The 72089-nt window shown below is 40.1% G+C and overlaps 1 protein-coding gene across 4 annotated transcripts; it reads right to left on the bottom strand.

The window, feature by feature from the left end:
• Window positions 1-11564: 11564 nt before the first annotated feature.
• Window positions 11565-67392, bottom strand: cunh15orf41 (chromosome unknown C15orf41 homolog). Of its 4 annotated transcripts, none has more exons than XM_022750750.1 (12): window positions 67338-67392; window positions 66962-67085; window positions 57074-57119; window positions 55982-56046; window positions 55082-55142; window positions 51837-51909; window positions 44416-44495; window positions 43963-44012; window positions 42097-42164; window positions 40499-40564; window positions 40132-40237; window positions 11565-13015 (listed from the first exon to the last, which is right to left on the bottom strand). In XM_022750750.1, the coding sequence occupies exons 2-12, from the start codon at window positions 67060-67062 to the stop codon at window positions 12859-12861; spliced, it is 873 nt and encodes a 290-aa protein (XP_022606471.1). In that variant the 5' UTR covers window positions 67063-67085; window positions 67338-67392; the 3' UTR covers window positions 11565-12858. The 4 variants fall into 4 exon arrangements, with proteins under 4 accessions (XP_022606471.1, XP_022606470.1, XP_022606472.1 ...); XM_022750749.1 differs by having other exon boundaries at window positions 66962-67089; window positions 67338-67389; XM_022750751.1 differs by lacking the exons at window positions 57074-57119; window positions 67338-67392 and having other exon boundaries at window positions 66962-67079.
• Between the last annotated feature and the right edge of the window lie 4697 nt (window positions 67393-72089).

Raw genomic sequence — 72089 nt, 5'->3', positions numbered from 1 at the left:
GACATCCCCCTATGCAAAATTCTCATGCCTGACTATGCTGTGACGTTTTCATGACGATTTTTTGCCTTTCATATTACTATGCCTTTTTTAAAATTGTCCCGTACTATACTATGTTCATTTTTTATGACTTTTTAGCCTTATGTATACTATGATGTTTTTATAACTTTTTATGTCTGTACTAGTATGACATTTTATTACGTTTCTTATACCTTATTATCTACTATGACGTTCTTGTATAAACTTTTATGTCTTGACTAGTATGACATTTTATCAGGTTTTATGCTTTATTGTACTATCACTTTTGTATTACTTTTTATGCCTACTATATACTATGACATTTATTACTTTTTTATGCCTTAGTGGTACTTGTGATTTTTTATAGACGTTTATGGCCTGTATTATTACATCACGTTTTGTATGCCTTTTAATTGCCTTAATAACTGTGATGTATTTCGCTGACTTTTTGCCTTACTTTACGAGATGACTGTTGTTATGCCGTTATTTTACATATGACATTTTTATGACTTTTTTCGATCTTAGTGTATTACAATGACTTTTTGTATCTTTACAATTTATGACATTTTTATGAAAAATTTATGCTCTGACTATTGCTGTAACATTTTCCATTGACTTTTTTTTGCCTTTCTATACGATGCTTTTAACATTTGTCCCTTTAGCTATACTATGTCATTTTTCATGGACTTTTCTATGCCTTATTAATGCTATGATTTTTTATAACTTTTTATGTCTTACTAGTGTGACATTTTTATTACGTTTTATGCCTTTATTATACTATGACGTTTTTATAACTTTTTATTCTTACTTAGTATAACCCTTTTTATCAGGTTTTATGCCTTATTGTACTATTGCACGTTCTTTTATGATTTCTTATACCCCTTATTATCTAAATCACGTCGTATTATGACTTCCAATGCCTTACATCTTACTAATCACGTTTTATAAGACTTTTTATGCCTCATTATACTATTCACGTTTTTTATGAATTTTTGCCTTACTATTACCTATAATGTTTTAAGACTTTCATGCGCTTAGATACTATGATGCTTTTATAACTTTTTATGCGCTTTATTACTACTATGGACATTTTTATGCAACTTTTTATGCCTTACTATACTTGGAGCTATTATGACTTTATTTACTCGCCCTTAGATAAAATGACTTTTTGGTATCATTATAATATTATGACATTTTTATGAAACAAATTTATGCCTGACTATGCATGGGACTTTTCAGGACGTTTTTTTAGCACCTTTCTGTATACTATGCCGTTTTAAATTTTGTCCCTTATATACTATGACGTTTTATGACTTATTTATGCATTAATACACTTACTATAATGACGAATTCTTTATGACTTTTTATGAACTACCAAACGTTATGACAGTTTTTATCATCAATACATCGCACAATATATGACATTTTTATGACTGTTTGTTCCTTTTTATTTTTTAGAACTTTTTATGCCTATATACTATGACATCTTCTATTGGACTATTAAATGCCTTATTCTATACTATGACATTTCATGAACTGTTTTTTCTTGCCTAATTATACTATGACATTTTTATGACTTTTATGCCTTACTATTACGTATGACGTTTTTTACTTTTTATGGCCTTAATGTACTTTGACGATTATATGACTTTTTATGCCCTTACTATATCTATGTCTTTTATGACTTTTTTTTTTACCTTACTATTACTATACATGTTCATGACTTATTTGCCTGTACTAAATTACTGCTGACATTTAGCCTTATTTGTAACTATGGACATTTTTATTACTTTTTATGCCTTATTGTACTATATGTTTTATGACGTTTTATGCCTTATTATACTATCACGTTTTTATGGCTTTTAATGCCTTTACTATACGGTGATGATTTCGTGACTTTTGAGCCTTACTTTACATGACTTTTATGCCTTATTTTACTATGACATTTTTCATGACTTTTTTTGCCTTACTATACTATGGATTTCTATGCCTTAGTATAGTGCTAAGGCAAAAACAATCATGAAATGTCATAAGTTTATAATATGACTTTCTATGCCTTAATATACTATGACATTGTTGTGACTTTTTATGCCTTACTATTCACTATTATGTTTTAGACATTGTTATGACTTTTAGTACCTACTATACTATGACGTTTTTATGACCTTTTATTCCTTATTATACTATGACATTTCATGGCTTTTTGTTGCCATATTATACTATGACATTTTCATGAATTTTTCCTTACTAGACTATGACTTTTTTAGATTTTTTGCCTCCACGTATACTACGATTTTATGCCTTAGTATACTAGGACATTTTTTTTTTTTTGCCGTTACTATAATATGACTTTTTAACAAACTATTTATGCCTGAACATATACTGCTGCATGTTGGCATTGACTTTTTTTCGCTTACTATACTGATGACATGTTTTATGACTAATTTTATGCCTCACTTTATTACTATGACGTTTCATTACTTTTTTAGCACTTAACTATACTATGACTTTTTATTCATTATTATAACTATGCGCCGTTTTAAGACTTTTTATGCCTTAGTATAACTATGACATTCTTTACATGTCCTTTTGCGCTCTACGTAACTTGACCTTTTATGACTTTTTATACTATGGACATCTTTTATGACTTTTTATGCCTTACGTATACTATGACGTTTTTCTTACTTTATGCCTTAATGTAACTTTGACGATTTTATGAACTTTTTATCCTTACTAATACTATGTCTTTTTATGACTTTTTTTTTTACCTACTATTACTATGATCTTTTCAGTTGAGTTTTTGCCTACTTATACATATGACTTTTATACATATTTCATGACTGTACTATACTATGACGTTTTCATTACTTTATCCCTTACTTTACTTATAACATTTTTTATGACTTTTTCATGCCTTCATTATACTATTACGCTTTTTATGACTTTTTTTGCCTTATCTATCCTATGACATTTTTATGACTATTTATGCACTTACTATATACTATGCATATTTTCATGACTTTTTGCTGCCTTACTATACTCATGGATCATTTTGATGACTGTATTATGCCTTACAATATACGTAGAAGTTTTCATGACTTTTCTTTAGCCGTACATACTATGACATTTTTATGAATGTTTGTGCCTTACTATCTATACTCTTAGACACTAGTTCATGACTTTTTGTGCCCTCACTATACTATGACTGTTGTTATGCTATTATTATTACTATGACATTTTTGATGACTTTTTTGCCTGGTTGTGTAGTTATTACTATGAACATTTTCATGACTTTTGTTTGCAATCTTAGACTATACTATGACTTTCTATGCCGCTTATAGACTATGACCAAATTTTGCTGACTTTTATGCCTTACTATACTATTACTTTTTTATGAGCTTTTTATGACTTTCATGAGCCCTTACTATCACTTATGACATTTATGACCTTTTATTCCTTAATTTAATACTATGTACATTTCATGGCTTTTTTTTAAAGATGGTCGTATTATTACCTCATGACATTTGATTGACTTTTTTCCATTAACTATACAAGGGACTTTTTTAGGCGCTTATTTTTCGCCTCATTATGCTACGACTTTTTTTATGACATTTTATGCCTTATTATACTAGGACATTTTTATTTTTTTTCTTGCCTTACTATAATATGACTTTTTACAACTATTTATGCCTGAATATACTGTGATGTTTTCATGACTTTTTTTTCCTTACTATACGATGACATTTTTATGACTATTTATGCCTTACTATACTATGACGTTTTCATTACTTTTTTAGCCTTAATATACTATGACTTTTTATTCCTTACTATACTATGGTGTTTTTAAGACTTTTTATGCCTTAGTATACTATGACGTTTTTATGACTTTTTATGCCTTACTATACTGACATTTTCATGACTATACATTTCTTATTATACTATGACATTTTAATGACTTTTTTTTGCCTTACTATACTTTGACTTTTTATGACTTTTAATACTATGACATTTTTATGACTTTTTATGCCTTACTATACTATGACGTTTTTTTTACTTTTTATGCCTTAATGTACTTTGACGATTTTATGACCTTTCATGCCTTATTATACTATGACATTTTCATGACTTTCTATGCCTTAATATACTATGACATTTTTATGAGTTTTTATGCCTTACTATACTATGACGTTTTTTTTTACTTTTTATGCCTTACTGTACTATGACATTTTTATGACTTTTTGAACCTTATTATACTATGACATTTTGATGACTTTTTTTTGCCTTTCTATATTATGACTTTTTATGACTTTTTTTGCCTCACTATGTAATGACGTTTTTATGACTTTTTATGCCTTACTATAATATGACTTTCTATGCCTTAATATACTATGACATTTTTATGACTTTTTATGCCTTATTATACTATAACATTTTTATTACTATTCATGCCTGACTATACTGTGACGTTTTCATGACTTTTTTTTGCCTTACTATACTATGACTTTTTATGCCTAATTGTACTATGACGTTTTTATGACGTTTTATGCCTTATTATACTATGACATTTTCATGACTTTCCATCCTTTCCTATACTATGACATTTTTATGAATTTTCATGCCTTACTATACTATGACTTTTTTATTTCTTATTATACTATGACATTTTCATGACTTTCCATCCTTTCCTATACTATGACATTTTTATGAATTTTCATGCCTTACTATACTATGACTTTTTTATTTCTTATTATACTATGACATTTTCATGACTTTCCATCCTTTCCTATACTATGACATTTTTATGAATTTTCATGCCTTACTATACTATGACTTTTTTATTTCTTATTATACTATGACATTTTCATGACTTTCCATCCTTTCCTATACTATGACATTTTTATGAATTTTCATGCCTTACTATACTATGACTTTTTTATTTCTTATTATACTATGACATTTTCATGACTTTCCATCCTTTCCTATACTATGACATTTTTATGAATTTTCATGCCTTACTATACTATGACTTTTTTATTTCTTATTATACTATGACATTTTCATGACTTTCCATCCTTTCCTATACTATGACATTTTTATGAATTTTCATGCCTTACTATACTATGACTTTTTTATTTCTTATTATACTATGACATTTTCATGACTTTCCATCCTTTCCTATACTATGACATTTTTATGAATTTTCATGCCTTACTATACTATGACTTTTTTATTTCTTATTATACTATGACATTTTCATGACTTTCCATCCTTTCCTATACTATGACATTTTTATGAATTTTCATGCCTTACTATACTATGACTTTTTTATTTCTTATTATACTATGACATTTTCATGACTTTCCATCCTTTCCTATACTATGACATTTTTATGAATTTTCATGCCTTACTATACTATGACTTTTTTATTTCTTATTATACTATGACATTTTCATGACTTTCCATCCTTTCCTATACTATGACATTTTTATGAATTTTCATGCCTTACTATACTATGACTTTTTTATTTCTTATTATACTATGACATTTTCATGACTTTCCATCCTTTCCTATACTATGACATTTTTATGAATTTTCATGCCTTACTATACTATGACTTTTTTATTTCTTATTATACTATGACATTTTCATGACTTTCCATCCTTTCCTATACTATGACATTTTTATGAATTTTCATGCCTTACTATACTATGACTTTTTTATTTCTTATTATACTATGACATTTTCATGACTTTCCATCCTTTCCTATACTATGACATTTTTATGAATTTTCATGCCTTACTATACTATGACTTTTTTATTTCTTATTATACTATGACATTTTCATGACTTTCCATCCTTTCCTATACTATGACATTTTTATGAATTTTCATGCCTTACTATACTATGACTTTTTTATTTCTTATTATACTATGACATTTTCATGACTTTCCATCCTTTCCTATACTATGACATTTTTATGAATTTTCATGCCTTACTATACTATGACTTTTTTATTTCTTATTATACTATGACATTTTCATGACTTTCCATCCTTTCCTATACTATGACATTTTTATGAATTTTCATGCCTTACTATACTATGACTTTTTTATTTCTTATTATACTATGACATTTTCATGACTTTCCATCCTTTCCTATACTATGACATTTTTATGAATTTTCATGCCTTACTATACTATGACTTTTTTATTTCTTATTATACTATGACATTTTCATGACTTTCCATCCTTTCCTATACTATGACATTTTTATGAATTTTCATGCCTTACTATACTATGACTTTTTTATTTCTTATTATACTATGACATTTTCATGACTTTCCATCCTTTCCTATACTATGACATTTTTATGAATTTTCATGCCTTACTATACTATGACTTTTTATACCTCACTATACTATCATGTTTTTCTGACTTTTTATGCCTTACTATACTATGACTTTTTTATTCCTTATTATACTATGACATTTTTATTACTATTCATACCTTACTATACTGTGACGTTTTCATGACTTTTTTTTGACTTACTATACTATGACTTTTTATACCTCACTATACTATCATGTTTTTCTGACTTTTTATGCCTTACTATACTATGACGATTTTACGCCATACTATACTATGATGTCTTTATGCCTTATCATAGTATGACGTTCTTATGATTTTTTTTGCCTTGGTGTACTAAGAATTATTCTTGCTATTTATGCCCTACTATACTATGACCTTTTTATGCACTTTTTATGCCTTAACATACTATGATGGTCTTATGCCGTATTATACTATGAATTTTTATGCCTGTCTATACTATGGTGTTTTTATGACTTTTTACAACTATTATACCATGTTGGTTTTACGCCTTATTACACTATGATGTTTTTATTACTTTTGTATGCCTTACCACACCAAGATGTTTTCAAGACTTTTTATGCTTCACTATACTATGACATTTGCAGGATGTTTCATGTCTCACTATATTATGACAATTTTATGCCTTTTAATGTCTTATTATACTGTGACTTTTTAAGTCTTGCTTCACTATGTCGTTACTTTGACATTTTAGGCCTAACTAGTATGACTCACAATCTGTCACTCACAGTACAATGTTTTATGACTTTTTTTGCCTTAAAATACTAAGACCTATTTATCCCCTACTATACTATGACATTTTTACCTTAGTATACTGTGATTTCTTTATGATTTACTATACTATGGTTTTTTATGCGTTATACTTTGACATATCATACATTACCATAGTATGACTTTTCATGCTTTACTATAGTATGACTTTTTATACCTTAGTATAGGATGCCTTACTATACTATGACATTTCAATCAGGAGAGACTAATAAAAGCAACAAGGGAGCATGAGATTTTTGAGAAAAGTAAAATTTATTGTGAATGAAAGGAATAGAGTTTGGCATTCCAGTAGGAAGTGGATCTTTATGGAAATGATCCATTCGTTGAAATTCCCTCGAAGTTCCCCCAGAGTCCAGACACTGGTGGTGGTGATGAGGAATGGAACTCGAGGATGGGACATCTCCATGAGTGAAAGTTTTGATGGGATGATTTGTTTGGAGATTGTCTGGCGTCCATGGTTGAGGTGGAGAAGGGGGGTCGCAGATTCTTCACGGTGCTGAAATGACAACTGAATATATACTATGACTTTTCATTACTTAATTACTTAATAGTAAAATACACGTTTCTATTAGCTAGACATATATGTCAGTATATGATTTTGTTCCAATTTCTATCAGGTTTCATTTTTTTTTTTTTTTTTTTTTTTATACATATATGGCTATACTTCAAATACATATATGATTTTACTTCATATGTACATATATTTCATATATAGAAATTCAACACATGTACATATACTACATTTGCATATGGGCATTTCCGAATGTAAATTCAGATCTTATATGTCAATAAACTGTTTGGTTGACGGCATTAAAAAGCCAATCTCTTTGTTTTGGAGGGGTGGCGAGTTGTTGCGTCCCTACTGATGTTGAGACCAAACCTATGCCCTTGCATGCATCACATAATAGCTACATTTGTCTCCATGGCCACCGCCACCCATGTACAGTAGCTCCACCTCCTCCTAAGTGCACTTATTTCATAATAACAAGCTTGTGACTGCTCTCATCGGGCCATCGTGCTCACTAATAAAGGACAAGGGAAAGGGTGAGCCAGGGTTTGTTTTGACTGAAACAGATTTTGTCTCCAGCCTCTTGCAACTAACCTTTTCCCCCCCTGACTACCTCTGCAGCTGTATTTTTCTAATCTTTTAGAATGTCAATGGTGCTCATACGTCTCTGCTGTCTCTTCCTCCTCTACCTCTATTCCACCCTGCAGTTCTCCTCACCCCCGCCCATCTTCATGCTGGCCTGTACCTGTACCACGGATGTTACCAGGCCTCCTCTGGACCCTCGCTGTGAACAGGAGATGACACAGTTTCTGGGTCACTTCTGTCATAGTCCAAATGCCACTCAGGGGGGCTGACCTTTCTGGTGGCCGATGGTAGAGCAGGCAGCCTCCATGCAGGCTGTCACCCCTGTGGTTCCAACCACAGACACGCTCCCTCCATTTCACTGAAAGACCTTTTTTTTCCCACCAAACTCCCCATGCTCCTCTGTGGTATTTCCCACCTCCTTTCTATCTGTGACAATACATGTTAAAAGAATTGGGACAAATTGAATCTGACAAGCAAAATAGTCACTGTAAAATATGGCTGATGTATGTTATCTTGGCCAAACTCAGGACCGTCACCGGCCCCAAAGATGGCCACAGACACATGGTGTATCAGGTCTCCCTGGAAGTAACTCCAAATATGCCTCCTGGATTTATTTGAAGGTGTGAGTTACATAGCGAGTGCCACTGTTTTTACAATTGAGAGCTTGGCTCTAAATGGAATACCTCAATTAGCAAGAAGCCCAGTCAACACCCTTCCATCTTCCTTTCCATTTAGCACTATACCATCATCATCATCAGCTAAACTAGCCCCACATCTCCCCCCATCCAAGTAGATTCTTGTCATAGTTTCCCTCAAACATACCATCTGTCCTCTATCCTGTCAATCAAACATCCACTGCTTTGCCATTTTAAAATCCCCAAGACCGTTTTTCTCATGATCCATTGTTGTTTTTAAATAACAGCCTCTGATTAGCAGGCACAGCCTCCTAAAAATAAAAATGAAATCTCTTCGTAGCTGCTTCAGCTCAGTGCAGAGAGGCCGCCTTTTTCCTTTTTCCAGTGCTGGTATTCAAGCCCACTAAAAAAAAAAAAAAAAAAAATCCTGTTTTAATTTCAAAACTGGCTGCTCTGACTCTTCCAGGAGAACTTTTATTTATTTCCACCCTGTGATATCTTGCTGGCTGACGGAGGCTGAGAGGATCCCTACTAAAAGCACTGAGCTGCCTGGGGCAGAAACAGGCCAGAGCTCTCTCCACATAAATAACACAGGAGCGTGGAGGAAGTCCGTTTGGTGGTCTTCTGGAGGGATAGAACCTACCCTTCAGTCTCACTCTGGTTCTGTCCTTCATTCTCATTCTCTGGGTCTCAGTGGTCTATCTAGCAGCTTGGCTGAAGAGACATAAAACAGCAGGATCTGGAAGAGATTGGGCCAAGATGTACATCTGAGTGGATAGTGGACTTCCAATAGCCTGCGGGCCCAGGCCAGACAGAGTGGATGCTGTGAACTGCATCAAACAAATCTGACACATGGGAGTCACAGATTTAAGGATTGTAACCAATATTACAATAAAGAATAAAATATGTAACTAAATTGTTTTGCATGCTGTTTCTCTGCGATATTGTCACAGGAAAAAACATTAATAATATGCTTTCGATTTTTTTCTCATTCACATTAAATTGATTATCAGTAATTCTCATATATTACTACAAGTCATAAAATTTCTTCAATGAAAAACTACTGTATATTGAGTCATGTTTGTCCAGGATGCCTCTCGAGGATCAAATTTCTCCAGAACCCTGTTGTTCCTGGCCCCAGGAAGCAGCCTCTCCAAGCTGGCCTTATTTGGAGAGCACTCGAGTGCCCCATTGTTGTGACAAGAACAATTAATCTAAAAAGAGGTGGGAGACAAGGGCAAGGAAAACACAAAATAAAGACATCTGGCTCTTAAAAATCATCAGATGGAAGCTTTTTTTTCTATATTTGCACTCACATCATGGAAATCTTGTCAGCTGACGGCGATGTCGGCCCGCGCCTTTGAAGTAGGTTTAAAAAAAGCTGTATTTAGTTTGCATTGTGTGCAGAACCTAATTTATAGGAGTTGACCCTGGCTCCTCTTTTGTGCGACAGCCATCTTAGAAAACAATGGCAGGAAGGCTTGAAACTTGAGAGGAACTGAATCTGCTGTTTTCCATTTTTTCTGTTCTTATTCAACAGAGAATTTTCCCTCCCTGAGTAAAATAGCTCTGTTTTTGTGTCCAACAGGAGCCATAAACTGATGTCTAAGCATTCCATGGCCAGGCAATAGGGCCGAGTTTAACTGGACACATGGGGACAGTTGTTTTGTACCACATGGAGCAGGGGGGCCTGACAGAGGAAGCCATGGCCGCCTGGCGACCCCGTCGTGACCCACTGGCCTCCTCATGGAGGGATCAAGGCCTAGATGGGAGCCGGCTGAGGGTTAGAGTTTTAAGGGTAACAAATCAAGCAACACTTTAGAGGTATTTAACCCCTGCATACCATATCTTTCTAACTGCGTGAGCGGTGCATGACTGTGCAGAACAAACATAGAAAAGCTTATTTTTATTCTGTATGGGGGAGTTTCTCTTTCTCTTCAGCAACAGAAGAGGAGTGGATCGGGTTTGGGATTGATTACACTGCAGCGAAGATGAGGAGCGAACATCACTATATTCATATCTTACTGTATTTTCCACCTGAGGCCGGCTGTGATTCATCTCTCTGCAGGACAGTAGGTGAGAGCTGATGGTCAGCTATGAAGTCTGTGTAATATTAGCAAACAAAAACAAATTCTCTCCTTTACTCACTTTAAATACTGGAAGTTAGAAGGCACAGTGTGTGTAAAATGATTATTATAAAATGCATTATCTGAGGCGGTGGCAGGTTCTTCACCCTTTCACTTTCTTTCCTCTTATCGTTTTGTGTGCAATAAAGAAGAGGACAGGACAGGGACCCCCTATAGGCAGTGCATATCTGCCTCTAAAAGCATCACTCAACTTTATGTTCACTTCTGGTTCCCCTAGCCCGGCTGTGTTTCTTCCATTAGTATCTGCTCATAAAAGGTACTGGGGTTGTAAAGATGTGCAACAGACAACTGCTGGATGGTCACTCACCTTAACATGGAAATCAGGTGTTTCTATGTACCTGCAGGCACTCACATAGCTTAAGCTGTAAATAAAGGAGTTTACGTACATAGCTTAAGTTAAAGAAACATATATTGAGGATATAAAGTTTGGGTTGTTCAAATTAATAACAAGAATATATTCAAAATGTTATATCAAAACTTATTTATTCATAATAAACAAATATACAAAATTGCACTGTACAACAGAAATTTTCTTTTAAATGTTCACCATGTAAAATGTGGGATAGAACACAACTGGCGATCCTACAGTGCATGAAGGTGATACAGAGATAATTGATTTGAAATTTATTTGACTGTAACATTAACTCTTTGGCTCAACAGATGCCTTAATCCCTGTGTACATTAGGTAACACAGCTGTTCATTACAGACTAGGTTTATAAATAACTACGTGAACTATGATCACAATTAGTCACTTAATCGATCCATTGATAGACACAAAATTAATCGCCAAGAATTTTGAAAGCCAATTAATCATTTTGATTTGTGAAGCTTCTCATATGTGATTCTTTTCTTTGGCCATTTTTTGTAATGTTTAGTTGGCTGACGATTAAGCAAATCCTTAACTGCAGCACAGACTGTAAAGTATGATCTAAAATATCTGAAATGTTTCCCACATTCAACACCATGCAAACACGCCGAGGAGAACTGTTGGCACATGAGGTTTGCGGGAGCTGTGTTACAAATGCGAAGATTTAATTTACAGCTACTTAATTATAGTTATGTAGGATAATTCACATAAAATAAGTGGATGCAATGTGTTGATAATAAACATGTGATGAAATTTAGTTGTGGTGTGAGCCCTTGCTTCGATCCTCGACAAATTTTCTAATGTGAAGTGAAAAGGGTCAGAGTGAGGCCAGCTTTAATCAGGAATGATCCTGTTCACCCCCCTGGAGAGGCAGTGAGAGGGCACTGAGTGACGCAGGTGAGAGACAGGCGTCTACCCGGACCGCACCTCGCTTATCTGCCTGTGTAACTGAGGAGGAAAGAGTGACAAAGGCCAGGGCTTTGGGTGTGATAAGGAAGGGCCTTATGTCCTGCTTTGGTCGCCGGCTCTCACCCTGGCTGTCCATTGCAAGAGGCCATCCAGGGGCCACGAGCTGACCACAACCAGGAAAGCCTCCAAGAGTGTGTTTTCATATGCAGGTATGAATCTGACCCTGTGCTGTCAGATATACAGAGTGCTGGTGTGTATTTACATGTGGTGGCTTTGGGGCATTGAAAGAGAGGAAGAAAGGGAGAGACAGACAGAGACAGTGGGTCAGGTGGAGTTCAGGGCAGATTTTTTGCCAGTAGTCTCACACTGCAGGAAAACCAAATTGCTTCCGGATCTTGGTATCCACCCCTGTATAGTTCAGTGTTCCTACCCTTTCCGCCTCCTTGCCTTCCTCTTTCTTTCCTTCCATTCATCCTCCTATCTTTAATTATTTGTTTTCTTGCTCCACTTCTCATCTCTTCTCACTCTTTGTCCTTATTGTGGCTCTTGTGGCAGTTGGTCCTGCTGGGCGGCATGGCACAGGGTGACAATGTCTGCAGGGAAGCAGTCTTTGAGCAGGATACCTCTGTCTCTCTGGCAGTCCAGCTCTCCTATGAAACCGTACCAGTAGATCACAAGGCCTGGACCGAACCTGCGGTGCAGAGCAAAAGAAACAAAGCCGGTATTTTCTTAGTACATCACCGCTGTCATATCAGAGAGTTCTGAGGTAGCTATCAATGAGTTATGCAGGTGCTTTCAAATTCAGATCTGCAAAATGCTTACGGCTGTTGACTTTGGATTTGGAAAGCATAACAAAAAAAACAGGAACAGGTTAGTGAAGAGATAGAAAGATGGAACACCAGTGAGATTGATCTAAGAGTGACAGGGTCACTTAGGTATTTTCCTTTGATCACCATCCAGGAAACTTGTACTGAATCAGACAAAAAAAAGCCGCCAGGGAGATTAAGATCTTTCTGACAGGGTGATACACACTCGATCACATTACAATGGCAGTGAAATAACAATAATCTGTGAAATAACAAAGCTCTGCACCAAGGCCTCCGGATCCTGTCGTCGGAAGCCCTTGGCACAGAGCAGAGCACACAGAGTTCAACACAAAGTCTGAGACTTAAACACACCGCATCTGGTGGTTAATGTTAGCCAGTCCAACAGTGTCCAGCTGTTTCATTCACATTCACTTTGAAAGCCAAAGCAACTTTGCCTCAGTTGGCAAGCATTGCTGTTCCTAAGAGCTATAAATAATGACTTGCCAAGCAACTGAGAAGTCAAGTTCAAACTATATAAATGTAAGGTGTTTTTATTTTTTTTCCTTTCTTCTATCTTTTGGTCTCTCCCTCTCATCATTTTGCTGCTATCGTGTCTTATAAACACTGTAGCTACTGTACACCTGAGGGTCTGCTGAAAGGTGCAGAAACAATTAAAATGGAGGAGTTCTTTACTGGGAATGTGCAACGTTACTTCACTACTCCTCCTCACAAAGGCAATGAATCATCTTTCAAGCTATTTATTATGCCCCAAAGAGCCACCGGTGGCCCCTCTCTGCCTCATATAGATCATACCTATTCTTTGAACATTAGCTGCCATGCATAAAGACATGTCACAGTTGAACTCTGAATGGAGAGACAAGCAAGACCAGATTCAGGGGGCTGACAGTGCTTTCGGTCCCAGACACTCTATCCTCAGACAGTTAACAATGTTGCTGGGTCTCTGGAGACCTAGACAGGAAGCTAGCCAAAGGGCCACAGAGAGCAGCAGCAGTTCAGCTCCAAGGTAAAGTGCATAAAACCTTGAACCTGTGATCAATCATTTCATATTAAAATACTGACTCAAACACCCTATGGTGTTGTTTTAATAATAATTATGGGACTCTTTAGTCTTTTGCGTGGGTATAATTTATGAGATTATTATAAATACCTAGATGGTTAACCTTACATCCTGGACAAGGTATTTTAACCACATAAATTATAAATGCGAGTGCAAGAATCAACTGTCATGACATCGGCAGCCATATGTATGTATGTATGTACTGTACCGTGTTGACCGGGCCTTGAGGCAGTGCATGTTCTACATATAGTACTTGTATGGAGACAGACACATGCACGAAAAAATATGTGACTCTACATGCACACACCCCTCCCTCCAAGAGGCCCTTGCAGCAGTACATGCTTCTGCAACCCCATCCCCGCATTCTGCATTTTACAATGTGTGATTTACGGTGCTGTATCTATGAACAAACAGGCCAAAGCTAACAGCCCTGGAGAAAGCCCACAGATGCACACTGCAAGTTCACCACAATGTCACACTCATAGCTCAGCCTCTCAGCACTGCACAAAGCTCAAGCTCCCAAACTCTCATCGTTTCCATGGTCCACTGCTGCACATGGCCGCCAACTCTTAATATGGAAATGTTATGGAAACAAAACCTAAACATTTACATTAGATGACTTTAGAAAAGGGGTTATGCTCTTCTTTTTATTCGGCTGCCGTGCTGTATGGCTTTCCTGTGCTCTGGATGGGGAGGTGAGGCAGAGAAGGGGAGAAAAGAGAAAAGAGGCAGCCTTCAATAGATAAGGCAGTGGTGTACGATACATCATGTTCCGGGTCTGTCAGGGGAGGCCGAGCACAAATTGAAACACGCAAAATTATAAACACAGGGGAGCCATGTCACCAAGGCCTTTCCATATCCTAAAGAAAATAAATGGACTTTGAATCCTACTCAGAATTAATACAAGTCAATACTACAGGGACCTTGAGGTAAAAATCTGAGGCTGGGAATAGAAACAATAACACAGAGGGGGAAGGGAACGGTCAGGGGCCAAGACTGGGCCTGATGGCTATGGGATGAGATTCTTAAGAAAAAGTTCCAGGCGGCATCCAGACACTGTAAAAAGCTATTACAAATATAAAGTACACAGTATAAAACCTTATGTACTACTATTCAGTCTCTCTGAAGTTTATGTGTAATGCCTGAGGAAGTGAATGGAAGTTTGGTTTGAATTTGTAGGCAAATTGGTGGTTTATTATGTGGGCTGGCTCATCTTAACCTGGAGTGTGCTTATTACACACACCACCTCTAAGTCAGAGTCAGCCATCTTCCAATAAACACCTAACTATGTAACGAGTTGGTGAAATTGTTTGTGAAATGTAGCTAATTTTAGCAAAGGGGGCCGCTTGACGAGCCTGGGCGTGGATTGCGGCTGCCAGCCATGCTTTCGTTAGTGTTAATGAGCGGGTGGTGGTCGCATTTAAAGCAGGTGCCAAGCAGCTTACTACCGCAGCTTAATGAGAGCAAGGCACTCAGGAACAAAAACCCTTGAATGGAGAAGAGGGAGTGTTATTAGTGTCTGCCTGCACACACACAGCGAGGCGAGACTCACACAGAGCTAAGAGCAGAATGAAATCTCTGCATCTTAAATGAGATGAGAGCGCTAGTAAAAGAAAAAAAAAAAATTAACTGCTAAAGCTGAAGCACACGTTGTAACCTGAAGAGAATGTGGAAATTTGCTTTCTTGACTTTATTTCTCCCCTTTTTCATTTTTTGAGAAGTCTAAGGTTGCTGGAGGTCAGACAGCCCCTCACTCCCAAGAAAAAAAAAAAAAACTAAAAGAACATTTCTACCGAATACACAGATCAAGGTTAATTTGATCTGCCACGTTTGGTGAGAAAAAGCTTTACTAAAACTGGGGGCCCAGCACTTCTGCCAAAACACATTTCACGACATGATGAATTATCAATAAAATCAAGATGAATTTACGCTCGACTTTAAAACACCCTCACTTCATTTTACATACCACACAGGCCCATTTTAAACAAATGCCCCAGCAATGATTTAGACAGCGTAAGCCTCTACCTGAGGGTGAACTCTATGTCTCTGAGGTCTCCCCACAAAGACCTCTTTGTTTTCAGCATCCATACATCAGGTCACAAGGTAGGGCCACTAAAGCACTGCCAAACATTAGCTTTAGTCAGTCGTTTCTCTGCTCCCTGACATGCAGTTATGGAACCAGCTCAACTTCTTTTAAGACAAAAAGCAGTGAGAGTGTTCGGGGTGAGATGTATAGAGGAATAAAAGTCTCCGTGTTTGAGACAGAGGAACTGTGTACACAGCAAAAGAAAGACAATGTGTGTATTAGTGACAAATGGCCTGTTCTTTCGAGGTCAGTCTCTGCTACAGGCAGCTGCCTATAGGAGTTTATTTACAGGGTCAGATAATGGTTGTGTGATGTGTTTGTATGTGTGGAGTTTTAGAAGGGGGTAGTGACCCAGGGCCTGCATGCCAGGTGATATGGCCCTGGAGCTGATCATTGGACATCCAGCTTGTGTATTTTAATGGCCATGCAGGAGCTGTTCGTCGCAAGTCAGCCGGCCTGATGATGAAGACGGTCCTGATAACACAAGCTTCCGTGCACACAAATAGGGTATTTAAAGGCTGACTCTGCCCGGAGGGGTGTCCTCGAACGGGGAGGTAAATAATCCCTCGTGCTACAAGTTATACATCCTACTGCCCATAAATAACAGGAGAAGAATGGACAAGTTAACCTCCCTCAGACGAGTTATTAACATGAGCAGAGCTAAGAATAGAACACCTTTTGTTTTTTCTCACTGCCTCTCCGTTTGTCTTTACGGCCAAAGAAAAGTTCAACTCTGCTCAGGTATGTAAAACACAAACACAAGGCAACTGTAGCACCCAGCTGTATGTCTCCCAAACCTACACAAGCATCATAATTAAGGTAGAATAGAGGGCAATAAAAAATAAAACATCTTCCGCCAGGTGTAATTCTTACTGACGTTTTTATGTTTTCTACCGATGGAGTATGGAAATGGAACATGACGCGGATGTGGTACGTCTCTGTCACTGTTGGAGGCAGAGAGAGTGTTTTATGTGTATGTATTGTATGTTAGGTATTGTGCAGTGTGAGGTTTAACAGAGAGGTGTGGAGGTGTAATGTGTGAGTTTGAAGGCTGTGGGAGGTCAGGTCCAGTCAGGGTGTTGTGAGTCGTATGATAGCAAGAGCTAATTTACGCTCACTGATGCAGGATGCCAACACCACAACAGAGACCAGGGGATTCCAGTGCTTTATTCACAGCTGCTCTAAGCTCTGTGGACATGCCCTCAGCTCTGTGACCCACCACAAAATTAGTCAACTTGATCCACCTTTAGGAATACTCAGATATACTTTATCGTGAGATATACCACCTCCAATATTTGCATGAGCAAGCGCAAGCTGTGCTGGCTGTAACAAAGCTTCCTTAACAAAACCTGTCAAATAGGACCCTGCCATATTGACAAAATCAAATATAATGATTTTTTTTAAAATATATATAAAATATATAATTGAATCTTTAATGTAACATGTAATATTTGGGAGGGGACTATTACAGCTTTCGGAAAACACTAGTTTGAGAAATAAAAATATCCTGTGTGGATTTGATAACAAAATCAGTATTTTGTCAACATCACTTACCTACAATTGCCAAATAAATTTCTCTTTATTATAATGCAGCCCTGAGACAAAAAAGACCTTTAGTAATTTATATTCCATACTCCCAATCATGATACAGTGCAGTGTTATACCAATATGCTGCCCAGCTCTATAGACATAATTTTCATTACAGGTGTGTTTAAGATATGTCAACTTACTGCATTAAAACAACTGTAGCACACTATGGGCACACACTATGCACACTGAAGGGGGATGAACAAAACGTAGTTACCATACACAACTGTGATGAATGTTAACTTCATGGTACTCGTAGCAAAATCTACTGATGATCTACTGTAAGTTGGTTAAAACAAAGTGTAAGGACAATTTAAAAATACCAGTAACACCAAGCTTTGCACTAAAGTTATTTGACTTTTGCCTTAATAACAGAATGTACCAATTAGCTATTTATTTTCATTATTTTTTTCTTATCCTAACACCTTCCCCCACAGTATCACAGTACTATGGGATTCTGCAGTCTTTATCTCCCACTAACGAATTATCACTTTCTGACCTCTCACCTCAACCACCTACTCACATTAACCTAAATCTTATCACCTTACACACACTCACAATCTGACAGACCCTATATCAATGCTGATTGATAACGTGTCTAACGCATGATTATGTCAATGAGCAAACAAGCTTTAACTTTATTTTTATTTTTTGTTGGCACAATAGTAAGACAGCCCTGCTTCACAGCACCATTCGGTCCCGGTTAGGATCCGTTTGTACAATATCTTGCTTCCCAAACGTCCTCCGGCCAAAGGGAAAAGTCTCAATCAGTGTTTGGAACTCGTTAGGGTCCTTAACTGAGCATGTCGCCTACCACATTAGCAACACATATCTGAGGGACAAGTGTGCGCTGTGTGTGTAATGTGTGCTGGTCCCCTCTCAGATCTACAGCGTCATGGTCCAACGCACTTTGACACGCTCTGGTCTGCTTTGGATGTGGACTGAAAACAAACAAAGTGTGGTCTGGTTTCGGTTTTGTCTGTTTAGTGTTCAGAAGTCGGTCCAAACAACACCGAAGACATTGCATACAATCCAACAACATTCCGACGACAGCTCTGTGATGACACCACAACAATCTATATTAAAGTTATGGAACAACTTGTACCTTGTAACTTGTACTTGTAGCATCAGTCCTCTGTTACAAATTCAATTACAAAATTCAGACTTGATAATATGAATGTAACGATAAAAATGCTCCGTCTCTGTGTTATTCTCTGGCTGTGTAAGGGGTTAACATTTAAATGGTCAGAGCTCACCTGATCTTTTCTCAGATATCGACTCCCCGTCCTCTGTAATGACCCTCTATATCATGAAAATGGCTTGATCTCTTCAGTTATGACACACTGAGTGGGTATTCATTAACACTTGATGCTGATATTATTAAATTCTATTATGGGAGCGGCTGCAAATGGTGTCTGCTCTGCAAGCACTGTACTGAAATCATGAGTAGGCAATTATGAGTCCGGATGACTGTAAATACATTTTAAATGCACACACTGCTCAGAATTAAGATGACCTTCATTATATCTAATATGGGAAATAAAAATAACAGAAGAAAAATGTCTCTGAGGCTTTCACTGTTTTCAGATGAGGCTTATTAGTCTCCAAAGCCAAACACTGGCCACAGTGCTAATTTGCAGATCTGTCCAGAGAGTCCCTCTGGCCTTTGATGAGTCTCCATGTCTGTAAGTTTTGCTTGGAGACAGGAAGCTCCCCGCGGTGGCAGGCGAGCAGGCTGGGGGCTGGGAGGCTGTGCAGACAAGAGAGGACCACAGCGTCAGGGGGATACATGCTCCTTTAACCTGTTATTGTGAACTCCCAGCAGCCCTGGCCGATAATTGCCACCTGTCTCTGGGGAAACGCAGTCAAACGCAGGCAAAGGGACGGCCATTTTGTGTCTGCTGTTGCTCCTCGCCCTGCGTAGCCCTGGTCCTAATCCTGCCCTTAACCCTGGCAGCTAATGTGTTTTCAATTTAGGATGATCCCCCACTACAACCACGGCCCTAATCAACAACAGTTTGTACTGTAACCCTATCTGCCCTCACTAGGGCAGCGTCGGCCTGACTGGGCGCCTGCGAACCTGATGTGTCCAACAGAGGAACAGTGTTGTGTGTGTATATGTATGGATGATATCATGTTTATATGTGAGGTCACATGATGTGTTCCTGATATGTGGCTGTTTGTCTTTCACATATGCAAAACACCCACGTGCCTAACGCAACACTCTCACACAAGCAAGCCGCACATGATGCTGCATGGACCCATATCTATACCAGTCCTGCTAGATCTTAGTGCTACATTCAACACCATCGTTCACAAGATTTTATTATAGAGACTGGAACATGTCATTGGGATTAGGAAATACACTAAACTGATTTAAGTCATATTTATCAGATAGATTCCAGTTTGTTCATGTTAACAGTGACTCCTCCATGCATACAATAGTGTTGGAGTTCTACCAGGTTTTGTGCTAGGACCAATACTTTTTACCCTATGTGTGCTTCCTGTAGGCAATATTATCTGGAAGCTCCACATAAATTTCCATTGCTACACAGATGACACCCAGCTGTATTTATCTACAACGCCAGATGAAAGTAATCAGGTAGTCAAACTTCAGGCATGTCTTAAAGGCATAAAGGCCTGGGTTAATTTTTTACTTCACACTACTTTACACTATCTAATCATATAGATACTTTGGATGGCATTATCTTGGCCACTTTAAGTAGCCTAGGGGTAATTTTTAACAATGACAAGTCCTTTGCCACACACATTAAACAAATAAAAGTCTCTACAACAGTCCTGTCTCAAAAGGATGCCAAAAAACGAATCCATGCATTTGTTACCTCTAGACTGGACTCCCTAAAAATCCCTATTATCAGGATGCCCCAAATAACTGTTAAAAGCCTCCAGTTGATCCAAAAAACTGCAGTACTGTCGAGGACTAGAAACATCATATTTCTCCTGTGTTAGCTTCTCTTGCATTGGCTCCCTGTAAAATCCAGAATAGAAGTCAAAATCCTTCTCCTTATGTATAAAGCCCTTAATGACCAAGCTCTATCCCATCTTAAAGACCTCACAGTACCCCCTATTATCCCAATGGAACAGTTTGTTGTCAAAATGCAGGCTTACTTGTGGTTCCTAAAGTTTCCAAGAGTAGAGTGGGAGGCAGAGCTTTCAGCTATCAGGCTCCTCTCCTGTGGAACCAGCTCACAGTTTGTGTTTTGGGTAGCTGACATCCTCTCTACATTTAAGATTAGGCTGAACACTTTACTTTTTGATAAACTTATAGCTTGGTCTGCCTCAAGTGAGCCCTGAACCATCCCTTAGTTATGCTGCTTTAGGCCAAGGAAACTGGACAAACTCCCATGAAGCACTGAGCGCTTCTTCTCTCCTCTTCTTTTTCTCCCAATACATTTATATCACACTGCTTTGTGTCTTCTCTCTCCTGTAGTTTGTGCTTTTCCTCTTTGTCCTCATTCTGCAGGTATCCCTGGCTCCACTTATCATTATTATTATTATGACACCTGTCTGACTATTATTATTACCATTATAAAAACCGGTCTGATAGCGCTTGAATACAACAGTATATACAGCTGTTCCTGGTCTCTCTCTCTCTTCTCTCCCCCTTTCTCCTCTCTCCCCTATTTCTCTCCTCTCAATCCAAACAATCCACCCTGAGTCTGGTTCTGTTGGAGGTTTCTTCTTGTTAAAAGGGAGTTTTCCCTCCCCACTGTCACCATGTGCTTGCTCATGGTGGGAACTGTTTGGTTTCTCTCTAAAATAATTTAAGGTCTTGACCTTAGTCTGTAAAGTGCCTTGAGATAATGTGTGTTGAATTGAAAGGTAACTTTACAAACTAAACAGAAACATTTAATGATAAACGGATATAAAGACAGTGAAGGCCAGTGCCTTTAAAAAAAACATTACTGAAGAAAGAAAAAGTAAGAAAATATTCCTGTTACTCGTTTTCAACAAATACCTGATAAAGTTGCTATAGTTAATTCTAAGTGACATTTTTACAAAGTGTTGAATGCACTTTGCATATTTTTTATGTCACACCCAACTATCCTTTATTTTGCAAAGGAACTTGCATTTACATTCTGAAAAAGCCAAACGCTCCACTGGCTCCATCTCAGAAATCAATCTAATAACTTCTGCTGCCACTTCGGTGAGTGCTGAATCAAAAGTTAGGCATTGAAAGGCAGGTGTGAATGTTTGTTGTGTAGGGCCTCCTTGCCTCTGCATCCATGAGCAGAACCCTGCCCCAAAATTAGAGTGTGGCCTCTAATGTCTCCCTGGGAGAAAAAGAGGCCTGGCTTTCGTCCAAGTCAGCACCTTTGGAAGTGCAGTCGTGTTACCACCACTAAATCAACATGTCAGCACCCGGCCCAGTGAACTTCTTCACCCAGACTCTGCCGCTTACAGCTACCTCACACACCTAATGAATTGGTGTGAATGCCCATCTGTCTGCTAAAATGAAAAGGGGAAATGAGATATGAAGAGAAAAAGGAAAAAGAAGATTTCTTTTTCAGCTGTTGCATGGAACATTTGAAGTCCACCAATATGATTATCATCACCAGACACAGAAACACTGTATTAGTGCTGTACCTTGAACAAAGAACTGCTGTGACAAACCAGCCAATGCCAGGTTAAGGTATCCTCGCCATCAACCTTGGCCTCTGAGTCCAAAATGGAACTGTCCCAGTTTGGGGGGCGAATTTGGAGACTGACGCGGGCGAAGGGCCACAGAAAGCCGTGTGCTTACTCTGCAGTCTGTTTACATTCCTGAGGGTAATTTTAGCCCCTAGGGGGGAGCAGAGCAGGGGGGCCGACATGTCGTTGGGGCTTGTCAGTGGTCGACGGGCCAGCCGGCGCAGTGGCGGCACCTGGACATGTGGGTGGTACATAAAAACACACACATACATACATACACACACACTCACACAGACCTCCAGCAAAAAGAACCACTGGAACTGTTCTCTGTGTTTGTGCCACTCAATTATTCATCAGGTTTAGTATTTGGAAATTTTTAAAGAAGCAGCTTGCATCTTCTGCATGATATCAATGGCTACTTTGTGACTGGACTGAACAACTATACAGAGACAGCAGCAGGCCGAGAGGGTGTAGTGCTGCTAACAGGCCCACCACTGAGCACCATTAGCTTTGGACAACACAGGATATAGCCGGTGTTTTCACTGATGATCTGTGGTGCAAATCTAATTTCATTGTAGTTTTTAAAAATTTGCTATGCAAACAAAACAATAATCCCAGCTCAAGAACCGCTGAGGGCTTCTGTGCGTGTTGGGATTTGCCTTTTTATTACTCCCAGCCCAGAGTGTCCCTTCAAAGGGCAAGAAAGCAAGATGTCCATGAGTATTTGCGGTGTGAGTGCACGTGTAAGAGAGAAGGAGAGAGAAAGAGAGAGAGAGACAGAGAGAGAGGGAGGGAGAGAGAGACTCAGAGCTTATCGAAACTAATTAGGCGAGGGATCAGGATGGAAGTTAAATACTGGGCTAGATGTAATGAAAGAAGCAGAGTGGGGGACATCTAGGGGTCAGGCCCACACCAAACAGTGGTCCTCAGGCAATCTGGTATTGATTTTCACTCGTTTGGGGATGAAGGTGGACGGGGGGAGGGAGTCATGGAGGGGGAGAGAGAGAGAGAGAGAGAGAGAGGGAGAGAGAGAGATGGGGAGAGGCAGTAGGGCAGAGTCTAAGGGTCTCATGAGTTGTCAACTTGACAGTTTAACCCCTTTTGGAGGAGAACAAACAAACAGAGGGATCTCCTGGGCTGACAGCGTTGATCTGTCATAGCGATGACACTGCAAAGCCCCACACAATGCCCACACAGGAGAGGAGAGTGGGGAGGAAAGGGAGGGCGGGTTGATACAGATATGCAGAGGCACATTCCCTAACACTAAGAAAACAGGACTGTGCTGAAGATCCGGCAAACCTGATCTATGAATATCTGCACCTTAAAAAAAATTCAATGATTAGAATACATTTCCATTGAAGCTGTTAAATTTAAGAATGTATATACAGGCTAAATATCGATACATTCATACAGTCTGTGCATGATATTTCTCTTATTGATGATGTTCTGTAACTGTAGTAGATGACAGAATGCACATATATACAAAAGAGGGTCAGTTATGTTTTGGTCTGTCTCCAACTCGAAAAGTTTGTGTGTGTCTGATAAAGCAGTATGGATCACTGCCCACAACCACACAGAGACACAGACACACAGATGTCAGCGCTCCTCTCTTGTCACTCAAACTTTGAGGGCCGTCACCCCGAGCACCTTCCTTCTCATGTCCTTAAACACTTGAAGACCCCTCTCACTTTTCCCCTCAGACTGCCTCATCGCTTTGTCACATTGCCAAAGGGGACTCCATTAGCCTGGCCATGCACAGAGCCCCCAACTCTCACTTACGTGCACACACACACACACACCCAAACACACACACACACACACACACACACACACACACACACAGAGGGAGGCTGATGCGCGCAGCCAAGGCTGTCCACATCAAATTAGAGTGGCCCCTATTGTCCCTATTACGGCCTGGGAACGCTCCATCATGACGGATGCTACGGGGTCCCTCACTTGTCAGGAGTTGTCAGACAGATAGGGAGTCTGGATACACACAGCTGACAGGTAATCTTAATGTCTTCAATTAGCCCAATTAGGCCTGTCATAAACAATTCAAAAAGTGCTCGACCAACACAAACAGATAAACGCACGCACAAGCGCACACCGGCACACACACTCGCACAACATGGTCTGCGGGGTATTAATGAGAAGTGTAATGGGTATATCAGCGGACGGTTGACTTGTCTTTTGTTTCAAGGAGGGGTGTGTCCCCCATCCCTTGCTCTCAGCTGTGCACTGCTGGCTGCTACCTGGTCAGTTCAAATTGTACCATCTCCTTTCATTAGTGCATCGCTGCCTGAGAATCTGAAAGGCCGTGACAAAATTCATTTGAGACGAGTGGGAGCAGATTGCCTGAAGCAGGTGCTATAAGGGAGATAAAACAAAAGCAGCACCTTTGTGAAGCTCTGTGTGTGTGTGTGTGTGTGTGTGTGTGTGTGTGTGTGTTTTCTATCTGCGTGTGTGTGTGTGTGTATGTGTGAAGGGTTTTTCCTGGTCTTCACATTCTGTTCTTTTCCTTGCTATGGTAAATGGGTAATGACACAAAAGTGCTTCTGAAAAAAAAGAAATAAAGAACAGGGACCAGAGAGGAGCCGGCCCAGCGCACACTCGGAGCGTTTACAAAGCTGTGGTGAAATCTAAATATTGTTTCTAGCGTGACTAAATAGGCCAACACCTTTCTGTGCTGAGGATGTGCGATAGCTAACATTGTTTGATTTGGTCTCTCCTTTATAATATCTTATCGCAGAGCAATGGTGACACCCACACTACATCACCAGCTTTTGTCCTCTAGCCGTTTCTTTAAATTCATCTATTTGCATTCACTATCAATTTCTTTCTCTCCAGGGACACAGGACACGTTTCAGGAACTGTGAAGCACAAGCTAATGTTTAAAACAGAGATTCCACAGTTTGCAAACACAAGAGCCGAGCAAAGTTAGCATCAATATTTGAACAAGAACTTCACATCAACACTGCCTTGATCTTATGTGCAGAGTCCCTGAAATGCCCCCACATCAAGCAACAATGCTGACACTTTCAATGCAGTGCTTATACACTAAGTCTCTGGGCATTCTGGGCAATGTTGTACAAAGGCAAAAAAAAAAAAAAGAACAAAATACATCAACACAGAGGAATTCGGTTAAAACCGAGGCAATATGCTGAATGGTGAAATCCCAAGGCACTTTCTCATTCAAGGAGTCAAACTGGGACGAGAAGACAAACCAACTGCTATCAGCAAGATCTGTGATGGACCTCTAACTCTACTTCTGATCTTTACCTCAAGTGACGGCTGGAATGCCATGCAAGGGAAAAAAAAAAAAAAAAAAAAAAAAAAAAAAGAAGGAAAGAAAGAAAGAGAAAAGCCGTCACTGGGAAGTTGTAATAGGAAATTGCTCTTGGCAACTATTTGTTCAAGCACCAGATTTTTTTCGTCTTTATGCCAACCCAGCGAGCCCCCATTGGAAAACAGGGCAGGTCCCCCTAATGAGTAATCTATTTCAAAGCAGTCGTGTCTGGGCATGACAGTTTACTGAGAGGCTTGAAGAACTGGTAATTACCAGTGTTACGGGGCAATTAATGCATATTACACTGCGGCACTCATGGCGGTGACTGTCAGCTCCCCAATAAAAATGAGCACTCTTCAGCTAAAGGGTGACATTAATTGGGCCCTTAATGACTATGCAGAGGAACCAAGCCAAATAGGAACAAAACAGGGGACTCGCTCTGACTCCAGCAGAGGGATGGAAATTGGACTAAAAATGAGATTAATTGCTGTTTAGAAAAAAAAAGAAGGGAAAAAATGTGGCGAGGGGAAGGGGTAGAAAGAGGTTGGAATTATAGGGTGCAGAGAGCAAGGGCTGTTCATACAGATGACAATTCAATTAATTATTTTATACTGTATTTTCTATACCTTAAGGAGTGAAGACAGGACTCAGGCCCATTTCCAGGGCTTTGTCTTGATAGCTTGCTCATTGAATAAACAGCTACACGTACATTTCCCAAAGCACCCGCACACAATGTCATAGTACGTATGCTAAATATAATGAATACATCTAAAATCTTCATTTACGTAAAAAGCAGCTTTCGCCCTTAACGCAAAGAAGGATAGAAGAAGAGTATATATAGCTGTGATGAATGTAAAGGGGATCAGGCAGTAAGGTCTTCCATAATGTGAAAAATCATCTTCAGATGTGAGTATTGAGAGTTTCTGAGTTACACACTTTCCTATGAAGCCTAAGGCCTTAAGCATGTCTTTCCACTTAAAAACAGTCAATAAAACATTAACCAAAGCTTTAATTAAAAGTAAATTTGCTAAATTGCAGGCCTTCCACCCCCAGAAAATGTTTGTTTAGAAGGAGATCAAGGATGTGGTGAAGCCATGAAGTAATTCTGATTAATGCTGCTAAAGCTAGGCACGTACTGAACACCACCTGAATATGCAAGCCCCAAATCATAAAAATATCAGCATGCAAAACATGCGTCATTTGCATATATTTTTGATTTTGGATTTCCTTGCTATTTAAATATGCAGTTAGAAATAGTCCAGCACTGCCTCTTGCGCTGTCACGCTGCACACTCACACTGTCATTGGTCCTGATAGAACTCTTCCGCTTCAAAGGGAGCTTTGCAATGGAGAAGAGAATGAGCAAATATTTGAATTGCAAAAACACATCATCTTCCGAGGGGAGAAAATTCAAGACAACTTTTTGGAGTTAAAGACACCCCCAACCCCCAGCAAGCTAACCCTCTGCACATAGCACAAAAAAGGCAACATATTCATAGTGCGAGGACTCTCCCTGTTAATTTACCATATCTAAATTTGTGTAATGGGATATGACACATTTTAGAGGGGATTGCGGGGAAAAAAAACTTTAATTTGAGGAGAGAACCATAAAATGTTTAAGCTGCCCCTGTATTTAACTGAAATCCACCACACAAATCCAGGTTCTCAGACAACCTGACATGGGTTTGATTACAGACTGAAGTGTAATTAGCTACTTAAGTTATCCCCTGGAAGGTTTTAGTGAGCAGCACCACAAGCCTTGCTACCTATTTCAGCATAACTAAAGAGACCCTTGGATTCTGCAGGAGTACCATATCCCTCAGGATTCAGCACGGACAGTTTACATGCAACCACTCCAGGAGAATATCTGACAGCTTCCAACTTTTGCAGAAGTTGGTGGAAAAAAAAAGTGCAATAAATAATCTTCATGACAAATCAATAACATGACTCATAGCATATTTGAAAGTATGAGCGCCCCAATTTGATGCCAGGATAAATAGAACATTTAAGCCAAAACTTACAAGTCTAGCCACGAAGGCCATGAACAACATTAACAGCAATAAATACCCATCTTCAGACATCTGAAAAAATACCCCTGCAAAGGGGGAAAACACTCATCTCCTGTGTTTATGATTGTAAATTTATTTACCACAGGCTCAGCACTACCTTGAATTTTAAATCGGGGAAAGCGTCTCAAACACATACTCAGAAAACGTCTAGGACACATGGAGAATTAAGTAAGTGGCAAAATAAACTGTGGAAAAAGGGAGGCAATCAGCTACTGGTGGAAAAAAAATTCAAGGCTACATTTTATTTATAAGCACGTCAAACTTTTCAATGTAATTAAAAAGTTAAATTGTGGATTCCATACCATAATTAGGATCAATTGAAGTTTACAGCGTTACCTTCATTTGAAATTACATCTAAACATCATTCTTAAATGGTAGTCAACCTCTAACACCTGTAATCACATTCTCGTCATCTCTTAACACACGGTTAGCATTACCCAGAGCGCCTCAATACGCCGTCCACATCACACCTCCCACCAGTCCAACCCTCCGGTGGCCTCTACTCCATGTGAGCCGCCTACCTGCGTGTAGACAACTTGGAGACAGGTCTGAGCAGAAATCAAACCTGAATGATGGATAGCTTTACTTAACAATGACCTCTGTCACTGGGTTCTTGCCCTAAATCAATGCTGGCGATAAGGGCCCTGCGCCAGCGCTCACCTTGGTATGTTCACCAGCAGACCTTATCTATGGCAGGAGGAAGCATGAGTAATAACCAAAGACAAGCCACGACAAAACCACTAACCCCACCTTGTCAAACATAATTTACAATGTATATCCCGCTACCCTCCCCCCATGTTGCTGTTAAAATAGTAATTATGAGAACCAGGGAGATTTTTGATTGTGTGTTTGGAAGATTAACCTGCTGTGGATTGGTGGGAACGCGTTGCACATATCTTTAGTCCAAGTTCATATTTAACAAGGAGACTGAAAGACTGAGGACTGACATACCGTACTCTTGATAGACTGTAAAGCGCACACATCCATTCAAAATAAATTATGAATACGATTCTTAAATTTCAGCACTGTCAGGTCTGTGTGGAGCGGCCAAACCTTCAGTGATGCACACAGGGAGAGGTCGGAGGTCGAAGTTGAGAGGGGGGGCTGACAGGAAGTAGAAGCACAGGCTTTATGAACATTACAGCATTGAGAACTCCAAGACCTCTCAGTAGTTTTTCATTTGACTGTGCACGTGATAAAGTGTGTGTGTGTGACATAGAGAGAGACACAGAGAGCACGGCGAGAGAGCGAGCATGCTTCCAGGCAGTCGCATCAAAATGAAGAGGGAGACCAAACATGACATCAAACGTTGCAATTAGCTGACCCCTTTCTCCTAGAGTCACAGTTTGAAAAGCCCTGCCTTTAAAACCCTGATTAAAATATGTTTGCTTTCTCATTCAAAATGACACTTGACAAGGTTAGTAATATTTCAACTAACTGCAAAAACATTCTTGTGGCCATAATCCTTTTTTTTTTTTCCATCACTTTGCAGGGGCGCAGGTAACCTCGGAGAGAGTTTCCCATGAACTCAGCGCTACGATTTGAAAACAAAACGGCCGGGGGAGAAAAAAAAAAAAGGAGGAGCAGTTCAAAGTTTCACTCGCGAGTGTTTTGTTTCACCCGGGCAGCTGAAGCTAAATGTTTTGCGATCATTATTCAGAGAATTTATCCCCTTTCTAATTCAAACCACAATGAATACTTAAAACAGAGCCAGTAGTCTTTTCTCTAACCGTGAACTCCATCCTTAGCAGGGACTCAGTGGGGCTGAGGACTGTCAGCAGCTCTGGGGATAGAATTCCTCAAACTGTTAAACCCCCTCATCACCAAATTAGGCGAGGTGTAGTCTGTAGTGCAAAGGAAAAGCAATCTAAAAAGTAAAATAAGATGCAATTTAACGGTGCATGACAGTATAGATATACAGTATATAAAAATATTTTTTCAATATATTGCAATATATTGCAGTCACAACACTGTTTTGTAACCAATGTTGAGTCTAAGTTTTATAGAAAGGGCTACAAAGAATCAGCAAACTTAAATAAACAAAATGTAAATGGTGTCTGAGACAGTCTTTGTCAGTGTGCAGAGTCCTGACAAAACAAGCTGAAGATAAGCAATGAGTAAGGGGAAGGGATCAGAAATGGTCGGGCCAAAACTCTGTGCAAAGTTAATAGTTTTCACATCCATTCCAGTCGCAGGAGAAGAGAATGTGAAGTGTCGGGCCGGACAGTGAGCCGGCCCAGGCTTAGCTGCAGCTGTGCTCAAATTGAAGTGGCACTTTCTATCAGAAGCCTTTCGCCAGACAGCTCTATTCTGCCCTTTCACTCGTAACCCCCATGACACACAGACACCCATCGCAAAAAATAAGAGTGGTCATTTAAAACACACGGCCGTCATTGAAGAGACAGATTCCGGGTTTTAACATGGGGGGAGATTCATGGTGCGAACGTGCCAGCTGATGGAGATATCACTCAAAATGAGGAATACATTTCTGCGACATCTCCGTGGCGGCTGTTCAAAGAGGGACGGCTCAAAGCCCAAAAAGTCTGCGCAGAGTTTATATTTCACTTGTTCAGAAATGTATGCCTCTGTTATCTTGCATCAGTCCAAAGGAAAAGGATTGGGTATCGTCCGTTTCAACTTCCCGCCTATGATGAAACGTTACATTGACAGCAGACAGAGTTGGAATTTGGATCGTATCATTACCCTGTTAACTCCTTGAGCCCTTGTCACAAAGGTTTGGTTTATGGTGCTCATTTAAACCACATAACAGAGTAAAAAAAAAAAAAACATATTAGCAATATTAACACATGAGAGGGGAAAGAATATATTAGCAGTCATATTGAGCGCACATTTATTCTAAGAAGTTTTAATAGGGTGCAGTGGCCAAAAGCATTTCTTTCTGATCATTTATAGACCTGACAGAGCTTGTGGAGACAAATCTGTTGACCTGATAGATCTTGTACATTAACTCCCAGAATTGATGAGCAAAATCAGAAGGTCAGTACTTGGACACAGGCTCCTCATGTGTCTTTGATTACACACTCCCACCAAGGGATAGGCAAGCAGAGATGTTTAAGCTATCAGGCAATCAGACCGCCGAGAGACGTGAAACTCAAACCAGAGACGGGAGAGGGAGAGGGCTGCCTGGGAACAAAGATGGGGGAAGAGGGTCCTGATGAAGCTCTTTAACAAATGCCAGGCCGGTGAGGAAAGACTCAGATGTGCTTGTATCTCTTTCAGTGTTTCTGGCAACAATGCACTGAAGTGAATTAATACTGAAATATAAAGCAAAGTTCACAAAAACAAATACCTTTTCATCTGGTCTTTAAATTCAGTTACTTATGGGACATCAATCAAAATGACTGCCATGAGGTACAATCAGATATAGGTCTTACATACCGAAACAAACACTTCAAACCATATATCAACATTATTTTGGGAGGTGGATGAGGTCACATGGCGAATGATAAATGTAAAAATAACGTCGTAACTAAAATTGATAGGCACAAATTCAAAACAGCGTACCGACGTCATTTATTGCAGAACAGATGCAGAGACTGATTGGTGTTTTGGTGACGTGTATTTTTGCAGGTTTGATTACAATAATGTTGTTCATCTGTAAAATCGCATCTTTTATTTAATGCGCTGTCGAGAAGAAGCTGAGGAAGTCGCAAGAAAAAAAAGGGAAACTATTTCCCACATTTTTAAAGCTTTGTTGCAGGTATAAATCACCAGAAGCTTTTTATCAGGATCTTTCTGCAGTCAGTACACACAGAGGTCAAACAGAGCAAGGATAGCACTCCACGCTGAAAACTACAAGTACCACAAACTCAAGTGTATGCACATGTGTGTGTCTATCTTTGGTTTGAGATTGCATTTCCGATAGGTTGTGCTTTTCCAGATTACTTGACTGAGAAGACTGAGAAAAGATGTACATGAACAGAAAGAAGTCTGAAAGTTGAAAGAGGGTTGGAATCATTGTAAAGGAGGAAAATAAGCATGGGTGGTATTACAAAGAAAAAAAAAACAAAAGAAAAAAAAAAACAAGGTTATGTGAGGGACAGTGAGCCTATAAAAAGAAGCCTACTGTCTAGGTTATCTATAAGGAACCACTTATCACAAGCGACCAGCTCCACACAGTGACTGATGGGCCTCCACAGACCATGAGTACCAGCACATTATCTGGTACACACAGAGCTGCTCTTTAAACACAAAGGCAGAAATATGAAGCATTGTTTTCTTGGCTGTCATTTGGTAAAAATATTCTATTTATTTTTGGTCTGAGAGAAAAAAGAAAAAAGAAGTGTTTACCATTCTTGTGCCCAGAAATACACAAGACATAGCAGACCAACATATAAATTAAAGCTAAGATAAATTGGCTACCGTAAACCATTAATTTGTAGCATGTAAAAGACCAATGATTTAAAACAAAGTAGCACTTAAAAGGTTCAATTAAATCTTGTACTATACAATTAAAATGAGCACCAGTAGTCTATACAATACATGGAGAAATGCTTGCACTGAGACAGGTCAACCTAACAAAATCAATAGAAAAAAAGAGGGAAAAACATCAAAGAAATCTTAATCCTCCATTAAAAGCTGTTAAACACTTGCCATGTCATGAAGTTGCACATCCAGAACTAAAATATGCATTCCTCTTCTATCCATGTGGCACATGGAGAAATAAAAGCCCTCTTTCTCTACACCTAATGTCATTCCTTAAAACACAATGTCAGACCATATTGAATTATAGAAAAACAAAAGACCAAATTGTTCTCATTCATTTTTTTTAAGTTAAGAATGACTTATTTTCTTTAAAGCTTTTTTTGGTCTCATTCATTTCCTGTGACAGGCCACGGGACTCATGGTCCAGTGCTCTGCTTAGGCCTTGGGAGGACACTGGAGGATGTGTCTGATGACTCCTGGCCTCCTTCATCCCCTTCTACAGAAAGGTTAAGACGCATTTAAGCCCTTTAGTTTGGGCAGCATTAAGATGGTTTGGAAGCAGCTGTGGAGGTGCATGAAATTAAATACTTAAAAGGCTTCATGAACCAAAGGTCCTAAAAAGCAATAAATATTTGTTTTGTAGCTTTATGTCTGCCGATCCTAAACGTGCGTGTGTACGTGGGGAGAATATGTTGTATGTAAAAATCCTCTTAAATTACCTTTAGCCTTTATGAAATAGATTCAGCAAAAATATTCAGAGAAATACAAGAGCACAAACTTTGTATGACAACAAACATCCCTAAAATCCTCTTCCTGTTTCCCCGGTATTGCGCCTTAACTTTCTACAGATGTGCAGGCACACACAGGACTTTGAGACATAGCGAGCATCATGTACTGTGAGCACAATCTATTTGTCTAGGCTTTCTCTGTGTCAAAAAAATAATGCTCCAAGTTTACACACTGAGTGTAATGTAGACCTGAATGTCTTTTGGGGGTCAGGCAGCTATCGAAATTCTCCTGTTAGATTGAGTTTTACAAAAAGCCTTTCTAATCCTTGCCCACTACTCTCTGTGTGTTTGACAAATGCTCTTGACTTCCTCCTGGAATGAAACCCACAAGGTCACTGTGGAGGGGGAAAAAAAGAAAGGGGGGGGGGGGCAGCGAGACTGAGAAAATGAGGGAGGAAAAAAAAAAAAAAGTGTGTCTCTGTAAGTCTGATGACATACATCGTGAAAGCTGACAAAAAAATGTACGTTCATCTTGAAAAAAGTTCCATAGCAAAAGAGGAATTCATAGAGTAGACATGCTTGCAGCCCATTTTACTTGAGGCTTTCTTCTCCATCTCACAGTGTCACAGGCAAGCAGAAAGACAGGAGGAGGGATATGTATCGCAGGGGTGCCGCTTTCTGTCCCGCTCCTCGTTTATACACACAGCGGCCGTGTCAAAGCTGTTCTCACACTCAATGGTAAATGACAAATTTGGATAATGCACACATACAACCCGACTAAAATAAATAGGAGACATGGAGGCTTAACCAGAGCTAAATCCTGAGGCTGCTGGAGACCTGAGAGTGCGGATTACTCCCCAGACGCCTTAAACAATGCACCCAAATGTGCATCCTTAAAAGCATGAAATCCTTGAAGCATCAGAGCCGGCTTGTCATTTGCCATTAATATTCCAAGTTGCTTGTGCTTTGGGGGCCAGAATTGCACTTGTGTGTGCTGATGTGCCCTAAAACAAACACTTGCAAAGCCCTAAAGGAACCACCATTGTGGATAGCTATTTTTCTAGCTGTGGAATATTCTAAGAGAGGATGTCATAACAAAGGAAACAATAAAAGAGGCCACGTTCCTGCACTGCATGGGGTATCCATAACTATAAATAGGAGGAAGGCAATGTCAGAGGTGCTTAGGCTTTACCAGGAAAACTGATATTTGTGCATTCAAAAAACTAGAATTTTCCATTCATTTTAAGTACATAAAAACTCCACGACCTTTAAACCTCATTACCCTGAAAAGCCACCTCATCAACACCATAATAGAAAAGCCTATATGCAGTAAGAAACTGGAACTGCTATCTGCAGAGGAGCAGCCATTCACATATTTGTCGCATCATACATTGCATTATTATGACTATAGTACAAACAGTTATTTTTTAAAGGCCACTATGGTGATGGAATTTTCTTTGTTGTGCACATCTCTGAGAGGGAGCTGAGGTAAAGTATGGCAGGGCACAGGTCTCGGAGGTGTCACATCGTCACCCCAGAAGCGCCAGTACCTGTCCTCGGGGACGGCCCTGTAATGTCCGGCCTCATTGGATCAGCAGCTGCCACGGCCTCTGGGCGCCCTCTCTCAGGTGACATCCCCTATCTCCTCTGCCTCTATGATGGCCCTGCTACTGCTGCTGGGGCTTACTGTATATTACTCTTATGGTACAACTGCATTAAATGCAAGCAAACACATATAGATAAACTCTATATGCACATGCAAGTATTTCTACATATGAGCAAATGCCTAATTTCTATTTATGCTGACATACATAAAAACAAACTATCTGCCTATGTAAGGATCTAGACAGGAAAAAAAACTTTTTTCAGATGAATTCAATAAGGGTTGTCTACACATCGTGTCATTACACTCTACTAATTAAGCATTCCTGTTGTCACTTCTTCGGAAAGTTCAACAAAAATGATGGACATGTCCATTAAAAAAGGATGACCACGTACAATATCTTGAATCAAAAAATTAATTTGATGTCTCAAGTGGATTGACGGTTCTGAAGCTATAACAGAATTACCATGCAATTTCAGCTGCAAAATCTACAGCATCCGGTCCCACATGTAATTGGAAAAAGTTCACAAAGAACTCAAGATGTCTAATTGCAGCTGTGTCAACTAACATAAAACACCACATAAATCAGATTTCTGTCTATTCATTAGCCAATGTGTCAGCGAGCAGATTAGTGATGTTGTAGGAACAGTCTGGCGAGTCTTGAGAATTACGACTTCCTCATTAATTGTAGTTTTGCTTCGAATATGTGCGGCAAAAAAGTGTTACAAGAAAGGACAAGCACTGATCTCATTCGCGCAAAACAGAGCTGAATGGAGATCAATATGTTCCCTTGGAGCATGAGAATCTTCTGCTGGTAATTATGGGAGGACATAAATGAACCACATTTTACAAAATCACTAAAACAAAAGAGCCAGATGAAACACAATGCCTGTGCGTGCATTCAAGTCTCAACAAATTTCCAAGTGGTCAAGCCAGATGATGTATAATGGCAAACCCAAAAGTCTTAACCCCCATTTCAAATGAGGGAGAAATGAGGCATACTGTCCCATTATATTGCTATAAATCATTTTTTGCGGACGGCTGACAGCTTTTTATCAGATCTAACCTTTTCAAGCCTCCATTAAGAGTGCTAACATTTTCAACTCTGACACATGTACAGTTTACGAATCTCACAGCTGATTTACTTTGGGTGGGGGGCACGCTGGCATTCATGCTCACTTCCACAGAGGCTGTCCATTGTGTTGGGGTTGGGGGTGGAATGGGGGAGGGAAAATGGGGAACAGTGAAGAGAACGGACTCCGAATCCACGTATTTGACTATACATTTACCCTTTTAATTTGCTATACAGCGCTGAGTAGCTTTGAGGCTTAAAAGCTATTTTGTGGTAAACAGCATATTCTGATTCACTCTATTGATTCTTTTATGATACACAACTGCTGCATGAAGGGCCATTAAGGGCCACACAGATCCCTCATAACCTGACAAAATAATAATGAGTGGACTTGTTTAGAGAGGAGGATGCAAAAGACAAGCATCTCGTCGGTTAAGCAGGAAACCTTTTATCTATTTTCGTCGAAGTTTTGCTTTGTGACTGCTTTGCTGTGAAAGCCTGTAGTGTTAATGTGTTGACTGATTTTTTACAGGATTCTGTCTGCGAGCTACCACACACAGTCACACAGAGGACCTATATTTGATCCACAGATCCATCTATTTATCCATCCAAGTATTAAAACTTCTTTGGTGTCCTTTGCCCTCCATTTCAGACACGCAGCCTTTACAAGGGACTCCACAGCAACACATTCAGTAACTAAACCTGACAGGGTTCACTACAGTAACATGGCCCAGCTGTGCAATAAACATGGACAAAAACCCAAATCTCAATTTCTACAGAATTTCTGCGAATCCATCACAATAACTCAAGTGCACAAATATTGAAGGAGTCAGCATATATTTGTCATTATCTGGACAGATTCCTGCATGTGTGTGATAAGCTAAACTAATCAGACAAATAAAAGGCAGAACTTTAGCTGCTGCAGCTGCTGGAGAGTTATGGGAGGAACTTTGCCAACCATAATTGATTTAAGTACACCATAATCAAGAAAGGGGCAGTTAAGGTGGTACCACACAAAGGTCCATATTTCATTACATGCTGTGTTTAACCTTACCCACTTCTCCTAAAACACACAAGAGGCTCATTATGTGTTTAATATTCACCAGCAGGTGAATAATTTTTATGCAACTCTGATAGTTGGGCGAGATGGATAACTCAATTATCTGAACATCCGTCAGAGCAGAGGGCTCGCTGGCTCTGGAACGCCACCAGCTAAGATTGATGGCTGGAAGACACCAATAGCTGCTGCTTCGCCATCTCATCCAGGCACTGGGCCTGAACACTGCGTTTGATTCTGCAGAAGACCGTTTTTCTCTCCTTTTTTTTTTTTTGTCCCTTTTCTCTTTTTTCTTGGGAGCATTGTAGGTGAAGCGTCATTACCCCTCACTCCACTGAAGAGGGGTTCATTATGGGGTTAGTGTGTTGGCAAGACTATTGTTTGGATGATGAATGCTGTTGGTGAGAGCTTTGGAGAGAAAATTAGTTATGTTTTTTTTTTTTTTCCTCCATTCTACAAAAACATGTCCCCATAGCTCACTCTGCAATGCTTGAGGGCAAAGCAAGAACAATTAACACAAGCAATGGGTGAAGCAGTTCAGTTAAAGCAAAGAGGGAATTCATGAAAAATAAGCAAATCACTGGAAATGTCAATCAGGGGCAATGAAGTAATTACAAACACAGCCGCGCAATTCCAAGGGCAGTCAAAAAGAAAACTGAAAGGTTTAGAGTGAAGCACTGTAATCTGAGTTTGAGGAATGGACAAACACCCTAAACATCAGCCCTTCAGGGCCTGTCTCATAAACTGAAACCAACTAATGAGAAGTGAAAGCAGGATGATGTCACCCCATCACTCTCCTGTCCCCCGTTTCTCTACGAGTTTATGTTTTTGTGACCACAAAGTGCTGACCCCGAATTCACCGCCTTCACTTTGCAAACACACACAAATATGCACATGTGCGCACACCCTTTGTACATCAGACGATAACGCATTAGGTCTAACAATAAGAGAAAGACGAAGCACATTTGGAAATGTCAGCAGTAAATGTCAATTAAAAATTACAAGGGTGCTGGAAAAGGTAGGGTCTGAAGGGACTGACATTTTTTCTTTTTTGACATGACAATGTTTATCTGACCGGGCTGCTGGCTGACATGATGGGATCTACTTTGTCAGCTCCTTAATACACTCAGACAAGGCCGCCCGGTGAATATCAATGAAAGACACCCAAGAGCAGATATGTAAGGCTCAAAGTAACCCTAACCGTCCAATCAAGCCGTTAGTATTCTGGTATTTTGACCTACTGTAAACTAATGCCAGGAGTAACAAAGAGTACCAAAGACAGATTCATGCCATTTTCTTCAGTCTAAACCAAAAAAGCACATTGACTTATACAGTGAAATATTCAAGGAGACATCTGATCTTTAAGTACTATTTCATTAGCCATGGTCTAGGACTATTCTGGAGCTTAAACAAAGCCTTTTTTTTCATTCACCAACTTTCTTAGAGGAATTTAATGAGGCCTAAAAAATGGTAACCATCAGACTGGCCCTTTTTACATTCACACCTCAGCGACTTTTAGTTCCTGATGTCATTAATGGTTATCAAAAAAAAAAAAAAAAAAAAAAAAAAGACAGTGATTTTCCTTCTGGAAACAGACCATTTCCAAATAAAGCTACGTTACTCTGAGAAAATAAAACACACCATTGATTATGACCTTGACCTCATCTCAAGCATTTTAACTACTCACTGATATTGGATGAATCATTTTCCCTGAAAAATCAAACAATTGTTCTGCCTGCAGCTTCTGGGTGAAATCAGTAGGTCAGTCCTCTATAGGCAGAGATAACATCTCCTGAACACTGAACCATTATAGGTGTAGGTTTAGGTGTAGGTGTGTTATGTTTTTTTGTTTAATTTTTTTTGGCGTATATCACACTACACCCATCCACACCTGACTAACATTTTTATTTTATTTTAGTTAACTACTTTATTTATGTTTCTTACTCTGGGCCAGTTTGTGACGACTGTAGGCTATAATTACAAGAGAATAAATAGAACAACCTATTTTAAATGGAAACAGGTGATCTATAATGGGAAAAATCTGGTGTAGATAAATCATTTGCTATCTTATCAGTGATAGGCAGACAATAGAAGGATTATTTTAGGTTGGGGAACTACGCATGCAAAACCACACATGAAAATGATTTCATAGTAAACAGCTTCTCTTTCTGTGTCATGGTCTCGATAGATCCAGAAATCTGATCCTGATCTGGTGCTGTAAATGCTCCAGCAAAACAAAAACAGAGACAGAGAAAGAGAGTGTCCGGCTGTGCCTGAGGTCTGGAACCTCCAGCACCGTGTCACAACATGTCAGCTGGCCGTCATGGCTGACGGGGGGCCGGGGCCACAGCGAGGCAAACGGAGGCGGTGGGGGGCGACTTTTTCGACTTGGTGACTGGAACCTTGCGGCGTGGGAGGCAGTGAACGTGAAGACCATGTGTGACCGACCCTTACTCTTCTCAGTTTGTGCCCCAACACAAAAGTCGCTCTACCTGATTCAGTGTGAAATGAAGCCTTTATAACACTGAGTACTGAGCTTGGATAATGGCTGATGACACTTCGTATCACAGTTTTTGCTGACATTAAACAGTGAAAGTCTGTCCTATCCAATATATTGATTGGCTGGGACACTATATGACATTTGTAGCTTTTAAACTATATATTAGCACATTAATTACTATATAAAATGGGGGACAAACTTATAACCCGCATGTAAGCCTTATGTTTTGGCAGTGGGATGAGAAACAAAATAAGTCGGTTCTCTGTGTTCTCTCAAGAGATCATGAAATAAGTATGTATGTTGTGCATCTGATTCATTTCTAGCACTGAGACGCACACATCCATATGCAGGCGCATACACACACTTCTGTTCCCCCAGGGTCAGACCATGAGGGCCTGTTCCTGTCCAGAGGTTCTCATGACAACAGATGCAATGGATTAATCACCCATTTCCCAGCTTTCCTTCGAAAACAATATGTGTACTCTGGAAAACAATCAAGCTCACAGGCAGGCCATTCAGGCTCTAAAGGGCTCCAGTGACAGGGGTGGATGTGGAAGTAGTCTGATGTGCACATGTACCATATGGAAGTCTGGGGTTAGTGTGGCCTATGCCAGGGAGGAAGTGGTTAGCGTTGTAAGACAGATATGAGCTGCATTCATATTACTGAGAAAAGCTGATTGTGGTTTGTGGTCAAAAGGGAGAAGTTATAAACAATACGCAGGCTGGGAAAATCGTAGTTGCAACATTAGATCGTCAATTCAGATAAAGCAAATGAAACCGAATGCAAACAATACAAAAGAGTTGAGAGGACAAAAAAAAAAAAAGAAGTAGACTCACCTGTTCCAGTAGCTCCAGAACTGCTCATTGAGATAGGTGCGATGACTGTGGTCGTCTCCGAATGAGGCTTTGCTCTCAATCCAGTGTACAATGTGTCCCTCCACGGCTTTTCATAAACAGAAACACACAGCGACACTGAGAAAACTGGTGACACAAAAGCCACACAAGCAAGATCCAGAGGAGCCAATGACATTTTGGTTTTTTTTTTTTGGTTTTTCTCTCTCCTGTCAATAACAAAAAATTAAAGATCTGGAATTTAAATTACAACGTTTTGACAATTGCAAGATGCTTTATGAGAAAAAGGCACCTAGGTTTAGGAAGCAGTTATTTCAGATAAAATAATGACATTTATGATACAAATACTAACCAATTGGAACCTCCAGGATGATATCAGGTGTTTTGTCATAGCCCATTGCTCTCAGTTGGTTTTCATCTACAGGAGATAAAGGGCAGAATTTTTAACATTTGACTGTTTGAAATAAGTTTTACTCTTCGCTGAACAAGTTCTATTCGGCAATCAGCCGGGTGTATGATCATCAATCACAGGCTACTGACCTAACCACATTCACCAAGGTGCTGGTAACAAAACCCCCCTTCAATGGTAGCAAAGCTGACAAAATAACAGTAGAGGACAGCAAGCACAGTAAAACCATTAACTACATCTGCCACATATTCGCTTTCGTTGCACAAAAAAATCGTAAAGCCCAGTTACAGAGCTGCTCTCCGGTTTGCAGTTTGGCAGCGCTTTATAAAATATACAGCAAGAGGACAAGGTTGGCATTATAGCCTCTGTAAGCCTGACCTCTGCCTGCAAACGCTGCAGCCATTGTCCTTGACTCCTGGCGTGCTTCGGCCATTATCCCTACAACACCTGATTTCTCCATTAAATCTCAGGCTGACCAGGTCATTCAGTTCCAAAGGCCTGCCTCTTTGTCTCCAGCCAAGCTCAACTAATGGGGCATGGAAGGGAATTGAGGAGAGATGGAGGGTGGCGGTGTCAGTGATGGTGAGGAGGTAGCATCAGCCAAGGATGGAGAAAGAGAGCCGAGTGAGGTCAGTGAGGCTGCCAGGGGCCTGCAGAGGGGCATCCTGGGTGGGGTAATGTGGGTGTACATGTGTGTGTGTTAGGACGGGGACCTCTATTCTCTCCTACTGGGCTGTTGACATTGTCATGTGGCTCTGATCGCCTTTTTACATCACCTTTGATTAAAATTAATGGGCCATCCCCGCTGTTGGGTAGCTTATTTCCAATCCATTTATCAGATGGGGGGAAGCTGCCTCAGTGGCCCTTGTGCCCCCCGAACTCTGACAGTTTTAGAACAGTCCTCTGTACAGCCCTGAAGAAAGGTCAGCACTCGGGGTCCAAATAAATGATATGGTCTTAATGACAGAGGGAATGACTTTTATCCTTCATCAGTCATCTGACCTAGGGGATGGTGATGGGATGGTGATGATGGGATAAATGGGGTCTTGTTGGAACAAGCCAATGTTGTTTGGAAAATATACTACAAAAGATTACAAAAATAAAACTGATTCAAATACTAGAAATCGCCACCCTGTTGTGAGTTTCTCAACATGTAATATCGGCAAAACCTATTGCAAATTAGGAATCCCCTTAATGGCATTATCGTATCATTTGTGTTCATGTTAACAGAAACAAGCCTATTTCATCCATTTTTGAAAATAAATAAATTACTCAGCAGTAACCTGAGATGACAAAGCATTCCGACTAATGAAACATTAAGGGCTACCTTTGAAGCTTTTATTCTTTAAATATTCATTGTAGGCTGGTGCATAAACATCCAAGGATATTTGATAACAGCTCCTGGGTCCAAATCAATAAGAGATAACATCCACTGCATCAGTCAAGTCCAGGTCTTCCTTTACTGAGCTTACACAAAAGGCAACACTGCCATGGCCAAAGTGACTTGAAACATGCGATGAGAAGGTCAAGAATTGGCTTACCCAGAAAGGAAAGGTTCCTCTCCTTCAGTTTGTCACAGAGTAGCACCTCATGCTCTTGGCCAATAGTGCTGAGAATAGAGTCAAGGATTCCACATGTACAGTAGAGAAACAGCAGTATTTTCTAGTGGTGAGTAGTTATACAACAATTTGTTTAAAACTATTCAAGAAAATAAAGTGCGTCTGTATCTGAAACATAAGGTAAGATACATAAGAATAATTGTTATGCATCTTATCTTATGTTTCAAAAAGTTAATTTTATGCAGTTCTTCAAACAAGTTGATAGACATTCATAATAGGCTGAAACATTCCCACTACACTGGCAGATGTTTTTCTCTTTTTTTTTTTTAAAGAAAATAATGGGTTTTTTTTTTCTCTGAACAAATGATCATGGTCTCAGAAGCAGTTATGACTTGTGTGGATCACAATCTGCAAAATAACTAGTACCTATAGCTTTCAGGTAAATGTATAAGGTGACAACATAAATGCACAAATATGAGGTGATGCAAGCTCAACTGTGCTTGTGTATGCCAATATCAGATCAAGTTAAGAATCTGCCTTTCTCCTCTATTGGCTTACTATGCAAAGTGAAAGCCACTTCTCTTCATGTCGATGTATAGCGAGAGCACAGTCAGACTTTTCAGGTCGACCTTAATCTGCTTTCACAAGAAATCTCCAAAGTGCATTACGTAAATGAGGAAGACGAAACAAATGCCAATTTGGCAAAATGCTTAGAGTGCCCGGACTAGCTGCTCCACTCATTCCTCTAAGATCTTTGAAGAAAAATGCTTTTATAGAATAGATGCCATTTTGCATCAGGATGCATGATGCTTGATGCCACAGAAAGAGTGGGTATCATATATGCATAACTTGCCTACTCAAAGAGATCAAGAGAAAAGTTCTAAGGGTATTGTACTTCCCAACAAACACTAATCACTCAAAATGGCTTCTAATAAATGCATCTCCTGACTGATACACATGCATTAAGAGCTACCCCTCTTATGTGTGGATGGAGCTCTTTGAAAGCAGATAGTAGTGGGGCAGTTCCCATGAACTCTGTGTAGCGGAGTGACTGACTCTAAGTTGACAATGACGAGGACGGTCAAAGAAAGGTAAAAGGGGGAGGTGGAGGGAGGGCAGGATGGGACAGGGTTCACTGGCTATGAAGAGAACAACCAAGCCCCACCACACACCAAATTCTGGACAGACACAGTACCATACAGACATACACGTGTAGACTCATTCAAATAAGTCTCCTCCCCCAGGAAATAGTTGGTCTGCTAACCAGCTGCTTGCCCCTAAATAGCCTGGACTCCAATTCTGCCCCTATAGTCAAGGCTATAGAGAGGGTATTTGAAGCTGGGAAAAGAAAGGGAGGAGGAAACACCGGGAACTAAAGCAGTACAATTGCATAATGAATAAATAAAATAAAACCAATGTGCAATCAAAATTAATAATTAAAGTTGGACTGATGAACTCTCCGTGGTGCTGAACAGCAGGAGAATTATCAGAACAAAATACAGTAATGAACATAAAATTTCAAATCATCTGGGCTAAATAAAACACCAAACAAAAGAAGAATAGATCAACCACCATGAGGCTTATGAATGCTAATTTTTTTTGTATCATAGAACATTGGGTCTGATCCACTGCATGCACATGGAGATGCATTTAGATCAGTCTATCCTCTCCTCCTCCTCTTTCCTCCATCACCTTCCAGCCCCTGTATCGGTGATAGTGGGATGGCAGGCAGAATGAAACACTTCCTCTGTGAAGCAGAACTTTTATGTCAGGTGAAGCCAGACACATCTCATCCCCTTCAATAGCTCCTCGTCAATTTCAGGCTTAAAATTTTATGGGATAGGATACTGTTTGATGCAGTCTACCAGCGGTCCATAACAGCAGTCATTTATTGTGCACTGAAAAAGAGGGGGAAGAAATATTATGGTGTGCGAAAAGGGTGGGTGGGTTGGAGGGGGAGTGGGCGGTGGCGGCGTGGGGGTGGGGGGTGCGAGGGGAAGGGAAGGAAGCCCATGCAGTGCTGGGAAAGGAGAAAACACAGGAGATGCTGGCAGATTGGCAGGCATGACCGCCGGCTCTCACGTGACCTCATCAGCAAACATGAGCGGCTGATGCTGTCTGTCAGCCAGGTGCTACATTTAAAAACTCACTGTACATAAGCAGCAGATTTGTTACATGGAAAAGGGTAGGGCTACAAACTTTATAAAATTACCTAAATTTCAAATTAAAACGTACATGTCATTCCATGAAGGCAAACAATTTAAGTGATTTCCTATACTGGTTAAAATTTAAAACACTTACTTGGTAGATGTTATTGGCCAAAATCTGGTCTGGAATCAGCGATGGCTCCTTAAGCATGCTGTTGACGACTGTTTTAGAGGCTGACAAGAAAGACAAGAAAAGGAGAGAAACAAATACTATTAGGCAAACACACATGAGAGTTTGTCTAATGTCCTACAAATTTAAAAGGCAAAATTCTAATTGCTGCAAAAGCAAACAATTAAAATATAGAGACACAAGACAGGTATGACAGGCTATAATTCACCACGCCACTGTTAGTGCAGTATTTTCACACTAGTCCATTAGATGGCTGCTTGGTGTCTACACAGATTTTCTATAGATAAATGTTTCAGTCCAGAGCACAGGAGCCCCATGTAGTTTATCTATGTTATGAACGCTGACTATTCTGCATCTCTCATCCCCATTCTTGCTCTACTAACATTATAAATCAGAAAAGGAAAGCCTGCTGGATTGATTCGCTGCTACTGCAACAGCAAAAAAATTCCTTAAATCATTTCTTAAAAAGATCGGGATTAAATGGATTGTATCATTGTGTGACGAAATGGTTGAGGCACGCCATTTTAGTGATATATATACACATGGTCCTGACAGACTTGCAGGCAATACAGACAATACAAGGAATGTTTCTATTCACATCTCAGGCATGGATGGTGCCTGTACCAACACTGCACCGAGATTCCCAAACTCATCTAGAAAGCTATGCACAGTATATAGCTATTAAACACAAGACAGCTTTATTTGGAGATTTATAAAAATGTGAGTTAAAAACCGCAAATGAAAAAGGATCAATTTAAAAAGGACTTGGGTGTACACTTACAGACGCTAACTGGATCATTAGGCGTCTATTAAATTAATTTCATTAATACGGCGGCGTTTAGAAGAACATTTAAAAACCCTGAAGTTCTGTTCTGTTCTGCCTTGCCCTTTGCATCTCTTTCATAGGCATTACTCCTTATCACAGAGAGGACAAATAGTGCTGCGATCCCTCATCGACCTTATGATGAGGGTGGAAGAAGAACAAAGCACATTCAGCGCTCCCTCCTTTCTTTCTGTTTCTTCTTCTTTGTCTCCATCTTTCTCTGCCACCTCTTTTTTTTTTTTTTTTTTTTTGCTACCTCCTTTCTGTTCCAGCCTCTCCCAGCTACGGTACTCCCCCAGCCCACCCCATAACCCAGCACTCCCTCTTAGAGCTGCAAGGCACAGGGCTGTGCTTTATTTCTTTGCTCATTTTTCTCAGAGATTGGTACCTTCACACGCAGATCCATACCATGCTCCTGTGCGGTGCAGGCGGCGGTGAAGAAAGAGGGTTATATTTTCCCCTTGAGTTAGGACACCTCATGACAAATGATAATGGATAATCAATAAAGCGGGAAATATGAGGCAGCAAACTTTATGAAGCCAGGAGACATATTACTCCCCAACAACACTGGTTTCCCTTAACAAAGTCACTACTCGACTGTGCCTAATAATCTGAAGGAAAATCAAAGGACCTGCAACCACATCAGCAATATTGGCAACTTATTCCACTTTAATGGCATTTTGATTGATTTTTTCCCTCTTCCTAATGGTCGTTTTATAGATTTGACGCTGCTTCTGCAAAACAGTAGTGTGTAATAAACCTCCCCGAAGGCAAACGGCAGCCATTAAAGCTCTTGTCTTACTAGTGCTCATAATTGGAGGTTGACCACCAACACATTTTGGTCTCTCACATAACACACACAAACACAGACTTCCAGGACTAGACTTCTCTCTCTCTCCATGCCTCTCAAGCCCTTTGATATTTTTGGTAGATGGCCATAATAAGTGACAGGATCCCTTTCTCCTGCTCTTTTTGAGCAATGGGGTTAAAAATAGCCATAAAAAGGTGACCTTGGCGCTGACATTGTGGAATTTCAGCCAAGCATTGACCTGATGAAAATGGAGGGCCAGTCCGCTAATAAATCAGGATGCTTTTAAAATGAGTTTACCCTAATGCTCATTCATCACTGGCTGTAATGCCATTTGCAGGCCCAGGATTCGCTGCTGTGCACAAACACAGCAGTAAATAACAACAGGGCCCTAGCATCCCTCGCATCGTTGCAGCCTCCAACATCAGCATACATTTATTAAAGACGCCCCCGCCTTGCACGGCAAGACTCCTCTATGACACCCTGAGCTCCTCTCTGCCACACACACACACACACTCCCTGCTCTTTAAATACACACTCCAAAGGCACACACAGACGCACACATAAAACACATGCAGGAAAATAAAAAGCATAATCTGAAGAACACCAGACACAGAGAACAAAGCCCTGCAGCACGACTTTGCACCTTGTAAACATTCGCCAAATTTACTGTAATTGTCCCATGTTGGTATAAATTCTGACTAAGGTACCGTATCACATCGTCAACATCTGAAAAGAAAGAACAGAGAAGAGGAGAATAATAGATGTGAAACGCTACGCCTCCATTGGGATTTGCTAAAGAAAACAACCAGTGTAAACAAATCACAAGCCTGTTTTCATATGCAATTCTGAAACAAGATAAACTATATAAAGCAAGGTAACAGCAACATCACCTTGGCTTGATTTTTCATTGCTTACTTGTGTCATTTGTAACTACTCTTCCTTTCTCCACTAGGGTGAAAAAGTCATTATCTCAAACACAAAAAAATGTTGAGAAACCTCATTAGATAGCAACATTTGTTGAGGGAGGACCGTAATAAACAGTAACGGATGACGATTGTTATTGCCCCTGACACTGATGAGCTCCTCTGCAAGTTTGTTTATTAATTAAAAAACCCACTTTTGTCCATGGGTGGGGGGGGTGGGGGTGGGGGGGGGTTGCTACCCATTTCCTCTATATGTCCCCCTTCCACCCACACTCCCCATGCACAAGCCATTGAGCTGTGGAGGGGCACTCGTTCATCAAACTTCATGGAGCAAGGGAGAGACAGGTCCTGATAATGTGCGCCGCTAAAGCTGATTTTCCATGATGAATCTCGGAGCATATAAATTGGCTAATATCTGAAAACATTTACAGATACTAGAGGAATTGACTACTTGTGGGACATGATGGATGAGGCTCTCCGACGCTGGCCGACAGCTCTGCAAATCTCTGCGGCTGCCTAAAGCCCTCATTTGATTTTCCAATTTACTCCTTTTAAATTTATCCTCCCGTATTGAAAAAAACAGAAGATGGGAAACAGAGAGAGAGAGAGAGAGAGAGAGTGGGAGATGAGAGAAAGGGGGGAAAAAAATCTGTGGGTTTTTTTTTTTTTTAAGATATCTGTGGTAGTGTGTACGTGCTAGTTGATGATATGAGGTGGTATCTCCTGTGCAGGAGGAGCCCAGTCCCTGAAGAGGTTACTGGGGCAGAACTGATCTGCTTCCACCTGATTCTCCCTGATAGCGGTGAGATGAGACTCTACATTTCTCTGTGTGTGTGTGTGTGTGTGTGTGTGTGTGTGTGTGTGTGTGTGTGTGTGTGTGTGTGTGTGTGTGTGTGTGTGTGTGTGTGTGTGTGTAGCAGTAGTAATAGTAGATCTGGGGAGGTGCTGCTATGAAGAGAGGCTTCCTAGGTCAGGCCATTAGACTGTGGCAGAGGCTGACTGGAGCTTCTCTGCTGAAAAGGAGTAATTAGTATACTTGTCAAGTGAAGTGCCACGCTGCTGCTTACCTCCCTTGCACCCACCCCTTGCATGCATACAGAACCGCACAGAAACACTCATGCTGCCTTCGCCTCCTCACTCCCTCCCTTCTTGCTAATGAAGTGCCCTTGCTCTCATTATTTGAGAAAAAGGCTGCATATACACATCGGCTCCACCACAGTAGAGAGGTGAGGGAGAGAGGAGAGGAGCACTTGAAGACAAGAGAGGAGGAACCATAACAATCATAGTGGATACTAAGTTGAGATTTTACTGGATAGAACATAATACAATATCAGTTATCAACACGTCTGATCTGCAAAACACTGAAGCCATTATGAATTCTGTCAAGGAACCACAGGATCATAGGAGACGCTAACATTCTCACAGTGTTAACATCAAACACAGGACATTTATAACCTTGCGTACAAGGCTTCTGTAAAGGAATGTGACAATAAATCTTAAAGGCGGTCGAATCACATAGTTACAAAACATGGAGCAGCAATCTAATCTGGAGCTGGGCCTTGGGAAAATGGAAAAGGTCAAATAGCTAGCAAAATTGCCTCCTCAAAAAAAGTATGTCTAAATCTAGAGGCACATCAACTCCTGTCAAAGGAGGAATAGAGAGAAAGATGAAGAGATAGCAGGAAGGGGAAAAGAAAGAGCAGGAGCTCCCCCAATGTTTCTGTTAGTGACTTCTGAGAGGTAGAGTTGGAATGACAATATGGCTATTTACGATGTAATTTGACCATTTATAGAACTTACCAGGAGGCTGAGACATGCAGTGTGTACACATGATGTAGGTTTAATCCATTCTATGATATGTGTCCATATCAAACATTATTTGTGTCAATGTAAACATTTTGACAATTTTAAAATATACTTTTTTTACATCAATTACGTCATTATTTTGATCCCCGACTTCATTGCATTTCAGTGATATTAGCTTAATTCAACTTTTTCAACAATCACTTTCAAGTAATTTGTTGTGATAATAAGTAAAACACTTGCTTGTTCCAGCCTTTTTGTATCATTTTAAATCAAAATTGCTTACAACTGTAAGAAAAAAAACTTCAATTTCAATTTGATTCAATTTAACTTCATCATTAAATATAATTCATAAATTATATTACATACATATACATATGTTACATAAATTATTGAATTAAATTAATTATTAATTCAAATATATAACGTGCAGAAATTTTTAAAGCAATTTGAGTACATACAAATAGTCAGTTTAATGATATCATTTGAGGCCCCGGACCAGTAACTTATAATGGACACTTTTTTGACCAAGAAAATTGAAAAATAAAGGAAAAGAAGATAAAAAGATAAATCTGTAATGAGAACTTGCCTTACATGTGCTTGTAAATTAAATTGTCACATTCACAACCCCTACTTTTATGGGCATTAGTCCATAAAATCAAACAAGCCTGAAAGGAATTCTGAGCTATACACTGTCTCAAGTGGTGCAAATTGCACTATATTTCCCAAAATTATACATAGTGCAGAAAATAGTGGATATAAACAGTGAAAAATGCACATGTGACCTTTCCTCCCCTACTGCCCAGTCCGTTTTCATGAGACAAGGAGCATTATGGATGTTGATATCATATTCAATACGTGATAAAACTGCTTTGAATGTATTGATTTATTTACAAGCGCCACCAGATAGTCTTTCATTCGGCTTGACTGATGCTCTCGCCAATACTTTTGCTGCAAGGAGAGGGGGAGGCAGCTCGTTGTTGGTGTCGTCATGTTGAGGTGTGGTGGTGGTGTGTGTAGCTAGTGGGAGGGAGGGAGGGGAGGGGGGGGGACACAACAACAAGCGAGCAAAACAAAACAAGGAAGGGACAGAAAACAATTTAAAACTCTGTATTGATCCAGCACTAGTGATTGTACATATATTCCACAGTCCCAAAGGCCCCATTCCTGTGTCTCTTAAATGCAAAGGGAGAGAGAAAGGGAATAAAAAAACGATGGTGCTAGGCAAAGGCAAGCCACTCACCCAGTTGGGGGTAATGTCCCTTATATAGAAGTCTATTGATCTTTGCAGTGCGCCTGCCTGCCCTCCCTCTGGAGTCTGACAAAAAACACACAAATACGCACACATGCACACTGGAGCGCACTCTGGGGCTGGTAGGGGGGGCATGACAGATACGCCTGCCAATAGCACTGAACCAACCTGTTAGCTAATTGCCAGCAAAGACAATTATCCTTGCATTGTTTCATAATGGAAACACATTAATGGAGTCTAATATACACACAGGGAGATTGGACGATCTGACCGTGCAGCCCATGTGTGCAGCAATTCATTTGTAAAGGCCAAGCAGGTCATGAGGAGATTGCAGGGAAGCTCTTTCAAAACAGAAGTCACCCTCACAGTCCTTGACTTTACAACTGGCAACAGTGCAAAGGTACAGCATAATGACATCTTCATTTGAAAACATTTCATACTCATATAGCAGATAGCAGTCAAATTATTTTACCAGATAAGAATTTAAGTGAATTTTAAATCTGATCTAAATCAAAGCATTTTTGTCACAGCATGTGTCCTTAGTTAGGCTGTTATGAATCTCTGATTATCCTGTAAAAGCCATCTAGACTCTGTGAAATCACTTTCTACGACAAGAACCACGACCATGACATTACTCACCAGCCTGCAAACACTGGGATGCTGCATGGTTACAACACTGTTTTGAAATTAAACAACAATCATCCAGGAAGTTTCATCTGCTACAAATCTATTCGGAGCAATAATAAAGCATGTTTTCACTGTATGGAGATGGTGGGGGGGGGGGGTTGGAGCACAGCGTGCTATTATCTGAAACGGAGTGCTTCTCCTGGATGGATGCCCTGTTCTACAAGCTGCTCAGACTAGTATTTTGACAGGCAGCGGATAACGGTGGGTCCAAAGCAATCACATCTTTGACTTTGACAAATGGCTGTGCTGTGGCGAAGTTGAAAATAACACACATCCACTTTAATCTCTTTCTTGATTAAATTGGAAGCACGTCTTTTTGACATCATGCGATTCACTCTCAAAGCACTGACTACTGACTACACACTCACACCCAATACTTGGGATATGCCTTTTGAAATGACAGTGAACCATGTGTGCATATAATATTGGGAATCCCAGAGTGAGAAAATAGAAAGAAGAAAGAAAAAGAAATGGAATAAACAAATATTACATGCAAAAAGGTGTAACTGCAAATTATGCCAATATCACAGAAAAAGATACTAATCAGAATGGACACAATTTCTGGACAGTGTCTTTGACATGTTTAAAAAAATATTTGCGTCTGGAATTTTGTTCTCCCACATCGTGTCCATCAGCGCTACTGAGGAATGGTTTGCTTTTTCTGCCATACTTTTCCTCAAGTCAATTTCCTCAGCCGGCCCCAGTAGGGACAGAGAAGGAGAAGGGGATGAGGGAAGAAGAAGAGAAGGTAGGAAGTAGATGGATGCATTGGGGGATGAAGGAGGGTAAGGGGAGAAATCAGGGGCGTTATAAATAACACTGATGAGGTGAGCTAGCATTGATCCACACTGCAGTTGAGAGGTGGGTGGTCCTCCCAGTGCTTAATTGCCAGTCATGTGCCCTGGGATGCAGCTACTACTAAATGTGGTCTGTCTCTCATTAGGCTTGGACAGGCTGAAAATACAGCAGCTAGAGCTGGAATTGGGGCTCAAACAGAAAGAGATTCAAAAGACAAAGTGCTACAATTAAGACTGATGGGGGGATGATAGAAAGCACAGAGTGGGGAAATGGGAAAGTGTTACTCACGCATTCCACCCTCCAGGTCCTGAAGGAACCTGTCCAGGATGATACGAGCCATCAGTGCAGGAGACAGATCCACCTTTACATAGATTGAAAACCAAAAAAAGAGAATTAGCTTTAATAAAAAACAGGGTATGGCGTCAGTGGGGACTTAATGCAGCTTCAAAACACAGGTATAGTGGAATTGTTATTCCTCTCTGGAGAACTGCTCCATTTACAAACCATTAGACTAAATCTCACGCACCTAGCTGGAAGTACGGACATATTTCAAAGAGCCTAAGAATATGGCACTAAAATTACTCAGCCAGTCTAACTTTGGCTGATGTCACATAGATAATAATGATTGTAATGATATTATTACGTTTTCAAACCTTGACCCAACTTTCGACAATCCCTGTGCAAATTGGTCTTTGAAAGCCTTCCTTTGCAAAAACCTTTCCCACAGGAACAAGAGATCGCCTATTACGCAGCCAAGCTGAATTGCCTTTGCCTCTGTCAAACGGACAACTGTGCTCTCTCATCTTGTATGAAAAAAGCAGCACACACTATGCCCAGACTAGAGACAATGGAGAGCTTTAATCATAGAATGATCACCAAGGCAAAACTGCAGGAACCAACAGGACATACCGGAGGGACTGTGGGAATGCAGTCCTTAATAGGAAGGATAGAACCTATGGCTGCAGCACTCTTTGAACACAAAGACACCTTGAGAGGTGTGCAATGTTTTTGGTTTGAGAGCAGGGAGAAGCCCTGACAGGTAAGGGAGCACTAATGACTGAAGTTGTCTACCTGACCACATTCCTATCACAATGCCTTCCCACTCAAAAAAAAAAGTAATATTATTCAAGTGGTAATATCATAATGGCAATTTTAAAGGCCTACACTAGGCCTGTGACAATTATTTATTTAAATGAACAGTAATCGTAAAATGTATGGATGCATGTACAAGCTTTAAAGGTAAACTAGGCGTATGGAGCAAAATTATTTTTTTCAAGCATTGCATTTGACCTTTGTTTAAACAATATATATGCTGCAAATAAGAAGACACATTAAGTCATTCACTACTAAATTTCACAGCCTCCTCAGTAAGGAGGGAATTAAAACATGGCTTGAAGACTTTGCCATTCCTAGCCAGCTTGTTATGAAACACAACGTACTTGCAGCCAAAGATCATTTTTTTCTCTTGTTAGCATAATTGGGGACCAAAAGTGAATTTGCCCTCAGCCTGTAGTGAGAATGGTGTGTTTCATCTTTTCTCTGATGCTTCCTGGTAACGCTGGAAGCAGAGAGGCTTCTGTCTAAACAATGTCTTTTTACCCGCAGTAGTATTTGTTAACATCTCCATAATATTGCACTAAGAAGGCAGCTTGTATAAAAAAAAAAAAAAAAAAAAAAAAGGCCAAACGTGTCTATAATAATTAAGGGGTGAGCACAGAGTTTATATCTTCATTAAGACCTCTGATAGCAATTCAAACTTAGCATTTGTAGCCTGCAGCTAGTTCTCTCTCCTCTCCCTAACCCTCCTCATTTTCTCTCTCCGTCTTCTCCCCTCTCAGTTCCTTCCTCTTTGTGCTTATTGGCCTGCTCTCCATTCACACCTTTGGAAAACGAGAGAGCATCAGATTCCTGGTAACCTGCATCAGGGCTGACACATGAAAAATGGCAACATTACCAACACTGGCCGAGGCTGAATAAGGACCACCTGATTAGTTCAGGTACTTGCGTCTCCCTAATTTTCATATTAATCATGAGTCCATCTCCATTCTCAAGTCAGACTGCAGCACTTCATGAGTTTTAACATGTGACTAAGATTCACAGAGCCTTGAATTCAAGCTGAAAATAATTATTGTTCAGTAGAATTCTGGTTTTTATTAGCCCCCAAAGCTAAGGGGTGTCACATACAACACAGCATAACTGCACCTGGTCTTAAGATTGTATGTGTAAGTAACCTTTACATAAAGATCCATATAAACCACGCAAAAAACAGAAAATGGTGAGTTTTGAACCTTCATTCATGGATTTTTTCTGGGGGGCAAAAAAGGAAATCCATGAATAGTTTTCATCATTGTTAATCATTTCCCTCTGTTGGAGATATATTGTCTCATAAAGGGATGAAACTACATCAATTAGTGATCTGGGAGACCATGAGTGCTTGGTTTAAATGTTAAGTAGCATATTAAAATGACAGTTAAATGGTTCATAGACAGTTATCTCTGAGCTGAATTTAATCCTTTGGAGAAAAAAAATCATGTGTCAATTAAATGGGAGAATGAATAATGGCAGTGAGCTTTGAAGTGCCACTGATGCATGTGAACTACTCTTATTTTAGAAGAAGAAACCCTCAAATCTCACTGCCTGGTGTGAGCACCAATAAAAATTTAAATGTGCATTTAAATGTTTTTAAAAAGGTTACACAGCCCATTCTAACAATCAAAATAAGAGGGAACCGCTAGAGTAACAATGTATTCAAATCATACATAAATTAAAAATGCAAGAATTTCAGTATCATGTAAAATCCAGTGACAATCTAAAATGTACTGCATCAATTCTATAGTAATTCCGCTAATTCAACTTCACTGAGTAGGAACTAGATTGATTCTTTGGTATTATCCTAATGGAAACGATAATTTACTGACTAGGTACAGAATGTAAGAAACACTAGGGGCCTCTGAGTAGATTACTTTTCACTAATGTGAAATGCAGAAACTTGGTCAAGTGAATAATTTAAGTGCTTGAAGCATCAGGCTATTTTATAACAAGCACACAAACACCCACCATTTACTATTTGAATTCCGTACTACTTAATATATTGGATTTAAATTCACATATAATTATATGTATTTTTACAATTGCTACTATATCAACTGGAGCACAAATCCAACAGTGACCTCCTAAAGTAAACAAACTGATGAAGTGATGAAGAGAGGAATTAACCAATGACCCTGTCCTCACCTGTCCGCAGTTTGCAGCAACTCTGCAATTTGGGAAATTGCATAATAAAACACAAAAAGTATTTTCACATCTGCTTAATGGAGGTGAGAGTTAATTACATCAAATAATTGATAATGAAGCAGACTATTTTACCAATTTTGATAATGACTAACAGACGAGGGGAGAGAAAAAAAAATCAAAAACTGCAGCCAACTTCCATCTATCCATAGAAAAAAGCAAGCATCAGTTGAAGGGATTTTTTTTCAAAGGTTAAAAAAGAAAAAAAAAAAAGGAAAAATAAGTAAAGGTTACGCCATTACCTCATTGGCCAACTCCAGCAGGACGGGAGCAGTGGGATGTGCCTTGACTTCACTTAGATACCTTCATTATAACAAAGAACAACAGCAGTGAAAAAAAAAAAGGAGAAAACATGGCCCACAAAGGCAGACAGAAGGGTAGAGGGGACTAGACCAGGCTAGCCAAGACATGCTAATGTCCCTGATGACTTTGCCCTAGGTGGCATATGGCAGGCTCGGTGCGGTTAAAACAGCACTGCTTGAAGGGCTTCAAATTTCCTTGAAGCCAGACAAGCATATGATAGTTAGTTAACCCCTGCCGCCCAAAAAGTCTTTTTTCCCTCGCCAGCTAAAACTGCAGCTCCCCTCAGATCTTACCCAGATCATCTCTGAGGTTTGTTGTTGTAAGTGGATTAGAAGTGCATTATCCAGCCTTGCTTCCCCCTGAACAATGGCCTAATAAGCTAGATAAAGGCTAATTGCAATATGCAAAGAGGCTTTCCCCCCTACAGTCTGTTTTTCTTTCTTTTCTTTTTTCTTTTTTAATTTATCCATATTCATTGAATTACAGATAATCATCCCATCATAAGCCCGTGTAAGGCAAATGCCCAATGGCTGGTTATTTATTTATTTTTCTTTCAATTTGACATGGAGAACAGAGCTTTAGTTTAGCAGGTGCAAGTGGAGGTCTGGAATGAATCCTGAGGGTGGTGATTTGTTTGGAGGAGATTATATCTGTCATGGTGGCCCACCTACTCTCATGTGACTTTGGCAAGTCCCTTCCACAGTCAGACAAAGAGAACACACAAGAGTGGGAGACAGATAAAAAAAAAACAGTGATAGAGATGAGAGGAAGATAAACATAGAGTACTAGACAGAAGAGAGAAGAGCAATAAAGCAATACAATACAAAGTAATGTAGTACCTTTGGTAGTGGCTTTCAATAACATCTGGTGCATGGTGTCTTGAGATCGTTCTTTTGGTTCGTTTCTGTCACAAAGAGATCACAGATGTAATAATAATAATAATGATAATCACAATAATAATAATAATTATAACAAACAAGGATGATTTCCATACAAAACTGTGAGGAGGCAAAAGCATTTTTTCAGCCCAAAATGTTCAGCCTGTTCAGCCTTGGCTCCTCTTTCATGCCCTATTGTATATGAACAAGTGTAAGAGATCTTAGGTCACAGTAATTTAATTTCAATAAGTTTGCTGGGGGTCAAAGTGTGCCGAGGCAACCTTGTTCAAAACCCCCACCCCATATCCACCTCCATCCCCCTGACTCAAACCTTGTATTCATTTCCCCTTTTTTTCCATCAAACAATGACCCTATTCCACATTCCACACCCTGACATTTCCATGCAATTCAATTGCCATCTTTGCTGAGAAGGAGGAGGACATGGGGATAAAAGAGGAAGAGCATTGGTTAAAAAACAACTTATTTAAAAACTACTACACACAGAAAAAAAATGTAATTCCGCAGAGACAGGCAGTGTGACTGACACCTGTCAGGGGGATGATAAATGACTCCATTTTCTGCCTGTGCTGCCTTCTGCCACTGGCGGCAGCGGCCATTTATCATCATCCGCTGTCAGCCGTGGAAAGCAGCAGTGACAGTGCGAGTCAGCAAACATTTAGCACACGCAGCCGCACTACACGGGGAAATTATTATTGTCAGAATAATAATGGTTTAGCATAATTTATTACAGGTCCACCAAATAAGCAGGGGCTAGATGTTATTAGACAGATGGATGGGAAGGCTTGGCAGACATCCACTGAGGCTCAGGCAGGCAAGGGCTCTCAACGTGAACGTGGGGAGGAGGAGGAGGGGGGTGGAGGTGGTGGTGGGAGAGAGGAGTTGGGGGTGGGGGGGTGAAATAAACGGGGATATGGTGGGGGGGCATCCTCCAAACCAATCAGAGAGCTGGCAGTTCAATTACAAAGAAATAAAGGGACATTCATCATTCAATTAGGCACCTGTCAGGGCTCACAAAGGAAGAAAACTTCTAACCTGGTACTCCAGGGAGAAGATGCTCAGAAGAGTGGACTGCGAGTGACTGGAACAAATAAAAGAAGGACAAAGTTAATTACCAGAGTGCATTGCACAGAGACAAAGGGAGAGGGGGAGCTTCAAAGCTGGGGCCAGCTGCCCTGTAATCTAAAAGAACATGAAAACAAGTGTGGCAAAGTTGTTCCAGATGAACACCTCTGACAAAGGATTCCTGCCACGATGGCGTGGGGGTGTGAGAAAGGGGGAGTTTGCGTGTGGTATGAGAGATGAGAAAAATATAGCCTGTGTTTTTTTTTTTTTCTTTCACTCATTCATACGCACTATTTCTTCTCTCTCCCTTTTTCGCCTGGAAGAATGCTGGGAGCTAAATTGTTCTTAATTGAAGTGCTGTTTCTGCTGTTGTGAAACTATACAAAAGGAAAGAACTCATGGCCAAACTAAACATGGAAAAATCGGAGAGAAATGAATGACGTTCACGTAAATAACTGATAGGGTTCATGTCCATTTGCTGAGGGAAACACTGCATTCACTGGCAATTACACTCTCTGGATCGGCAGGGAGATGACCGCTGTGAGTGTCTGGATTTGTTTGTGTGAGTGTTGTAGCAATACACAGATAGGAGAAAGTTTTCCTGCTTCACTTCCAGTGCTGGGCTGGCATATGGGCCATTCGGGAGCCCTCCCACTGCAACTGATGGGCTTTGAAAATGGAAACTTTCACTGCAGGAAGCTGGGACTCCCAGGAGTCGGTCAATTCCATGGGTTGCCATAAGCTACATTCATCTCCAGCTCCAGTCAATGTCAAACACCTGGCAGAGAGGCAAACCTGGAAAACAGGCAGCTCCAGACGGGGACTCACAGCCCCCTCGATATCCCTCCCCAACCCCCACAGTATCCTTTGAGTTGAAGATATTTAAAGTGGTGACAGATATTACTCTAATTGGATGGTACACACCTCCACCTTGGATATGAAAAAAAACAAAAATACATATGAATGCAGTTGAAGCATGCACACACATACAAACTGCTCTGTGATGGTCTCCAGTGGTGCTGTGTCTCCATGTACTGCTCTCAGTACACTTGATTGTTAAATTTAATGGACTTTTCGTTACAAGTCACCTGAGAATGGTATGTAAATACTGACAAGAAGCCGATGCTTCCAATCTGCATTGAAATATTGAGTCCACATAGGCCTTCAACATCAATCACTATAAACCATGAAATAACCACGTGACATGTAAACAAAGCCAAAGGAATCTCAAACACTGATTTGTGTCTGGAGTCTCAGACTGTGACCATATCTTAATAAAAGCATTCAACCACTGGAATAGTTCAGCACTTTATAATGACTTACCCCACCAAAGACGTCATCTTGGGTTATCCAGACGCCAGATTTAAAACAGTTTTACTGCTCTGGCTGGAGAACAGCTAATTCTCAAATATTCAAACTCTCCAGGGCTCTCACCCCATCACACAGATGAGTCTCGTCAACTACAAAGTTACAGTCACAACGGAGAAGGACCAAATGTTTGAAGTAAAGGGGAAGAAGGGGGGGGGGGGGGCTCTCAGAAAAAAAACACTGCCACCTCAGCATTAATTTACAATGATGCTTGGGGACGATGGGGCCACTGCAATTAAGTGGGCCATTAAATGGTCAACTGTCAACATGTGGACACTTAAGAGAGGAAAAAAATTTCTTCCACACTTCAACCTTGCACCTGAGCATTTCAACAACATTACAGCCTTATTGTTGGCATGGGACCATCATGATCCCCCCGTTGGAACAGACATCTGTTAGGCTTTAAATGGATTACTCTCTATAATGAGCATGATTACTGCCTAATTGCTAAATCTATACCCTGTTAACTTTAAAGGGACATAAACTGCTCTTAATATCTGAGGAAACATATCTGTTTCAAAAACACTAAAAACTTTGGGGACTTTTGTTTTTCTTTCTTACCTCAATCAGTATTTGCCGACATAAAAAACTGCACCATGGAGATACGCTGAAAATAAGTGACGTACCAAGACAAGATTTTAAGAAAATAAAAAATGAGGGCAATGTAAAGAGATAAGAGCAGATACCTGGATCCAAACCAAGAGTTGTCTGCATTTTATAGAGTCTGTCAAGTTTTACACTGGGCTCATATTGTATAATGCTCCTTTTTCCATTTGACAGACATTAATAGTAAGTTATTGCTGACTTTACATTAATGTATATCCAACCTGTGCTCTCCTGGGCACAGTATGCTCACTTCATGCTAAAATATGGAGCCAAGTGCAGTGTTACAATGGGGATCTGATCTGCCTGCTGAACAGTAGCATTACATTTTCACTGTAATATATCCACCTCCTTAACTCATAATACCAGCATTTGAGGAATTCAACCCTAGCTCAGCGGTTATAAAAATAAAGTGATACAAAAACACTATTCCAAAACCTGGTTCTTTATCGGTCTTTTTGAGCCTTCAACAAAGCTGATGATTAGTATTTTATTTGGACATGTGCACATGATTAGAGCAGCAGCAGGTTTAGTTTCTGTGTAAAATAGTTTATAATGTTATGTGATATGACAAAAAGTTGACAGTAAAAGACAATAAGGTCAGATTTTCAACCTTTTTAAAAAAAAAAAAAAAAAATCATATTACTATAGCTGTCTGTTTGTGATGAAGTTACGACTGAAAAATGAACCAAAAGACCAATTAAGGACCTAAAAGAGAAGGTCATATTACTGTCATTTGTTTAAAATAACTGTTAGATGACACAAATTTCTTCTGGAAGTAAATCCTAAAACAATTCTTCAGCTATGACCGAGGATAGGAAATGAGTCTCAACTATATCTGTACATAAACAATTAGCCTAATTTATTTTTTTTATTTTTTTTTATTGCATTGGTAAGATGTCATGGTAAACAACTGAGTTCATCAATCCCTGTCCTACTTACTTAAACTACTTGGTTGTATTTTATGAATCAGTGATGCGTACCAGTTTGGTTTCAGTTCAGTGTTCAGTCATTGAAAATTATTACAGCAAACAAAGAACACCTTTGAACATTCATTTCAAAAAAAGAATCTGTGACACGGCAACTCATCCTTACACTGACCTTTATGTGAGAAGAAAAAAAATTATAAAAATCCCTCCCTCTTGGATATAATTTAGAACATGGGGAAACAGAAGGCTGGGAGACAGAAGAGTGGTTAGGGAATCATTCACTCTCAACCTAATTACCCTTCCTTACAACATAAGACAGAGCATTAATATGCACTGGCACCCAAAATAGTAAAGCAGCAGATTAAATTAAAAACAATTAGGGACTTTCACTTTGTCACTGAGCTGGTATGCCTGTCTGGTCAGTGCTGTAGGCTCTATTAAGCTAGGCTATCCACTGGTTATGAATCTGACAAATTCAAGTTTGAGTGTCGAATTGCCTAATCTTCTTGTGCATTCAGAGTGTATCAGTGTCTTAAGCATACAGGAAGAAAAAAAAAAAAAAAAACACAGGGAAAAGCCTAGAAATTCACATCAACCTAATTAATAGGAGATGGGAGAAATTCAAGCTATCAATTATATTCAGAATCTTCCTATTTACAAATAATTAATTATAAACAATAGCTGTAATTTAGGTAATGAAAGCCACCTGGCTAATGGCATTGGTATCATATGCTGCGACAGTGCTTAGCATTTGGTGGATCTGCATGCAGAGAGTGTTGCATGGTGCGACTCTTCAGGGCATGGAGCTGGCTAATTGAGGCATAGCACATATTTTTACTAATGGCAATGAAGCTATTTAGAGAAGGGAATGACATGGATGAAATGATTCACTCTTAAAAACCGTATAGAAATATTGCTTGGTTTTAACACCTCATTCTATTGTTATCTATACCTCTATTGCTATAATTATTAGCTAATGCCTTCCTAGCATAGTTTGTATTTATGTCTCATCTTGCTTCATTCAAGCAAGACTGCTGACAATAATATGTTAAGCATTTACTTTCCTATAGATCAATATTTTATAAAGTGAAAAACAGCTGAATGTGGGTTAAACACTCTGGATATGCAAATGCTGCTAATTACACATGCTGATAGGCAAAATGCTAACATCTGTTTCTCAGCTATGCCTACCATCATCAGCAGCAAAACAAATGCGTAGAAAAAATATCTTTATGCGTTAATGTATAAATGTGATGTATTTTGACAAGAGATAGAAACAAACACAAATCTCAGTGTGTCACACAGCTTCAAACAAATAGTTGCACAATGAGCACACGTGTTTACAGTTCAAATTAGTTTTACTTTTTTCCCCCTGCAAAACAACAGTAAAAACTGCCTTCTACTACCATCAGTGCAGCAGCAATCATGTATGGCATTTAATGTGGTTGTAGAAATTGTTTTGTTATTTTCATTTCTATTATGATTTTTACTTTGTGCATGTAAAGTCTGACAAATGAGCGGTTTCGTTATATTTGTTTTAACATAACTGAAGAAAGACTCACCAAAAGCCAAACTCGGCAGAGCATAGTCCACTTACAATTTACTGATAGTGACCCCCCCCCCCCCCCCCCCCCCCCAACCTCCCAACCGTCTCTCTGCAGAAGGCCGTAGAAAACCTAAAAAGCCTGCAGGGGACTGTGCACAGAAATGGCTTTAGCAGAAGCACAACAGGGCATCTCACTGCCTACTATTGTCCTAATAGATGAAAAATATCACCCCTACGCTGCCCCCTTCACTTTATTACAATCTTTAAAATTTCTGTCTGCTGAGGTGCCCTGAGATGTCAGAACTATTATATAAGGGTGGCAAAAAGAGCAGGAAATATCCTACAATCACCACACTAATTGTGATTCCTCCTGAAGGCTTGGGATCTTCAAGACCCACTCTGTGACGAAACTTGGTATAACTATTATGGTGTGTTTCCATTGTTATGGTGTAATTATTGTCATTCCTGTTTCTGCAGACTCTCATGGAAAATTGAAAATGAGGTCCATGTTATCCGTCAAGTGGTGAGCGTCCACTGGTCTGGCAAAGAAACACATTACGCTGACCAATTGCCTACTCCCCCAAGCGTGGCTGCGGAACTTGTACCATTCTGGACAATTTGTTTCATTCTTCTTTTGCAATTGATCCCAGTATGCAAAGAGAACCTGGGGCGAGAGACGCTACCATCGCTGCCCAGCTACACTGTGCTACACTGTAGGTTTCCCTTGTATGTGTATGGCTCTGGGGGGGTTGAGGGACAACAGTGATTCTACACCAAGTAAAGCAAACAATGCCTTGGTGTTACACACAATAGCTCATATTCCTGTGTCAATAATTTCCTTCTACTAATTCAAACATCTTATCCTGTCAAGCGATCCAATAACCGCAGTTTTTAACCTTCGAGATAATGGCCCTTAGAATCACTATAAGCCGCACCTTACTTGAGCAACGGGCTGCTTACCTCAGTGTTTTTAGCCCAATGAGGCGAGAAGGCTTTACAATCTATAGAGTGTGCCTGGACAACGTCCCTACGATATGAGGAGGAAGTAGTCATTCCTGTGCTTCCTAATCAAGTAATTGATTGCATCTATTATTCATGAACTCCTTAGCCTGACATGAAGTTGTAAACTCAGCACAGCTTCTCCTTTTTCTACATCTCTCCTCTCTGCTTACACTTCATTCATCCCTTCACCCTTCCAATGCTCATCTAACCACATAAAGCTGTGGAATTAGTTTGCCAGTCTCTCAGCCTTCAAGGGTTGCACCCCTAAGCCCCCAACTGCCAGTTTGTGTTTTGTTCAATATGGGCAGCCAGAAGTGTGAGGCCGTGCACTGGAGGCCGTCAGGGCTGCCCCCACAGGCTCTGCACTAGATCAGTCTGGGTAATGTCATTGCCACTTCCAGGCTATAAAATAGCTGTGGAATTCTACCTTCACAAGATCTACAACAGTGCAACTCAGTTGATTCCGCAGAGACAACAGTGGAAATCAGAGTTAAACCAAAAATCATATTATGAAAAGGCTTGTGTTTACCGTTTGAAACCTTGATCCAGGCGAGCCTTAAAAAATGTTTTTGAAGTGAAATTAAACGTGTGAATTTTCAGGTATAGCCACTGCAACAGTCAACAACAGTGGTTAGACTACTTGATGGAGTCCGATACATTTTCTGATTTGCAAAAACTTTATTTGATCTCAAATTAAAACTATACCGAGATTCCCAATCTTCTTATACTGACAAGTGTTTAGGACACCTTTGTCAAAGACAACTATAAACCCTAAAAATGTTCAACAAATAAAAACTGTACATGGATTTCCAAAATCTTAAACTACGCTGTAAAAGATAGGCTGACATAAATGAATATAAGATTTTTAAAATAAAAAACAAAAAAAACAATCATAATCTTTTGTTGAGTTATGAGATATAAAGTTAAACTAAATGTACAGAGCCTGCTAGTTTAATGCATCCTGCCTGTTACCAAATCCTTAGGTTTAACCAGCGTGTTAAAAAAGAGAGATAAACACTACAGCCACAATAAATAATCAATGAGCAACTCCCCAAGCTTCGTCCTGAGCCGAGATATTACCATCAAAAACAAAGTGTCTGTAGCCAAGAAATCACCATATCAATGGCACATGCCACAACAACCCTGCCCCGCGCTTTCCTTCCAAAGATCATGCTAGATAAACCCCAAATAACAGAGAAATTAACAAATGCTTGACATTTGCTCAACATCCATTATTCTGACACTTCTTCAGAATTTCAAAAGGCTGAACGCATGCTTAATCAACATTCATATTCCCAGAGCGAGCCCCAGCACCATATTGCAGCCCGCCTCAGTGCTGATGAAAACGGCACATTAGGGCCCGATTCGAAAAACGTTCAGGGACTCCTCACCAGGGTCATGTATGTGTGTGTGTGTGTGTGTGTGTGTGTGTGTGAGAGAGTAAAAGAGAGAGAGAGAAGCAGTGGTTGTGTTTGGAGGGGAGGGATGCTTCACACTTTATTTTTTAAAGCATTTTCCAAAACAGAGGCATCTGCCCCTTTCTGCACACCCTCCAACTTTCATGACTGTGAACGCCATATGAGGTGTGAGCTGAATGGCATTTTAAGGAGGAGGGGTAATCATTACATCCAAATTCATTCATAATATGGCACAGAAGGACACGGAGGACTCTCACATTCCCTCCCACTTTTTCTCGCCCTCCTCACACAGACTCTCTCTAGGGACAAAGGGTGGAAGGACTGGGGTCCCCTCTAGACCCAGGGGGAAGCTAGGCAAGGCCTCAGAGAGCAGCCCATCATTTCCAATTCTAATATGTGGCAAGAGAAGGACCTGATGGGACTGATGTCACATTTTTCCCCACACCGGCCTGCGATGAGTCCTCCCACACCCCTTCCATGCCTAGCCACGGTCCAGATACTAGACAGGACACCACGGCTGGCTAAGAGGAGGGCAAGGAAGAAAGGGCAAGAATGGGGGTTGATATTTGCATGTCCCTCCATTGTGAGTGGGGGTAAAAAGTGACAGCACCGTGTCCAATTCTTTTCCCCCCAGAGCAGCTCGGGCCCGGCAAGAGAGGCCAGGCTGACAGATGACTCCCAACATCTGTGTTATGCAGCCGTTACAGATGAGGGACTCCACATCACAATCTCTCTCTTTCTATCTGTCTATAGGACCCTCCCTCTCTCCTCCCACCACCCATGCTCATAGGACAACAGAAAGACTGACAGACGTTCCGTGGAAATTACCTTGAAATGGTCTATAACAATCAAATTGTCCAAAGTTTAAATTTTCCTCCCTTTTACTCCCCAATCAAAAGCAATGATTATGAAATGGTTTTGTACTCAATACAGCATTGAGAGCCTAGAGGGTAATGGATATTCCTACTGATCTACATCACTGAAACTCAAATAGTTTAATTCCAAATAAATAAATACATTCTGGGAAATAAAGTTAAAATCTATGTCAGGACAGTAATAAAAATATTTTTATGTGATCAATATATATCACAATATTGAAGATCCCGTGAAAAAATCAAACTCATGTTCTATATAATGATGTAATGTCTATATATATTAAAACCAGACCATGTTTTTGCACATATGATTTTTATTATTGCTATTTAATTACAATTTGCAAAAACTTTCATTGATTCTGCAGAATTCTGTAAAATGATCACATGGTACCATCTTATCATTGCGATATCATTTCACATACAGTCAATTATAGATGATTATGAATTTATATTGACTGGACAGATGTTAGTATAAAAAAAAAACTTTAAAAATATAAGAAAACTGTATATATTAAAATCATCACTTAGGAAAATAATAGTTGTCCTCTGTCACAAAAATATGGCACATGCCCCCGAAAAAACTATCATACACTCCACCATGACACTGGTAGACAACACATGAATCTACAGTTCACTTAACATTGCTCACATTATTTGGAAATCACCTAGTGCGATGCAAAATTATTTAATATCCAGATACCTGTCTTTTCTATATCTCTCACTATTATAACCCAACCAATCTTTTGCCCACCCCTCCAGTGCAGGGCTGTCCACAACAAACCCCTAGCCCCTCTCCAGCCCCCCCCTGCCAGCCCCAGCCTGGCCAATATTTACGCAGTGGCAGGGCTCCCACACAGTCCGAGGGGACAGGAGGGGTGTGGGGCGGGGGTGGCTGACTGCCGTGCCTGAGCGCATGCTAAGAGATGATGGATGGCCTAGTCGATATGTTATGTCTTAAGAGCCTGATTTCCTGCCAGTCCAATCACTAACCCTCCAGAGCCCAGCTCAGCTGATTGGACAACCAGAATAATTTTGCAGGCTGTGAAAACACTGCTGCCATGCCTGTCTGTCAGGCGCAGTGACGAGACTCAGGGATTTTAAAGAGCAAGGGCCTCCCCAAGATTGGTTATGGTGAACGAAATAATAACAATAACCAGCAAGACTAAACAAAAGAGCCAGCACCTCCTGGAGAGAGAGATCGTGCAGAATTATTGGAATGAAAGCGGTCCGGTGTTTTCCTTTAATTATTACGCCCACCAGTACCACTTTTTGAAAAATTGGCATTCGGACTGTTTGCTAAAGACAGTTTGGATTAGGAAACCAAAAGGAGAAGGAAAATCAAAATAAACATGAGAAGGGCCTCCTAGTGTTGGTGCCTAAACATACAGGATATTGGATGCACTTTATACGCATGACATATTCTGTAAAATGCTGACAGTGAGAACAAAGGTTAGCTGAAGCTCCGCTGAGTCCCCTTTGGGGACCTTATACCTTCTTCTAGATTGGTGATTAGGGCACAATGGAAGTAGGAAGCTCCAAATACATGCGACTTTGTAAGTGACCTCTACGGGATCAGCCATGGTGTCCTGGTGGCCTTGGGGGATTACACATGTTACGTTCAATAAAGTGAGGGCCCTCAGTGTCAAGGAGAAAGGCAAACACAACCATTAACCTCTCTCTTCGATTTCTGGGTGTGCAGGCGCTGCATGGCAAAACATTGGCTAATGCTGTGGTGAAGGCTTCTGCAGGAACCTTTATGGAATTAATTAGTGATCATAACAATTGAATTAAATGGGATTATAAATATTTAATATCAAAAGATAAAAAGAGACAAAGCAATAAATGATGTTGCTATGGGGAGTTGATGGATAGACAGATGATAAAGTTATCACTGAATTTACCTTAACTTGCTCTCATGTGTATAAATTATTTTACTAAAATCCAAACACATAATGTTTTGATTGATAATGTACAAAGTATGGTTTAAAGATTCTCATGCAGAGATGTTCTGTCTTTTCACTCAGTCACACATAAACACACAACTACAGAGGCTACACACAATAAATCCTCACATGTAAAGTAAGCTCACAAAATAAATTCAGTGTGTAACCACTTACTTTGGAAATCTTTCCTTGAGCATCTTCATACATTGTCGTGTGGGTCTCAGTTGTTCAGTCCACCTCACTATCTCTTTATATTCAGCTCGGGATAGTCTCATCTTCCTTTGATTAGCTGCTGCATCTACCTGTGCGAAAAGGGAGAGAGTTTGACAGGTAAACAACATGTCAGGTGGCTGACAGCTGTCATAAACAGCTGCACCTGCATTGCTAAGTAAACTTAGCTTTATGTTATGGCTAACGCGAAAATCTAAAAGCATATGATGACATAAAACACGATGTCTGATCTTCGAAGGATTGCTGTGTGGCTATTTAATGCAGCACATCATCAAATATGACCCCAGAACAATTAAAAATATGTAAAAGGATAGTTTACCACTGATTCCTGCTGCCTGTGGACAGTTCCCCGGTAGCTGCTTCCCGCTAGGAAGTTGAAGAGGTGACTTTTGTGTGAGCAGTGCGTTGATTGGTCGATTGATCCATGAAGCTGAGTATACCAGCGGGTGATTGGTTATTTAGCATCCAGGGGGCGGTGTCCAGCTATGACATGCTGCTCACCGCATCGCGTTCTCATCAGCTGCAAGCGATACGTACAGAAAACAGGTACCAGAAATGAACAGATACACGCTCTCCTGTCAAACAAGTATTTTCCAATTCAACAGGACAAAAAACCCTCTGAAATACATGAACCGTGCGGTCTGGGGAAAATATTTGGTGGAGGAGAGAGTGACGGAGAAAAAGAGGCACGGAGAGAGGGAGCGCCTTTCCGTGTGTGGATGTGGTACAGTATAATGAGTACTGCCACTCCACGGATAGCTGTGTCACTGATTTAACACGTTTTAACGACACATTGCCTTTTTTTGCATTAATTTAGGAAAACAGCAGAGACAAAGCAGTGCAAATGCTGTAAGATTATGGTCTAGCTGGTGCTTCTGATGCTTGAATCCCTACACGGCTGCTCTTTAGCTTTGACCAAATTGTTTGTACCTGGATGTGGTGCTGTATCCTATAGTCTGATGTAACAAAAAGCATATGATTTAGCCAGAAATTTAAAACAGGGTGAATATTTAATAATTAATAATCTGATATATATTAGAGGCAGTACTGGAGGTTGAGACATAACTTCAGTGGCCTGGCTTTTCTGTTTATACTGCTGCTTTTTTCATTTTAAATATAGCCTATGAGAAATTGAAAAATCTTACCAGAGAGCACCAGTTAAAACAAAGTGTCTTTACAATCCACCTCCAAATTACAGCATCTTTAACTGCTATATCCATATGAAGTGCAGTGATTGTGAATTTAGCCATACATGACATAGCCTTGAGAAGTTTACCAAGTTGCACTGCAGTAAGTATCACTGATGTGTATATATTGGATTTTCTTTTCATCTTTGCAGTGGCTCAATCAGAGGCATGGATAGGAACCCCACCCCCCCACCCCCACCTGAGAGAATATTGGTCTGGGCTTTCCTTAATTATTTCTTACAACCTGCAGGAATTTTTGTGGGCCATCCTCAGCTGTGGGCCCCTAAATGATCAACACCTTTCACCTCACCAGTGAAGGTAGAGCTTTAAATGCCCCCAGCAGAAATATGCAAATGAGACCAAGGACAATGATAAACTGTAGAGTAGTGTGGTAGAAAAGACTCAGAAGCTTTGTAAATCATAGAAGAATAATTTTGAATTAAAAGGATAAATGTTTGCTCTGCCTGCAATGCTTGTAACTCCAAAATGCTTTTAAAATCAATTGAAATATCTGTTTAATAGTTTCTAATGCAAACTGATATTTGAGGGAAAATGGTCAATAGTTGATTAATGATTAATTTTGTTTCTTTCTTTCCATCTGAACTGCATGATTGTCTCTAGAGTGTTGATTTTAGATAACCCTGAGATAAGACTAAGATCTTTAAGACCTAATTTGTCAAATACATCCCTTGAGCTCAATATAATTTAACAATGACATTGTTTTGTAATTACTCTCTGAACAGTGCTAAACCTCAGTCTAATAGATTTCATCTTTAACCTTCTGTCTTTACATACAGATGCAGTGAAGTCTCAGTTCTCATTTTATGGTGAGTTTCAAAATCATTTTTGGTGTTTTTTTTTTTTGTTTTTTTTTCCTTTCATGAAAAGCATACCAGAAATTGTTCCATAATTTTGCAAAAAAAAAAAAAATCATCACCACAAATAATCATTCTTAAAATGCACAAAAATCTCAACTTAGATTGGCAGTGCTGTCTGTGAGCCCGTACGACGATATCAAGTAATTCTATGGTCGAATCTAACATTCTTTTGACAACAGCATCGCTGGTTTCCTCCATTGTAAGTGAACAATGCATCGGTGAGCAGAAAGACTCTATCTGACCTGTGGTGCATCAGAAAATAGAGCTCATTGTTGTTGGGCAGTGTAGTATGATGTCTGAGATGAGCTGAGGTCTCTGGCTATGTGTTCACCGGCACAGTCCCTGGGTCTGAAAGGGCTCAGCACTCTGTGGTGGCTACAAAAGGGAGCTGTGTAGTGGGATTGGTATGGCCAGATAAGATCTGGGCCTCTGAGGAAGTCTGGTCTGATTGCTACAAAGGGCTGAGGTCAGGGGCAGGAGGAGCAGTTTACTCATCTAGGTATCAGAGGATCAGGGGTTTTTGGTGGGGAGCCGCGTGTGTAATAGGTATAAAAGGATCAGTGTAATGTGATGGTATAAAAAGATAAAAATCAGAGAAGGGGTTGGAAGGCAGTGTACTGTAATGGCTCCAAAAGCTGGGGGATCAGAGATTTTGTTGTGTGTAGGTGTCTCCTCGTGTGTGTGTGTGTGTGTGTGTGTGTGTGTGTGTGTGTGTGTGTGTGTGTGTGTGTGTGTGTGTGTGTGTGTGTGTGTGCGCGCGTATGTACTCAGTGTGCGCAGACACCCTTGCATTGAATCAGTTTGTGTCTGTGTGCATCTTTGATGGCTAGGCGAGCCACAGTGGGCTGCGATGAGAGCTGAAGGAGAGAGCGAGGCGATGGAGGGGATACAGGGAAAGGATGCAGGGGGAAAATACGAGTGCTTTGGAGGCTGCGTGTAAACAGGGCAGTGGTACACACCGTGCTGTTAACCAGCTGTGAAGACTGCTCACAGTGGGAGATGAATTTACAAAGGATGTCTCCCTCTGATATCCAGGAGACGCTGCACTGATCTCTGCTCCACTGCTCTCGGCACACCATTGTAGTGCTAAGCACCGTGCCACTAATGGCACTTATATACCTTAATGCCTGGAAAACATTTACATTTTGCTTGCAGCAGAGGGGAAGCATGTGGCTGTGGAGGGGAGAAAATGTGTGCGTGCGTGAAAAAATAGTTTTTTATCGACAGCATCTTCAGTCAATGAATCTAAGATTTGAGAGGTTGTGTAATTTCCTTTAGTCATCGCACAGTTTAAGGAAATTGCAAGCCCTCCCATGTCTTGCACATTAGTCCCTCCTTACCACGTCCAGTGATATTACTCACCATACAAAGAGAGCATTTTGTTACACTAGATCGTCAGAACTACTGTCATAATGTTTCTTTTTTTTTTTCCATTTGTGAAGTCAGTGACTTCACTCCTCTGCACCACAGAATTGCTCTCCAATCTTTAGGGAGTCTGGGATCTCAGCTCTAAAAATCACAGTTTAAACATGAGGGAAGCCATAACCAGGAAATGCCTGTAGTATTAGCAAGGTATCGGATTCATGCATTCCCCTCTGAACAGCATGACTGCCCCTGAAAATCCCACATCCATATTTTACATCACGGGAGACAAGACACATGTGTTTCACCCTAGCTTTCAAAGCTGTTTCTTCCATTTATTTTATTATCCTTTAATGAATTTAATTAGACGACATGTAATTAAATGCAACTGTGCTCACCCCCATAACGTACACACACGTGCACATGCAAACACACAGGCAACACATTTGGCTGTAAATTGCTCAAAACAACATGTGCGATGTGAACAAATTTACTGGATTAATAGGGGATTGATAATATTTTGGGATTGTATTTCACTCTAAACGGCTGCACGCGGAAACAAAGGCTGCAGCCCAGGCTCATTAATCATAGTCAACGGGTTGCCCGGGTGCAATTTGCATGACCGAGGTGGCTGCACATGCTGCCGTTCGGCCTAGGTTGCTGGATCTGCCTCGATTTGGCCAGACCGTTAACGCCGCGTCAATCAAGGATAACCCAATAACAGTGTGACAGAGGAAGACGGGAAAAAAACATTTTCTCCTCATTACCCAACACCCCCTTCCCCTCCTTCCCTTTCCCTGTCTGCCCAACTTCTTATTTTAGTTAGCACTAATTACACCAGCCTGATGAAAAATGAAAGCATTCTGTTACATTTATTATAGAATTTATCACAGAAGTATAAATTCATGATTTTTTCTTTTTGAAGAATTATGGGTTTTTTCAATAGCTGAATATTTAAAATATTCAAGTTTCCGGTATATAAATACACTTTTAAGGTATTTCAATATCATTCAAATGTTATAATATTTAGTCTGAATGATACATCAAATTGATATCCAGCATTTTTGAAAATTTAGGGAAAATAATCACTTTTATCTATAAAGAAAAGTTTTTTGGTTCATCTGTATTTTTTGTCAGTCACAGTTTGGAGCCTCACTAAGCCATTTTAACTGCAGATAATTGGGTTGAGGCGTGATGCAGTGAAGTTCAAAATGAAGCACAATTTCGCAAAACTGTAATCTCACCACTGGCTCCATACACTGAATTCTAATTATCTCGTCATGAACTTTAAAAAAGAGGCAATGTTTTAATGGCTTTTTAACTCCATAAGAGGTGTCTGTGTTTCTGGGTGTGTACATACAAGCATGTGCGTATGTGCATGAGATTGGAGTGTGCGCTTGTGCATGCACGTGTGGTTTTTTTGTGTGTCAGACACACACACACACACTCACAGACACCCACCATCACCACACACAGACATGTGAATGCGGCTTGTGTCTGGTCTGGCCTCTCTACCTAGCTCTGCTGCCGAGGCTCACGCTGTGCTCTCCCCCCATCCCCTAATATCCTGGAGGCATTTTTCTCATTATCAAATATTGTTTGATGTCTTTGTTTCTTGATGATTAACCATGGTCACCAAACACT

The sequence above is a fragment of the Seriola dumerili genome, unplaced genomic scaffold (genome assembly GCF_002260705.1).
Source record: "Seriola dumerili isolate Sdu_G_001 unplaced genomic scaffold, Sdu_1.0 BDQW01000149.1, whole genome shotgun sequence".
Lineage (NCBI taxonomy): Eukaryota > Metazoa > Chordata > Actinopteri > Carangiformes > Carangidae > Seriola > Seriola dumerili.
This window is presented reverse-complemented; position numbering and strand designations above follow the sequence as displayed.

What these genes read in the sequence shown, in the direction of transcription:
- cunh15orf41 (XM_022750750.1), bottom strand. Translation starts at nt 67,062, where the DNA reads ATGAGACTATCCCGAGCTGAATATAAAGAGATAGTGAGGTGGACTGAA. An exon ending in TCTTCTCCCTGGAGTACCAG is followed by an intron (nt 56,047 to 57,073) that starts GTTAGAAGTTTT and finishes TCTTTGTGACAG; the next exon opens with AAACGAACCAAAAGAACGAT. An exon ending in GAGGAACCTTTCCTTTCTGG is followed by an intron (nt 40,565 to 42,096) that starts GTAAGCCAATTC and finishes TATCTCCTGTAG; the next exon opens with ATGAAAACCAACTGAGAGCA.